Below are 66,285 nucleotides of genomic sequence, written 5' to 3' on the forward strand. Positions count from 1 at the left end.
TTTGGGCAATATATCGATAATATCGCAAGATGAAACCCAAAAATACTTGAAAAATGCTGAAAAGTCTCAATCTTGAGCATAGAGGGATTCAAACCCCTCCCTTTGTCAACCACGCACCTGGGCCTTATCCAACTCGCTACAGATGTGTTTGTGATTACATATTCAGCGTGTAATATTTATATGGTCGTTAAGATGTCTGCAAGGCTTACAAGCTAATATTTATTATCTAGGATAAATTTCTATATTTAAAAAAACACCAAGGGACTTCGAACCCCTCCCATTTTACTTCTTCAACACCTTGACCACCATATCACTTATTTTTTAGTGAAAATATGCTAAAATATTTATATATATGGTTTTGTTTTGAATTCTTTTTGCAAGAAACAAATTTGCACATGACAATGAATGTTTGACAATTTCTTTTCAAGCATCTACTTTTGAACTACTCACCACGTTCACTCACCTAACTAATTAGTTGTAGTCATGTTTCTATATATATGGTTAGGTAGTTCTATTTCTATATATACAAATAAAATCAAATGGTCCCATGCCGTCCCTTATTCTCAACATCTCTCCAAAACAAAACATAATGCTCATGTTATTCTCAACATCTATCAACCTCAATTTCCCCCCAAGTTAAAAAAAAACTGAACTATAGTAAGTTATTCTCATTCATTATTGTTATTTAATTTGCATGTTTGTTATTATCTATTCCAAATTTTTGGTGGTATTATATTTTAAATTGTGTCAATTAATTACTTAGTCGATGGCATGTGGTTTTTAATTTTTCTATTTTTTATTTGGTCACTTACATGTGTGTTTATTGTCTCTTAATTCATTATTAAAGACTTTATATGTTTTCATCACATTTGTGTAATTATTATTTTATTGTTGGTCCACGCAGATTCTATTTGGCCTTTACACAAAGGGTTCCATATTTAAGGTAAGTTTACAAACTTATATTTATATTATTGTAATTTATACAACAACAAAAAAATTTGTGTGGGCATGTGCATGTGATCTAAGAACCAAATAATACTTGCATGTTAATTTTTTTGAAGTAATTAAGTAATGTTGTATAATTATTCCCTACGATAATTTTAATATGTTTAATGTTATTTATTATTTTATTATCAAATTGGATTATTATTCATTAATATTAGGTTTTATTATTCCATATTATTTTTATAATTACTTAAATTCTTACAATCATTTTCTTTACTTCCTATTTAATTCTTCTGTAGAATAACTTTATTATTTAGGTTCTCTTATATAACCATCACTACTATATTTTTTGGCCAAAAAACAATTGCCTAATTTCCATGAAAAATAAATATAGGTATGTTTAAGATGTCTAGTGGAGTTACTAAACGTGATCCAACTTGGGAACATGGAGACCCAATAGATGGAAACAAACATGGCACAATTTGCAAATATTGTGGTCGGGTAATGAAGAGTGGCGGAGTGACACGACTTAAGTACCATCTTAGTGGATTAATTCAGGAAATAATGTCCAACGATGCGATAATGTCCCCCCATAAGTGAAGGCATTCATCACCACATTATTAAAAAATAAAAAACACCAAAAGGAAAAGAAAACACATGGAATGGAAAATATTCGAGATGGGCTACGAGTAGAAGTCATTGGCCAAGTAGTTGACAGTGATGATGATGACGATGAGGGCGAATGTGATGATGACATGGGACTTGAAGAACGACGCAATTTCAAACAAGCATTACGTGCCTCCAAACAGTCAGCATGGGAAAGAGAACACCTTCATAAAATTTCTAATAGAGCACAAGGTTTCGGGACAAGTGGTGGTGCACAAATGAGACGGGGAGCAAGTGTTAGAGAATCACAACCAACACCACCAATAGCCGCAAGTTTATATAAGTCATCCAAAGCACGTCAAAAGAGTGTTTGGAGTTATTTCACTGGAGGTAATGTGAAGGAGGGAATGGGGCGTCTAATTAGCAAGTTCTTTATCTATGAAAATGTCCCTGCTGAGAAGGCATCAACACATTATTTCAAAAATATGGTATTGGGATATCAACAGGCCGATGTTGGTACAACCTCCCACTCCCTATGAGGTAAAAAACAAATATTTGGAAATGGAGTATAAAGACATTGGCGAGTATGTTAACAAGTTGAGGTCAAAGTGGGAAACTAATGGTTGCACAATCATGTGTGACGGATGGACTGGCCTGACCAGATTGTCTATCATAAACTTCATGGTATACTCTAAGGGAAAGACAATTTTTTTGAAGTCCGTTGATGCTTCAGACCATATAAAGAACTACAAGTATATTTACAAATTATTAAGGGATGTAATCATGGAGGTGGGAGAGCATAATGTTGTCCAAGTCATGACCGACAACGATTCTGCATTTGTCAAAGCTGGAAAAAAGTTAATGAAGCATCATAATGTGTTTTGGACATCATGTGCAGCACATTGTATTTATCTCATGTTTGAGGCAATGGGAAAGAGAGAGAATATTGCTAATGTCGTAAAAAGAGCTAGAACGATCACAAATTATATTTACAATCACAATTGGTTGTTGGCAAAGATGCGTGAATTTTGCAAAGGAGAAATTATTCGTCCAACTACCACTCGATTCGCCACCAACTATATTGCATTAGATAGCCTACTTAAGAAGAAAGCAGGGTTGAAGCAACTATTCACTAGTGACGATTGGGCCAACCACGATTTCAACCGCTCAAATGCAGGTTGTATGGTGGAAAGTATAGTGCTTGATCATGCTTTTTGAACTCAATCAGAACATGTGTGCCAAGTGTTTGAACCTCTTTACAAAGTTTTACGGATCATTGACACAGAAGTGCATCCTACTATGAGGGCAATATATGAGTTTATGCGTGTAGTGAAGGAGGACTTGGAAAGAAAACATGGTGCAAGGTGGGTCATAAAGATAATTGATGACCGATGGTATAAAATATTATACCACGATTTGCATGCAGCAGGTATAAATTATGTTATAATTTGCAATTCATTTCTTTAGTTGCATAAGTATTATTTCTCTTATTAGAGTATGTGTTTCTTTGAATAGCATATTAGTTGAATCCTCAATACCAATACAGACCCAGTGTTGGAAATCATGGTACCCTTATACGTGTTGTACATAATGTATACTCTAAATTAGACCCTGCATCACCAGCAGTTGGCCAATATGGAAATGAGGTACACAATTACTTAAATTATAATAATTACATTGTTGGATTAAACTAACACGATTTATTGAATTCAGCTAACATGGTTTAAAGATGCAAGAAGAACTTTTGGAGAACCAACATCAGTTGCTGCTCGAACAAAAATGTCTCCTAGTGAGTGTAAACATATTTCACTATCAGTTTATAATAGAATTTGTTGGAGTTATTAGGCTTATCAACATTGTTTTTCATTATAGTTGAATGGTGGATCATGTATGGGACTGATGCACCAACTGTGAGAAAGTTAGCAATCAAAGTATTATCACAAACAACTTCCTCATCTGCTTGTGAAAGAAATTGGAGTACATTTGCACTCATACACACAAAGCAAAGAAATAGTTTGGCTCATAGTAGGTTGGAAAAATTAGTTTATTGCTACTACAACATGAAGCTTCAAATTCGAGAAAAGGAAGAAGAAATAGATCATGTCAACCGTGGTGACCCACGAGATGTGTTTGATATTGTTGCTGAAGATGATGATGCAGAGGGTAACCAACTTTATCAATGGATTAGACCTCTTCATTTAGATTATGATGAAGGCAACCCAGCTCTAAGAGTTGTTGAAGAAGCACGTAATGAAGGGATAAATGTAGAAAGAGTATTAAAGGAGGAGGTGGGATCTAGTAGCGCTAACTCTTTGGAAGAACTTTTGCGCCCAAGACCAAGAAACACTAGAATTCCACCTTCTTCCAATCCTACACAACCACAAGATCCTGCTGATACTAATGATAGCTCTAGTACAAGATCAGGAGACTCACCTACCACCGGAGGTGGGAATGATGAATGATATAGTGAAGCTGGAGGTAGTGGTGGATATGGAAACTATGTTGGACCACCTCCCAGATTTATGAGCCCCTTCACTGGTGAGGCAAACTTCACGCATGCAACATAGGATGAGGACCATGGCAGTAGGCAGGCAGGACCAGGAATTGGTGCCATAGGGAAGGACTATACTCGTAGAGAAAGAGGCAAGGGGACTTTGTCAAGTCAAGAAGATGACTCGTTAACTATAACTTTAGACTCTATTGGAGTGGGAAGTAGTAACTATGGTTATACTTATAACCAACCATTTCCCTACCCTTCATATCTCATTCCTGTTGGGATGGAATTGAGTGACTCATGGAAAGAATCTAAGACTCAATCTTCAAATGATTTTGCTTATGGACAACGTCAACCAATCTCGGATCCATATGGGTGGCATGTTAACAATTACATGCAAAACTATTTTGGGGATTTATCATTTGATGACTACTCTTCACAATACACTTACTCTACACATAGAGATGATGAAGATAGTGAAAATTTTGAACCTCATAGGAACTCTATATGGTACTAAGCCACTCATGTATCTTACCATGCAACGTATAAAGTGTAAAATATTGTACTAATTCATTATATATAAATGATTATGGTGTGCTTAAACTTCTTTCATTACTTACTATATATTTTCTACACTCACAATGTTTGCCAGCTTGCTATATAATCAACTTAAATCAGTTAAATCCATCAAGCAATGCATTTCCTTCCAATTTTTTGTGATAAACTAATAGATAATTGACTAAATAAACATCATGCAAAGTTTCAATAAAAATTTCCAAGTTTTTCTTACAATTTCCGTTGTTTTTATTCAATTTTTATCGATATCAATCATATCTCGATATTTCCATCGAAATTTCCGATATCATCGATATTTTAGAACTTGGTTTCAATAGTTTGTGTTCTCGTTTTTGTATCATTGCGGAGCAAGGTGTATGCTTATTTTGAGAGGAAAATTAATGAAAAATACTTGAAAACTTTGAGTTCTAACGATAAGAATAAAATAAAGAGTAAAGTGAACAGTACCAAGATTGACTTTTTTATATAAAAATGTGGTTTTTCATTAAAATAAATAGTACTGAGAACTTTTCGTTAAAGTTCGCATGGACTTGCTTTCATATTCTTAGAAATGAAAATGCTTTTATGTAACGCTCATCCCTTCCTGTGCTTAAAGCTCTCCTGTGCTTAAAGCTCTGAGAGAGAGAGAGAGAGAGAGAGAGAGAGATCCCTCCCACTGTGAGTCTGTGTCCTTCCCATATCCCTTTATCCTAGCTAGCCCACCTTAGGAATCTCTCTTCCTCTTCTCTCTGTTTCTTCATTATCCTGAACAGAGAGAATTTCACCCAGAAAATTAGAAGCCCATTTAATTTTCAATCTCCATTTGGGATTTGTGGGATTCAGTTCATGAAACAACGTTACGTGTATTTTGCAATCGAAATTTTTCGCCTGGCCAAATTGGAATTACAGGTAAAATGCTTGTTGGCTCCCGATGCTTGCCAAACATTCAGAGTCCCAAATTTCTGAAGGACCTTTGGTTGTTCCTCTTGATTGTGAATGGATTTGGCATTGTCACAGACTAAATCCAGTACCCTCATTTGACTGAACTGTTGTAGTTTTGATAATCTTTAATCGACATATTGAGTTGCTAAGCTTTGTGTTTTGGATCTGTTATTCTTGTTCAGTACAAGATCGACTGTGAGAAACTTTATGGAAAGATTCTTTACAATTCTAATGTTTTATCCTCTGTTCAGGCCTTCAAGGCTCTTGTATAAGGCAAACCGAATAAATTTGGAATAGTCTGTATCCAGTTGAATGTGTGATTTGCAATCGAAAATTTATGTTTCTTGATTTCCTGTTGTCCTACTAACAAAAATATTGGGTTTAAAATATTCTAGTTAGAAACTTAATTCAGCACTGCACCAAACACTTCACTATTTTTATCCTGTTTAGTCCAAACCAATACAATTCAGATTGATCCCTAAAACTAATTTAGTCCCAGAAAGTTTGATGCGACAAACGCACCCTAATTGCATTTAATTTTATATTTTTTTGTGGTATGAAAACGATTCCATGAACCTTTTGGGGTTTTGATTGAACGAGTACTTTTATTCACATGAAATGTAGGCAGAAGGTTGAAACTTGATGTATGGGACAGTAGAAAGGGAAATAAATAAAGCACATTTGATTTAGATGTTGCAGTACTTTGATAATAATAACAACTTAATCAAACATTAATTGAACCTTAAACAGCTGAACATCAGTTAGTTCAAGATTGTAGGGTCTTCACTGCATGCCTATATCTAATGGGCTGCATCTTCTTCCTCGCAAAATTTCGTGTATTCTTTAGGTCCCAACAAGGATTCTAGCTCTGATGGACTGCTGGGCTTGATCTTGATCATCCATCCATCTTCATAGGGGCTCGAATTGATCTAAATAAACCCAAAATCGATTAACGGTTTAGCAACATAACATGTCAAACTGTTTCAACAAAAGTACAGTACTTTATCAAAACGTGCATGCGGAGTATATATAATGAATATTTGAAGAATATTGAAAGAAGGCTAACCATTGCTTAAGGAAAAATAATAAGTATAGGCAAAAAGGAAGATGAATTACCAAACCAGGTGATTCAGTAAGCTTTGAGTTAACCTCGACGACTTCGCCGGAGATCGGGGAATTTACATCACTGGTTGCTTTGACACTTTCAACAGCTCCAAAACTGCCTCCTTGAGAGACTGAACGACCAGATTCTGGCAGCTCAACAAACACTACTTCTCCAAGATGGTCCTGAAACAAAGCTTCACCTACATCACCCATTCCATGGTCTATACACTTACGTGCAACTTTTGAGATGATTATTTTATATTTTATTACGTCGATGTAACATTATGGAAACGAAATAATTACACAACACAATTCAGAAAAACAAATAGTTCTTCAATCCAGTTGCAAGAGACATCGAAGATAAAGAAATGGAGATATGCATATTAATATTAACCTGAGCATGATCAGTGATACCAATTGTTGCCACTGAGCCTTCATGTTTCACCCACTCATGTGAAGATGCATACTTCAATCCATCCAAAACTGCAATATCCAAACCTTTTCAACTTAATTACCCAAAAACAACAAACTTTAAAATACCCCAAATACATAGCACTCCTAAAATTCACCATCTTCTTTGACAAACGATGACATTTACACTAAATTAATTTAAACTACGAGGTGGGGGATTCAAACTTGAGTGCAAATTACTGCAGATGATGGAGCACACTGCTCTAGCCAACTTCGCTAAAACCAAATCTGCATAGCACTCATAAATTCTAGTTGAACAAAATCATGCATGAATTGGCAGCATCCTTCGATATTAGTAGCATCAAACAGATGTAAAGAAATTGACTTATTAAACCATATAATATGAAGTTGAGAGAGGAGTGTGTAGTGTACGTACCAGTAGAAAAGCATCTGGAGAGAGAAAATGCAGGAGAGAGGTGGGATTTGGAGGCAGTGGAGATTCTGAGTGCATTGGCTGTAGAAGAAGCCCACAATCTCAGTGCCATATTTCTTCTCTCTGTCTGCCGAACGCTATCTCTTTGGGTGTCTGGTTATCTCAAACTTCCAAAGGCTAATATCAAAGAAAGGACCAAGGAGGGAAGGACACACTTCGGTTGGGATATGTCGTTATCTTGGATGAATGGTTGGCAACAAAAGCTTCATCCCAAGTCTGAAATACGAAGCCCCAGTTTATTTTTATTTTTTTATTTTTTTTAGTTATTATTTTATGAATCTCAACTCAAGCTCAACTTGTCTTTAACTTTTAACTTTTACTCATCGTCACTGTGAAAAATGAAATTTAAGGTGATGTGAGAGTAAGAATATCACATCCTGGTAAAAACGTACGTTGCAATATGGAGAGTAACACAAACTTTTACAAGCACACAAAGGTTCAATAGACCTCCAATAATCACAAATAGTGGTGAAAATCAGCACTTTTATCCTCACAAACTTCTTACAAGCACAAACGCAATTTCGTACCTGAACCAAGCTAGTCACATAAATGCAAATTAAACTAAGCCCATTTTACGGGAAATTCTTGACTAGCTTGGTTTAATTTGGTTTAATTTCCCAAAACACACGAGAGAAATTATGCATTCGGGTTTACCCAAATGAGTTCATAAGTGACCCGAATGCAAGGACCCCCCTTGTGAATGCCTTACGAATAACTTTCAAATCACAAGTGCACCATCACATAAACGTTTTGTGCTATGAAATAAAATGGGAAAGGGGGTATTTTTTTTTCAAGTTAGAGGAGAAGCCTGCAATGAGGAATATTCCTAACCAACCAAAGTTTTCTTTTCCTGCAAGAATACACTGATCCCTTCATCCAAATTCAAATCCTGAGGCCGGACCAGAGTGAATTTTGAAATTCGAAAAATCAAATCCAAAAGGATAATCGATTAAATAACTCATTTGGTTGGTGCAATTCACTTAAACATGCCAAAAAGTGAACCTTTTTCATTCCGCAAGCAAAAGAAACAGCAGTTTCAACGTCTCACAGTACGTCAAACTACAAATTACGAAAGCGAAAGGGAACAGAAACAAACAATTCTGTGTAAATTCAAAACCAAAAACACAAATATTAAATACGGAAACTATAAAGTCTGGTTACATGATCTTTCATGCCGCAATCCCCTGCCGAGACGAACCACAAGTTTAAAGAACTAAGTGCTTTCTCATCAGCAAGTACACTTCCCGGTGCATGCTGCAAAGGCACAAACCAACCATCCTGCAAGAAGAAAAGGTCTATTGATTACTACCGGAAACATCAAAAAGTTGGGCACCTGACAAATCTATTTCTTCGGTCTTAATACCTCAAATATTATTAAGTGAAAATCTAAACTCCACTGGACTGAAAACTTCTATCTGCTAGTTACACGAAAGTATTCTCGTACATCCGCATCAAATACATGGGTGCTTCAAGTATGTAATAGACAAAAAAAAGGAATGCAACTGGTCCGAAAAACATGTAATATGCAGAAAACATACACCTGCCTAAAGCCAAGGCTCATAATAAAGAAATCATTATAATAAATTTTGGGGTGTGATATCCACACCCCATTTTACTTCTCACACATCATTTTAATTTTTGGCCGTCGGATCAGATGAATTGAAGAACATCAACGAACATAAATTATCAAGGGGTGTGTGAGAAGTAAAATGGGGTGTGTGGATAGCACACCACTAAATTTTTCCCAATAAGTGGTCAAAAGAAAGACAAGCTGAACTGAAAGTGATGCAATGTGTATGAGGTACCTCAAATATTTCAACGCCTTTGGGTTTTTCCTATTGAGCGCTTTCCAGAGAACAAGTGCTTTGGTTTTAGAGTGGGAATGACCCTATCTGCCTCTCCACGACGAGCATCCTTGTTTCTATTCTTATTAGATTTCCTGGCCTTCTGTAGTGCCTTAGCCTTCTGATTAGAGTCCTTGAAGCCCTCTCCAGGGGCAACTTCAGTCGGAGGCCTTGACCTAGACCTTGAATGGGATCTAGATAACATACGCTGCTTCTTGTTGGGTGTATCCACATCCATAGCATCACCACCATCATTATCACCCCTGTCAACTGATCTCTCTCTCTTCCGCCCCCTAGAGACAGATCTGCTTCGGGCCCGTTCAATTGCCCTACTAGGATCAATTCCTAATTTTGATAGCTGCCTCCCCATTCTCTTTGTTGTGAATTCCCTATCCTTGTCAAATTTCCTTGGTACAATGGGTCGACTCTCTGCTGTGCTTTTCTTGATTCTATGTTCTTGAATGAGCAAGCTTTTCTTTTTCCTGATCGCAGCCAATGTCTTTTTCTCTTCTGGAGTCAATTCCAATCCATCCATCTCAAAATCATCACCGTCCTCTTCCTGACGGAGTCCTTCTTCTCGTTCCAACTCCTCAAGCCTATGTAAAATATCAGGATCAACAAAGTCAGACACATTGTGCCCATCAAGAATTTCTGGCATGACATCCTCTTTCCATTCATCATTAGCTAAGATATAATGCTTCTTCAAGCTGGCAGAGTATACACCTGCACCACCATTCTCATTCTCCAAATCCCTTTCTGTCTGTCTCTTTTCCTTCTCCGCTGCTTGCTTAATCTTAGCTTCTATAACTGCCTGAGGTATGCATGGGGGCCTTTCCTTGTTGTCACGAGGCTTTGGCATGGCAACATGAAAACGATTTAAGCAATCATTTATCTTTTTGGATTTCATCTTCAGCTCAACTCTCTGATTCAACAACCTCTCACAAGCTGCATTCTTTACGGCAATTACCCCCTCCTCAGTCAAAGTACTCATGGTCAAGAGTACCCCATCATCATTTGTAGCCTCACCTCCCTGACCAATCACTGTCTTCATAGCTTCAGATTTCATCTCTGCGACCAACTTCTTGTCTTCCTCGGATATACCATCCAATGGCTGCAAATCAGTCTTGTTGCAGACTATAATCAATGGTTTGTTCATAAACAGAGACTTGATGCTATGAAAAAGAGCTGCTTGTTGGGCAATGCTGTACCCACAAGACCCTGAGATGTCCAAGAAGAACAAAACCGCAGCTCTCAAGTGGGCCAAAGCTGTGATGCTGCACATCTCAATAATGTTACGGTCTTCAAATGGTCGGTCCAAGATCCCTGGTGTATCAATTACCTGGTACCTCAGGTATTTATAATCTGTATGCCCCACAAAGAGTGACTTGGTGGTAAAAGCATAGGGCTGGACATCCACATCAGCCCTTGTGATCTTGTTAATGAACGAGCTCTTTCCAACATTCGGATACCCACAAATCAATACTGTCCTGGTATTAGGGTCAATTGAAGGTAGCCTTGCCATGTGCTGCCTAATTTGTTCCAGGTAAGCTAAACTAGGACCGATCCTCTTTATAACCGTGCACATGCGGCCAAGAGCAGCGACCTTGAGACATTTGCATCGGTAAAGTGAATCACCATACTTCAACAACTTCACATAATCCTTAGAAATCTTTCCAATAAGATTTCTCGCAGTATTGATTTGGCCAAGTGCAAGCTTGTAGTGGTCTTTGTTGTAGAGAACATGAAGGAGGTCGCCATAAAAAGGGTGGATGTCATCCAGCCTAGGAAACTCATCAACTATTGTGGAGAGCTTTTCATGAAAATTCTGTTGGGTATATTTGACTTTGCGCATATAGAACTGACGAAGGCGGGAAATGGCATAACCCTTGTGGACTACAGTTGGGGTCTGCCTCTGAGTGCGAGACAGGATAATGTCAATGAAGTCCTTCCCATTTGGTACAACAGTCATCTTCTTGAAGTTATATTGAACCATGTTTACTTACTGATCTGCTTAAAAAAATATAAAAAAACAAGTTAATACCCAGGTTAGGTTTACCATACACTGAAAGTAAAAAATATGAGTATCCTAATTCCTAAGTTCCTAACCAATGCAATAATAATTAAAACCTGATTCTCACAGCACATCCTCTGATTTAAAACGTCTAGTTTATATTCACACTAGTCTGTTATACCTAAAGAACACACAAGAGTACTTCTCAACACAAAAATTAACAAGAAACATACCAACACCTTAACAAAAGCCACTGGAAAGATGCATATAACCCGGAGATGTATCAATACGTATCAGCAACCATTAACACAAATTTTATAGACAGAAACAACTATATACATAATGAACCTAAATGACTAATTTCATCACTAAAATCATAAGTTCATAACTGTCATTTAAGTACTTGTCAACACAAAAATTAATAAGAACCCCACCAACACCTTAACAACAGCCACAAGAAAATGCATATAACCCGGAGATGCATCAATACGTATCAACAACCATTAACATAAATTTTATAGACAGAAACAACTAAATAGATAATGAACCTAAATGACTAATTTCATCACTAAAATCATAAGTTCATGGCCGTCATTATGAGAGCGAAATTCCTCACTAAACCGCACATAACCAAGCTTAAAATTCAAAAATCTCTCAGCATGAACAAGTATGAAACCATTCAAAGGCAGTTGTTACTTGTTACTAATCCAAGAATAACAAAAGACTCACACAACTTGAGAAAATTTAGCTAAAAACATTATGCTTCATTTTTTTTCCAAGGAGAATTTAACAAATAGTAACATACAAATGAATACATGGTCTGCAACAAAACAACATCAAAAATCCTGATACATGCGTAATAAGATGCAAGCTTGGATTAATCACACTAATGACTCGTTGAGCCGCTTGAGAAAAGAGATTAACCAAATAATATTGTGATTTTTGTCAGTAATAAATTACAGATATTGCTCAAGCAACTTTCTGATAAGAAATGGTGTAATTTTAACTTTAAAAATATGAAAAAATCTGAACAAGTAAAGAAAACAAGCTGCAAATAAATTAAAAGAAATACAAAACCCCAATTAGAAGAAGAAGAGTATGCGAAATGCGGTGACGGAGATCCGCGAGGACTTACTTTACGACAGAGTGAGAGAGGGGACGACGAAGGTTTCAGAGTTCGAAGGTTTCAGAGTTTGAGGGTTTGAGAGAAGCGGCGGCGGCGCCTCTAGCAACTGGAGTTTTACACACAACAAAGAAAACTATATAAGGAAAGGGTTAGGCTTTTCTACCGCAAACCCAACTAAACAGGCCCAACAGGCCCATTTGATGTGATTTTTTGTGTTGGTTTTTCTAGGGTTCTAGGGCGAAGAGGCCACTCTCAAAAAGGAAAAATGTCGATTAAATTTTTCTTTTTCTAATGTGCGTACTAGTATATGGCTATATGTTTTGTGTATGAACATTGTTTTTTTATTGGGAAAGAACAAACAACGTGGAAGTAGAGTAGAGAGAGACTTATTTTTTATTTTTTATTTTTTAAATCAAAGATATGTTAGTATCACAGCTAGGGTTGCAGACTTGCAATAGAGTCGAATGGATGGGAATTCATGGTCTGGTGGTTTTGTTATTTTTAATATTTAATTAATTTATTTAATATTTTCTTTTTCTGTATATAATTATAACCGATTTTTTTGTTGTTGTTTAAGTAATTAGTTATAACGAAATATCCGAGATAGTACATCCTTACATCTCATTTAACCTCATGAAACTCAAAATTTGATACTTAACCAACTCAACATGTGTCTCACTTTGCCTATGTCATCATAATACAGTATCGATTCAGTGACACATGACATGCCTCGATCCCAATATCCTCTACACACCAGGATGGGCACGTGCTAGACAACACCCAAGGGTGACGAAGCCATTTTAAACATGCATACAAATAAAATATGTAATTAGAAATAAATATGTCAATACGAAAACGTGTTCAGAGCATACAACTAATCAAAAATAATGTGAAAGAATTACTATAAGAAGGTACGAACAAAGGAATGGGTCCTCCACTGAGAAGACTCAAAGATATCTATCCGGAAATGCCCTGACACCGGAATTGTATGCCTTGATTCTAAATCCTGAAGGGGGCGCATAACAAAGGGTGAGTGGACCAAAGTTTATAATAATAATAAAAACCGATTTCTTTCTGAACATATCCTGTTTTGAAAACATATATAATACTACGTAATAGGTTTTTCTAAAATCTCTAACATGCCATGAAAAACATTCGTAAAATATGTACGTGTAAACCAGTGCTCAGTAATGGTAATATAGTCACTCAAAGGTTAATCCGTAAATCACATCAATGATGTACTCAACTAGGGGTATCACAGTCGCCTGAAGGCATAACCATCACCCGAAGGTGAAGCTATACGACACTGGGTTACGCTAGTGAAGAAATACAGTGGGTCCATTACCCAAAGGTGAAATTGTATACGCCAGTGAAGAAATATAATAGGTCCATCACCCGAAGATGAAGTTGTACGATATCGGGTTACACCAATGAAGAAATATAATAGGTCTATCACCCGAAGGTGAAGCTGTACGACTCTGGGTTACGCCAGTGAAGAAATATATACATATAACATAACACACCGACATTGGCCGTGGCTAATGAAGCTGTCCGACACTGGTTTCACCAGTGAAGCTGGGAATATGTCATAACTATCATCAATTGTGTCATATGGCCATAGACGTATACATACTCGTGTTGTGTGTATGTGTTGTATGATAACCCACCAGATAAGCACAGAAAACGTAATTCAAAATCTCATGTCAAATCACCAGAGCTCAAAAACTCAAAGCATCAATTCTTAAACCATAATAAATCATACTCGTAAATCCATAATATATCATACGCGCAAATCCAATAATTCATAACGTTTTGTAAAACATAATTTGATAAATCATAAATAATGCAGAAAACATAAAATCATGAAATCAAGCTTTTCGTGAATGCAAGCCTAATATTTTATAAAAACATACAATTTAAGAAGGGGTCCACTCATAGATATTCCGTTGTCGGTGAGCCACTCGAATTAGGGAGGATAAGGTCACTTCCCACCGACGCACCTAAACACAAATAGAGACCATTTAATAAAACTCCACTAAAACGATAGATTTTAGGAAAATAGACAGCGGATTCGGATTTGGCACGTCGAAAAACCTAAAGAGGGACCTTGGGTTCCTCCACGCGCTGCCACGGGGCAGCAGCCCGGGTTACCACACGCTGCCACACATCGAGATGGGTCCCCAAAAAAGTCGCCACAGTTGCCGTGGACAGCGGCGAAGCATAATACCTCCGACGGAGGAGTGTGTGCTCTATGCGTCGGCCATGACGTGCACCTACGCACCAACCATGGAAACTAGGAATTAGGTCTTGGTTGGGTCGAATCTAGGTTTTGGGTTGCTGTGTTGGGCTGGGTTATTGGATTAGGCTTGGTTATTAGGTTGGGCCTGGTTGTTGGTTTTGGATCATGTTTGGGTTACAAGTCGGGTCAACCCGGTCCTAGTCACTGGCGAAAGGGAAGGCCAGAATAATTTTCGACTCCGATCAATCCTAAATCTTCACTAAACCTAGTCATCCAATATATCAAAATGAAGCCCAACAAGCAAGGAGTCGGAATATACCCTTAGTTTCCTCAGTCGTGGCCGGAGTTGGTTGGAAAATGGCTCGAAAGCCACCGAAAAACTAGGGGAGTTTTCCACCTTCGTTGCTTCTTGATCGAAGAACTGGAAATCTGTCTGGAGTTCGCAAGATTGAGTGGCAGTGGCGCTATGCATCAGTGAACAGAGAGGGAAAAGGACGAGATAGTGAGTTTGTGAGGGAAGATGGCGAGGTGAAGGACGAGGTGGTGTGATATGGCTCGCCATAATGGGCATCGTTGTGAGTGACTGGCGGTGGTGTTTGTGTACGTCCATGCTCAAAGATAATGAGAGACTGACAGAAAGAACTGAGAAAGAGAGTGAAGATGAGAGAAAAAAATGACAGGGAGAGGATTCGAGAGTCTCCAAGAGTTAGGGAGGAAAAATGAGACGGGGAAAGAGGATAAGTGGGGTGTTGGCCCCACGGGCCACAAAAACCCACCAAAAAATTATTAAAATAAAACAATTATCCAACCCTAATATCTAGAATAATAAACTAACTACTTTGCCCCTCAACTTCAAAATTCCTTGAAACGTTTATCATAACTCCGAATTCGATTCCGCTTGTGCCCACACGTTCATAGCGACGAGTGCTACGTGAATAAATTAAAAGAAAAGTTCCTACATGTCACACCCCAATCGGAAAATTAACTTAAAACTCTAATTAAAGCATGATTCACAATTTAATATGGAATAAAATCTTTAAGAACAGATTAATCCATAGTTAAAAAATGAAGAAAGAAAAATAAATACAAATTAGAAGATATAAACCTATTCAAACATAATTCACATTCATTCACCAAGAGGTAATTCTCAAGTTTTACAAAGCACACTTTAAACAAATTTACATAAAGCTTCTTGTTCCTTATTCAAACAAAAGAGCAAACACCACCAAGCTCTTTATTTTATTTCTATTTACACATATCATACAGTAACATCTCTAGCACAAGATTTACTTCTCTGGTTCTGAACCTGCACAAATTTAATTAGGTGAGCATAAAGCTCAGTAGGGACATTATACCTCTATATATATGATATGTATGAATGCAAATATATATATATATATATATATAACCATGAATATATTATTTTATTTTATAGTTAAAACACATTAGAAAAATGATATGTATGAATGCACAAAGTTTCTCACTTCAAACCTATTAACCTGAACTCAAACACCATATTTCCCTTTTGTTAGTGCTCTTGCCTAATTCCCTTTCGACAGTTCCATATTACCCTTAAATTATTGTGCACTTTGGGGCTAGCCTAAAACATGGTACCTACCAAGAATTAGGCTCAACTACACAAAAGCCTTCCTCATTGCCCATTTACCTATCTCCTTCACAAGAATCTCAACTCAAGGTAATCAGTTCATTGTTTAACAAATGAATGAAAAACATGTATATCAATCCATCCAAGTAATTGTATAGGCAATGAGTTTATGAATCCAACCAAATAGTTAAATATCAATCAATATGTATCAATCAGATAATAAATGAATAAATAATTATAAGGTTTCCCAAGCATCCTCTATCTGGTTCCAAAGCTACAACGTAAGTCCACATAACTGCCAAACTAATCATGTGACAACCCGTTCTAAATTTTATTATTTTATAAATTTTAAAAGAATGAATTTACGAAAATGCCCTTGAGGCGAGGGTATTGACTTTCGTTGATCAACGTATAGTGAGACATACGAGATATTCTTTTTGAGTATTCCTGTAGTACTCGACGATATGGACACGTAGGCTTAAGCAGAAATGAATTTGGAGTTACGGTTAAAGTTTTACGGAACTGTAAACCTGAGAAGTACTTTGTTTTAGTTACTATTTATATTTTTATAATCTTTTTATTATTATTTTTTTTTTTTTAAAGTTTTTAAGAGGGAAGAAGAAGAAAAGAAAAAAAGAAAAGGGGGAGTGGCTGCCCAATGGCAAAGAAGGAGAAGAGAGGAAGAGAGCAAGAAGAACGTGCAAAAAGTGGCCGAATGGGGAGATGAGAGTGGAAGGTGAGTGACCAACCAGAAGAGGGAAATAGGAGGGGAAAGGAGGGAGAAGGATACTCCGGATCCCTTTACCTGGTTTTTCATTTCGGGTTGACTCGGCAGCACCATTAATTCATATGCATTTTCCGGTGGTTCTCCGGCAAATTAGAACCCCTCATCACTTGGAATCATCCTAGAATTCTTCCCTCTACCTACTTGACCCCAAATTGGAGAGAATCTGGCCTTGAAACTAGGAAATCCGCACCGTGGGTGCCATAAGAATCCTTGCTCGTGATCTACCAATTGTGAAACCACCTCCTTCAATTACCACTACCAAAACACTCCCTTAGAACCCAGGAACAAAGCCCAGGCAATGGTGGAGGCGTCAGAGTAAGTTTGGAGGTCGAATTGAAAACACCCAAGTATAGGGTTTCCAACAGGTTTTAACAAAATTGAAGCTTTTCCCCGCCTAATTGGCCTTGGTCACAGGCGCCAATCGTTCGGGACTTTTTGATGTGCATGCTAGTGAATCTTAGCGTGGACTCCAGGGGAGTGGATCTTTTCCTTCTTATCATATGTATATAATTGATTTATGCATGTCACATGCAAATAATTAATGTGAGCTACGAATGGCTTGATCCTTGTTTAGGGTACGTAGGCAGTCTAACGAGACGTTAGATGCAGCCATATAATAAACGAGACTAAATAATTGAGACAATAGCCTTGTTTGAGGAATTGAGTAGTGTGAGGGAGATTGGTGAAAAATGTGAGATTTAACGTTAGGTTTTGGTAGTTAAATGTTGGTCATAAATTAAGATGTAAAGAATCAAGAAATTGAAGTAAGGAAAGGTAAGTAGTGATAGTTAATTTAATTAGTGTCTATTTGGACTTATCACTGATGATTACTCTCGAAAGTAAATAGTTTAGGAGTGGGGTGTTACAGTTATGCATTTCATGCCATTTGTATATATGCTTATATATCTGGAAATATTATAATATGGTTGAATTTTAGATTTACATCATGGCATATTCATATGTATAGTACCTGAACCTAATTATTGCGAATGCTTTGAAGTACCAAATGATGCTACGAACGTCCAAGTAAGCTTCAGGTGAGTACATGTTGATGATAGTGATAGTAGTGAGTATGATTGTGTTAAGATATATTAGAGCTCATAAACCTGCACCCCGATGTTAGTGCTCCCGCCCGTGGCCAGGGCCTAGCCTTCACGTGATCGTTCACCTCTCGCACCACACGCTCACCTTGAATCCAAGGTAAGTGACAGCCTGTCGTACATACCACATTAGGTGGTTCTGACTCGTAGATGACCTGCGATTCGTCGCACAGCCTTCATGTGATCGTAGCACTTGAGCGTACTTATTTACACCCAGCTTGTCGTACATACAACTTTAGGTGTTCCGACTCGTCTGTAGGTATACTTATTGATGAGCTATTGGCTAGCACGTTACTGAGCTATTGGCTAGCATATTGATGAGCTATTGGCTAGCATGTTATTGAGCTATTGGCTAGCATGTTATTGAGCTATTGGCTAGCATTGATTGATGAGAGATGAATAAGTAGTATAGGTCACTATAGGTGACTCCGACTTATGTGCTAGCATTGATTGATGAGATATGGGTGCAATCGTACATGTCACCATAGGTGACTTCCGACTTGCGTGCTAGTATGGATTATCAAACACATGATTATTTATGTTGCTAATGAGATGCTATGTTGTGGTATACTTTTGGATTTACTATTGTTATACATTTGATTTCATACTTATACGTAGTATGATTTTCTAGAAACTATTCGAGTTTTACAACGAGGGGTTACTACCTTTGATAATGGAAATGATTTTGAAAATCCTGGTTTCGATCACTCACTCACACTTTCTATTTATGCACCCCTCCAGTTACTAGCAGCCGAGTTTCCGTATTGACGAGGATTTGTGGCACTTCCCAGTACAGATGGATTCTTTTGATGGTATAATCATTATCTTACCTTACTATACTATACCTATGCTCTGTATCACGTGTGAAATCGGTTCAGACCCGCTCACCGCGCACTCGTGTACTTAGGCACTTTTAGATTTTAATTTATTCACATTTTATACATTATCACACTTTATGGCTTCGTCACCTTCCTGGTGTCGGCCAGCATGCCTCGATTTGGGGTCCTAATGGATATTCCGGGTTGGGATGTGTCAAATCAAGTATCTTGGTCCAACTCGTGAGTTCCTATTCAAAGTATAAACTATCACTATTTAAGCACACAATTTAAAATATAACTCATATTATAGATAGACTTTGTAGAATACATACTTTAATAAGTATGTATAATAATAACCCAAACAAAACATACTTCAGTCTTCTAGTAAAATAGTTTTAAAACTAAAATTTTTTGTATGGTGAAAATTTGTTATGCAAAATTAATATTGGATATATGTATGAACCCACCAATAATATCTAAATATATCATTACAATTAGAACTTGTTTCCAACACCAAAATTTGTTTATTGAAATAGATGACTAGTTCAAAAGTTTCATGCGTCAAAATTTCACCTTGAAATCCCTTCCTTCCTACCAATGCATAACTAAAACCTCAACATAACAGACTCTTTCCTTTTGAGTTTATGAAAGCTTTTTGTTTTAAACAGTAACAAAACATAAATATATTTTGAAATCAAAGGGGAAAGTGAACATTTTATAATATAAAATTATGGGGTTTTTGGCTGAAAGAGATTGACTATTGATTAACCAACCTCTTCAAAGCCCACTAAAATAGAAAGATGAAACAAATAAAAGGAATGAGAAGTATAACCAAAAGAAAATTACTTCAACTCTTAGCACCCTTTCTCCTTCACTAGCCTTTTGAAACTATAAAGCTTTTTGTCTGGCATTTCTGTTACTGTTGATTCTCAAGAGAACTGCTAACTCCCTATTTATACAGGTTTTTGTTTCTTTTTAACTTGTTAAAAAAAAATCTTACTTATCCTAACAATCATGATGCCTAACTCTAGACTCTTCATCATCTACTTCTTAGACCTCGACCTCCTGCTTCCATAGACTCCACAAGTTCTCCTGGAACTAACACTCAGGTGACACAAGCCACCAAGCCACAAAAATTGAACACCTCCTGCTTGCTAGCAGTAAGAGGAGGATTCACCTGACGACCACATGGCAACTATATTGAGATGAAAATCCTAGCAAATGAAAATAACACACCTCCTGATTTTAAATTCTTACGTGGTGGTAAGAGAGAAAGAGGCATGGAAATCACAAGCTCAATTGTACAGTCATAAGGAAATAAAAACAAACTTACCTCATGAATTACTTGGTGGCTACTCCAATTTGACTCTAGATAAGTATGGAATTGAAGACCCAAAGACAAAACTTATTTCTTGCTTCTGAAATTTGAAGAGAGAAAAAGCTCGGGCTTTTTCCCCTTTTCAGACTACGGTAGATTTGAGAAAAGGAGATTGTGGACTCCCTATTGGAGTTATCGTCCAGAAAAAAGAAACAAATAAAAAAAATATAAATTAATAACAACAAAATATTGTATTTGTCCTTTTTATCAAAAGTATATTTAGGGACGGGTCGTTACAACACAAGTAAGTCTCATTGTTGCTAAGGGATTGGTTTTATCAGTTTATCAGTCACCGGCACTTATGTAACAGTTTTGACGAATTGTTACCAAACTTTAAGAGCAATTCCACCCCTAAAAAACCCTGCATAATAGGCAATTCAATTCCCCCAAGTGAATAGTAACCGTCTTTAGTGGATCTCCACACCTAAACTGAATTGCTCAGGCAATTCGTATTAAAATATTATTATTATTTAAATATTAAAAGATAACTTTATTTTTAATTTCAGATAATAATAAAAGATTGGTTGAAAATATTGAAATGTAGTGTAAGGTTGGAAGAACATGGTTAGGTATTTATAGAAAATAAATTATGGAGTGAAGAGCAGTGGAACTGCTATAACCGTTCGTTAGTTAAGCGAGACTTGATCGAGTTTTATGGAGTGAACAATGTTTGACTACTTAAGGATGAGTAGGAATTCCTACTCAAAATTCTTCGTGCCTGACTCACATAATTTTGTGCTTATATTCGAAATTATTTATATTATAAATCACTATGTAGAGATCATCTTTGCAAAAAATGAATTACAACTAAGGTGGTTTTTTTTTTTTTTTTTTGTCAAGAACTAAAGTTGTTTAGTCAGTAAACTGTAGCAAATAAATAGAGTTGTAATGATTTTAATATTCTCATCCATCTATTTTTATCTTACAGCTCCAAGTCATAAGGAGTGGCCCCACAAGTATCAAACAGCAAGTTAAGGGAGTTAACTTACAAAAAATTAAAAAAATAAAAAAAAAAATTCTCTCACGTGACTACCCCCTCTGCAACAAGCAAAGCATATCACCATAAATTCACAACTCAATAACTCAACAATGCACACAACTCCTCCAGCTCCGCCGCTCCCTCCACTACAAACGCCATACCAATGTCTTTGTCATCGGCACCGGAAGCATCAGAATGGCAATCACCAAGGTCATCCTCAACCAAGACCTCGCCGACAAGCTCCGTCGTTACTGACGCCAAGCCCAACAAGTTGCGCGGTAAGATGCTCTACTCAAAGCTCACCGCCTTCTTCCTCCTCTTCCCCAAGACCACCGTCGATGTTGAGTACTCTGTCACTCCCAGATCCAGTGAATACTTCAGTTCAGCTTGACCATGGTTGGCAGAATTGGAGGCAGCGCTTGCGGTCAATCACGATGGTGAAAGATATGCAAAAGGAGCAGTTGGAATTAGAGGGTGATGCTGCTTTAAACTTGCAGGCAGAGGATGATACTTCATTGTGGGGCAATGTAGTTAATGAGGCAAGAATTTTCTTAAGGTCTACTCCACAGGTCAGAGTAAGATATGCTCCTAGAGAGGCAAACAAGGTTATACTCACAGATTGGCGCAATGGGGTATTGCCTTCGATCACAAACGAATTTGGTTTGGGGAACTTCTGGATGTAATTTTGGACCTCCTAATAGAGGATAGTTAACTATGTAATTTTACTGGTGCGAGACGTTTTTCTCTTTGACCGGATTAAAATCTCCGGCAAGATTTTTATCGAAGCCCCTTAAATGTGCACCTTATCCTACTATCTTGTACGCATTCTATATCAAGCTTAATATTATCGTACTTTTTTTCAAAACATTTTTCGTGGCAAAATTGATATAGGTTTTGCTAGCTAAGCTTTTAAACCCTTACTTTCTTTGAAAATGAGTTTTACAAAGAGAAACCACAATTGAAGTGGTTAATGGTAATATAATAATAGTTGGTATTTGACATTGTCTTGAAAATTCTTTCTTCAAGTTTTGAAGTCTTCGAATCATTTTAATTTAATGCCATATTCAATGAACTGGTTAATTGTTATTAATTGGCTATCATTTTTAAATCAATTTCATGGATGTGTGATATCATGTGTGTTGAGTAACTAGTTAAGTTTATGTTCTACTATAAGACATAGGGTCATTCTAAATTTTTTATTGACTTGAGCATTAACAGTGATCATTGATGATGTATATTGATCCACCTTAAGAAATACTAGTACATATATACCCTTATGTTTTAGAGACAACTAAAACCAAAATAAGTGAAGGAATATGTCTAAAATTACAAGAAAGTTGAATTTTGACTTGTTGGGAAGTCATTTTAAAATGACTGAAAGCTTTTCATAGAAAATATTTTTGAATTCCAAAAGCAATTAAAATGCTTTTTGCACGAAGCATTGATTATGTCCTTTTTGTAGGAAGCACTTCAAGTACTTTTTACAAAATTCGCTTGAAAAAACATTTTCACCAAAATCACTTTTAATCATTTTAAAAGCACTTTCAAATCAAAATTTGATTGAAATGAAGTTAAATATGCATGCAGATTTGACCATTGACTACAAGTTGAAGATATAGATAGGACCAGTGGTGTTTGATAAAAAAAAAAAGAAAAGAAAAGAAGAGATAGTTGTGATGACCCGTTTCGAAATTTACGGAATGAAAGGGCATTTTGGTAATTTCATTGGGATTAGGCTAGATATTTTGAATTGGTGCTTTTTGGGTCTTAAATTGTGTGCCACTTGGCCCATTTCCTTTTTGGTCCCCTCAGCCCTCTCTCAAGATACCTCATTTTCCTTCCCCCTCACGGAACCGTGTCACTTGAATTGTTCAAATCGAACTCTGACAAGCTTTGACGTAGTTCGTGGTATCTCTGACCATGGTAAGCTCCTAAAACCCCTTTGATCATGTTTAGAAGTGAGTTTGAGACATTTTTGAGTAGTTTTGTGGTTTTTGGATGAAGAACACCTCGGGAATACCTTCCCCAGTTTCCGGCGAGATTGCCGTGCCTTGCAATCTGTTTTTCGGCCAACTTTGTCCACCTCTCGACCTCTCACTGGTATGAATCTCTTCCTTATTCCTTGGGCTTCATTTTGGTATATTGCATGACGTGTTTTGGTTAAGTTTTGGGGTTGAACGAATCTTGGGAAGCTTCGACTTTCTTCTCTGTCAAAACCCGCCTGAAATCGGGTCAACTTGACCCGATAGCCCAAAACCGTACCCCAATTTGAGCCCAAACCCTTGGGCCAGGCTACAGGCTCTAACCCAAAGCCCAACCCAAATGTGAAACCCAGCCTAGAACCTAGGCCCAAACCCAATTACCCTAGGCCCAACCTTGTGATCCAATTACCCTCGGGCCAACCCAGCTGAACCGGCCCATCTTAGAACCTTGGTTAGCGCGCGGGGTCCGTGTATGAGCCTGTCTTGGCCGTTACGTGGAGCACACATGCCTCCACCGGAGGTATTGTGATGGTGGCACTAGCGACTTTTCCGACCAACTGTCCTGCGGCCCAAATCGGTGCGTACCCTAGGTCCCCCCTTTATGTTTTTCAACGTCCTGAATCTGTTTATGGCGTTCGTTTCCCGAAATTCAATCTTTATGATATAGTTTTGTTAATTGGTACCTTTATGTGCTTAGGTGCTTTTGTGTATGGCGTTTCCGTCCTCTCTTGTTTGCATGGCTCTTTGACGGAAAAATATCGGTGAGTGGACCCCTTCTAAAATGCATATTTTACTATTAGAAATGTATACATGAAAAGTATGATTTAATGGCTATGTTTTATGAAACGTTTATGAGTAAATTAGATTTACACTTTAGGTTATATTATCATGCTTTATTGACTTTACATTTTTTGTGGTATATATGATTGATGACTATATACCTACTTATGAATGTGGTTTTGCGATATGGCATTTTAGTTACTGAGCTCCGATTTTACAGATATATATATATATATATATATATATATATATATATATATATTAGAAATATTATATTAATGTTTTTATGTGCTTACTTAGTGGTTATTAAACGATACTGCCTACGGGCGAATGATATATATGGCTTCGCTAGGCGTAGGTTAGTGGCTTCGGCTGGAAGATATTTATATTTGGCTTCGGTCGGGCGTTTGTAGATGACTTCGGCCGGAAGATACTTATATATAGCTTCAGCTGGAAGATATTTATGTTTGGCTTCGGCCGAAAGATACTTATATATGGCTTCGACCAGAAGATATTTATATTTAGTTGTGGTCGGGTGATATAGCGGCTTTGGTCGATTATGATAACACTACTAGCATATTATATACGATATATGTTTTACGCAAGGGTTTTATGACATGCTAGGGTTTTCGGAAACCTGTTACATATTATACTATTGAGCTTTCCTAAACTTTGGGGGTTATTACATTGATGAATAACTGTTTCAATATTACTTATATATAAATTTGGTCCACTCATGTTTTGTTTTGCACCCCACTTCGGACTTAGATTTGAGGCATACAATCCCAGTGTCAAGGCACTCCCGCATCGGCATCTTCGAGTCCTTTAGGTGTAGGATCCATCTCCTTGTTCATTCAATTTTATATTATTCCTTTTTAGTGTCTCGGTTTAGTTATATGCTCTGAACACATTCCACAAATGCATATTCATTATAATCAATTTTACAAGTTTTATTTATGTTTATTGTTCTTAGTTCTCATGCATCCTAATATTGCTTTGTCATCTTCGGGTATTGGCCAGCATGTGCCTACCTTGGTGTTTGGAGAATATCAGGGTTGGGCATGTCAATAGTACTAGTGGTGGAGCTAGAAAACTAGATTACGAAGGGCCTTTAAGCCATACGAAAGATTGCAATATCACTAATGGGGGAAAAAATTAATTTTTTTTTTTTTTTTTTTGGTATTGGCATGGAAAATTTTAATCTAACAAGAAGGGTGGAGCTTTAAATTTTGTATGAAAACCTAGTATTGAAATGATTATATTATAAATCAAAACTTGTTTACGAGCTTTGATTAAAAAAGATTTAACACATTAGATTCGAACAAAAATTTAAGGTCGTTGTTTAAAATAAGATCCTGCTCTAGATTGTATGAGCATTTGCGTGACATCCCGTCCCGGAAATATCGAAAACGTGCATGTGAAATGACCCTTTTACCCCTAGCTTGTTTTCGTATTATTGTTTGGTGGTTTGGGTGGTGTTGGCAGGTGTTGGGCCACACACACACCCTCTCACACTCCCTCTCTCTCTCTGCCTTCCTCCCTGTCTCTCCCGTGTTCCCATTTCCCTTCCCCTTTCACTGTGTACGTACGGACAAACCCACAAACACCCTAAACACTAGCAGATCGAGGAAACTAGGAGCACAGTTGTGATCGTGAAGTTCGTGGGAGCACACTCGTACCATTTTCAGGTAAGAAATCCGTCGTTTTCACGTCAATTCGACGATGTCCGTTTTGAGCACTGTTCATGCAAACATTAATCTAGCTCGTTTTTGGGATTTTGAAGCTCATAGTTGTCTTAGTGGGGTCCCAAGGAGCTTAGGAGTACTTCGTTGGACGAATTTGGACGTCGGACTAGCCTGGTTCGAAGTTGGCCGGTTTTTGGAGTTTGGAGACAGGTATGATCGAGTGGTTTTTAGCCTTTAAAAGTAGTATATTGTTGTTCTACTAGTTTTAGGCTTCAATTTGGTACAAAAATCACGAAAAATGGTTGAAAAACGAGTGAGAAAACACGGTTGGAAGTTTTTCCAGTTTTCCGGCGCCGGAGGTTCGCCGGAGAAGGTGACGGAATATTCCGTCAAGTCTGACGGAATATTCCTGACGCCGTTAACGGAATCTGTCAAAACTGACGGAATATTCCTAACGGCGTCAGTTGACGCCGTCAGCGTGCCAGGCACGTGCCTGCGCGTGGCCGGCGCGTGGGGGCGCGTGCGGCGGAGGAAATTTTTTCTAAAAATATGGTTGTGATCCTGAGTTTGTGTAGAGCACGTTGGTATATTCAATTGTCCAATTTGAGCAATGTATGAGAAGTTATTACGAGAAGTTGGTTATGTGCTTTTAAATTGATGTTTTTATAGTTATTTCGCATATAGGTGATACGTACCCCGAGGACGAGCGTGGTCACTCGAGGCAGGGGGGCTACGACCCTTCCACATACCAGTGAGTGGGCTTTTGTTTTCCGTATATACCTATATACTTTTATTTTCCCAGAAATTGTTTAAAAAGGGTTAAGTGTTTTATGCCATGCACCATATTATTACCGTTTATGCATCATTGCATACATTAGTGGTGGTATACATTTACATATGCATATTTGGTGCTGTGGACGCACAGGTAAGTGTCAGGTAAGTGGTATACAGGTTTATATTCAGTAGTGGTTTGAGATGCTTAGAGAGCTCATAACCTGCACCCCCGGTGTTAGTGCTCCCGCCCAGAGTAGGGCATAGTCCTTCACGTGATGTTCACCTCCCGCACCACACGCTCAGCTTGGATCCAAGTTAGGTGCACAGTCCTGTTGTACAGACCACTTTAGGTGGTTCCGACTCGTAGGTGACCCGCGATTATTCGCACAGCCTTCACGTGATCGTAGCACTAGAGCGTATATATATATATGTTTTACACCCAGGCCTGTCGTATAGACCACTTTAGATGGTTCCGACTCGTGGGCAGGTTCATTATTCGAGATAGAGATTTGAGCTCTAGATGCAGCCGTACAGGTCACGTTAGGTGACTCCGTCTGCCAGATTACATGATATTGATATGTTTATACCTGTGCACTTGCATATCATTATGAGATTTCGGCATGGCATATTATTGAGCACATGGCATATATTTGAGCATGTTTGGCATATATACTATACGTATATCTATTTTTCTGGGAAGTATACAGGTTTTACGGCGAGGGGTTAGAAAGTATTTTTATAAATGGTTTTCGAAAGATTTGTTTTTGCCCACTCACGCTTTTGTTTTGCGCCCTTCCAGGTTCTAGTTGAGTAGCAGTTCTGGTGGTTTCCTAAAGGGCTTTTCCGGCATTTCTGACAGACACCCACCATAGTAGGGTCACCTTCGGGTGTACTATTGTCGTATCTTTTCTTTTGGACTGCTGTAGACCTGCTCTGAATTTGTGACTCACACGCTAGCACTTATTCTTAGTACTTTGTATGCTAGTTTTTAAATATTCGTACTCTTTATTAATATTTTATTAGCTTCCGCACGTGCACATGGTTACGTCATCTCCGTGTGATGGCCAGCACGCCCTGATCTCGGTCGGGGTGTGTCAATTTGTTTTATATCAACTAGCTAAAAAAGGAGTGTATGATTTCATATGTTAAAACATAAGGCTAATTATAGCCAAAAAAAAAAAAAACAAAGAGCTTAGTTTTTTTTTTTTTTTTTTTTTTTAAACAATAAAAGAGTTTGGTTTTATTATGGTAAAAACTAAGAAAAACTAACGAAAAATCTAAAAAAAAACTTTAGTTTTAATGAAAAATGACAAATAAAGGTGTAGTGAATAGTACTAAGCAAAAGTAAAAATGTGATTTTTCGTTAAAAGTGAACAGTACCGAGAGTATTTCGTTAAAATTCCCTAAAAACTAAGGCAAATTATAAGGGTAGTGTTATTATTTCAATTTAAAAAAAATCTAAATAATGTCAACATAGCAAGTCTCGAACCATGGACACGAAGAATTGAAAAACCACACCAGCCAATGAGTCACATGCTCGATTGTTTAAACACTTGCACAAAGTAAAAAAAAAGGACTGAAGTTTCAGAATTTGTAGGGACCATAGGACCATATCAATTTAATTAATAATTTAATAGGCTCATCAGTTGCAGCTATACACGAACATTAACATACCCCTTCTGAAACTGAAAATGTTTATCACATCATTAATTGCATCGCGATTCCCCAACAAAACAAAACAGATTTGCTCGCCTGTATTAAGAATAACAAATAAAGAGAAATACCAGGGGCAGAATGGTAATTTAAGATAAAAACAGAAAAGTAGTGGTCAACCGAGATTGGGCCTTGGGCTGGGGGGTGTCCGAAAATCCAAACCGAGAAAAGGACAAAAGCACCCCCGCAAGATAACCCTTTTAAACATTGACCCTGCGGTGAGTGAACAGTCCTACTCCCACCACCGCTTTCTGTCTGACTCCTCCCGCTTCCTTTCCCTAATCGCTATTGCCAATCACGGTAGTTCCACGTGTCTTCCGACGTGGCAGGTACTCCAAACCAGCACTCGCCATTTCTGCTTTGCTAGGCGCCAGGTGTAACCGTCAAACAAGAGCCAACAACTGCACCCAACAACAAAAAATTAAAATTCAAATATCACCAATTTAAAAATATTTAAAAATTAATAAAATTATTTTTAGAGAGACAAAGTCTTCCTCTCTCTACAAAATCGAGGCCAGTCAGTCTACTCAACTACTATATAAAATCACTGCCACTCTCTCTCTCTCTCTCTCTCAGCTTCTTTCTTTTTTGTTTATTTTCGTTTTTTTTAATGGTGTTATTTGGGTTGTTGAGCTTTGCCGGAAAATCGTATAGGGGACAATTTTCTCGGTAGCCAAACAGCGGACGCGACTCAAATGTGATGGGAAGTGGAGTCTCCACCCTCTCCGCCTGCTTCCGGCCGGTTCACCGGACCAACCACCACCACCCGGACCACAACGACGTTGTCTTCGCGGCGTCCGAGCCCCTGGACGAAACCCTAGGCCACTCTTTCTGCTACGTCCGCTCCTCAGCTCGCTTTCTCTCTCCTACTCAGTCGGATCGCTTCATTTCCCCTTCCAACTCCCTCCGCTTCTCGCCCCCTCACGAATCCGGCTCCAGAACCCGACCCGGATTGCACGAAACCGGGTTCAAAGCCATCTCCGGGGCTTCCGTCAGTGCCAATAGCGCCACTCCTAGGACTGTCCTCCAGCTTGACAATATTTACGACGATGCAACTGAGAGTGTTCTCGGCGGATGCGGCGGTGGCGTCCGGGGGAGTATAGTCAATGGTTTCGAGAGTACGTCGTCGTTTAGCGCCTTGCCTCTTCAGCCCGTGCCACGTGGCGGTGAGCGAGATCCCTCGGGTCCAATGGAGCGGGCGGGCTTCTTCCTCTCTGGCCCGATAGAACGCGGCGCCCTCTCCGGTCCCCTCGACCCAAACCCGAACGCCAACCCGGCCGGGCCAGACGGGCGGGTTCACTTCTCGGCGCCACTCGGTGGCCCTTACGTGAAGAAGAGGCGGAAGAAGGGCATTTCGGGGATTGGGAAGGCGCTGTATCGGAATTTCTCGGAGAAGAAGCAGCGCCCCTGGGTTGTTCCGGTGCTCAATTTCGTTGGTCGGAAGGAGGGTCCACCGTCAATCGGAGAGGAGCCTGAGCCCAAGAGCGAGAGCAATGTCCAGTGGGCTCTTGGCAAAGCCGGGGAGGATCGTGTACATGTGGTTGTATCGGAAGAGCAGGGGTGGCTGTTTGTTGGGATTTACGATGGGTTTAATGGCCCTGATGCTCCGGAATTTCTGATGGGTAATCTTTACCGTGCATTTTACAATGAGCTTCAGGGTTTGTTTTGGGAGGTTGGTGACGATGATCAAGCCCCAGAAGCCGCTGAAGAAGCCAATAACAGTAACCCACCACCAAATGTAGCTTCAGAGACTGATGTAGTTGTAGAGGGCAAAACTGAAAACGAGTCGAATTCAGATTCGAAACCCTTGCCGGAAGCTGATCGGGAAAAGAGAGTGACTTTTCAATCCGACGGTGTTAGAAGGCGGCGGCTTTGGGAATTGCTGGCTGAGGCTGAGGCTGAAGAGGGGCTTGACCTTTCGGGTTCCGAGAGGTTTGCATTTTCTGTTGATGACGCAGTTACAGTGAGCAATGAGGGTTCGGGTTCTGCTGTTAGTAGGCGGTGGCTTTTGCTGTCAAAATTGAAACAAGGCTTGACTAAGCACAAGGAGGGTCAGGGTCATAGTAGAACGTTGTTTCCATGGCGGTTTGGTTTGGAGGAGAAAGAGAAGGTTGAGGTTGAGAATAGAGTGGAGGAGAGGTCTGCTCCAACTGGCAGGAAGAGGAAGGAGGGACCGGTGGATCATGAGTTAGTGTTGAGTGCATTGTCAAGGGCTTTACATGCGACGGAGGAAGCGTATTTGGAGATGACCGATAAGGTTCATGATACGAATCCGGAACTTGCATTGATGGGGTCATGCTTGTTGGTTGTGCTAATGAGGGATGAGGATGTGTATGTGATGAATTTGGGGGATAGTCGGGCCATTGTAGCACATTATGAGCCGGAGGAAGGTGATTCAAGCAGTGCTTTGACAGGGTACAAGGACAATGGGTTGAACACTGAGGATATAACTGAGTCGTCCTCAGCTGTGGCCAATGAGGCTCCTACTCAAGCAATGCAATTGACTGCATTGCAACTGTCCACTGATCACAGCACGAGCATTGAAGAAGTAAGTTCTCTGCTTCTCATGTATGTATCTGTAGCTTTAGTTCTCATGCTAATATTGTTTGACCAGTCATTAATGAATTCCTACTTGATTGTTTTGTATTTTCCTGGATGGATGAGGTTGGTGTGTTTAAGTTTTCATTTTACTAAAGAATCCTATATCAAAAACATTTTTATGCGCAAACGCCAAATAACTTGGTTGTTTTCCATGGTCTCTTGGTTCTTGAGTTGCTATCTTTAATAATTTTGAAGCAGCATGCTTCACAATTTTATCTCCTGGTAATGCATCTTGGTCATAGAATTTCTCTTTTTTTATTTTTATTTTTATTTTATGAAAAGTTGGTGAGAGAAATCGGTTCTAGTTGAAGCACACTTCTCGTTCATGTAATTCATGCTAGATATATAGTCTTCCGACACTGGAGCTAGATTTTTCCCTTAGATTGTGTGATACTTTGCTAAATATGTATTCGAGTTTTTCTTTTAGAAAACGCCACACCGGCTCTGATGCTTCCTACCAAGGCAAACTTAAGGTTCTTGTTGTTTCTTAAACTTCTGGTGTTTGTTTAAGTGTTGGAAAAATGTATTGGCAAACTTGAGGTATTAATCTATAAGAAATCTAACCAATGTGTAAAATATCATCAGTAATTCTTTGAAAGAAATTTATTATGAAATAAAATTAAATGAAGTTAATTGTAGGGGAGGTGCGTTCTAAATTTGCTTTTTGTCACTATTTATGACGTGGTCTAGACTCTAAAGAAAAGCTATCTAGGAATTGCAATTATCAAATCATGTTTCAACTGTTTAAATAAGCCTACTAAAGTATCATCCATTGGTTGTACTGAACCTGATTTTGTACAATTGCCCTAAGCAATGTGTCCTTTCTGGGGACGGGGACAGCAGACTTAAAGAATTGAAGAAGCTTCCTTTTCCCGTCCTGGCTTTTTCGGTTGTCTCATTTGCCTTTATGTTCAATTCCTTTATGGATGGGGACAATATGTGGAAGCTTCCGTGCATGTATCTTTTCTTGTGCCAGTCCTTCAATGTTTAATAACCTTGTGGATGTGCCGCTGATGTGCGCATGTTGATAAGTATGAAGTGTTTTCTGTCAATGCCTTGGTGGATCTTTTCACCTCCGTTCCAAAAAGTTACTTCTCACCATAATAATGCGCTCAGACACTCATTTTTGTCTTCTTATTGGTGCGGATGTTTGGTTGTTGTTCTTTGTACTATTCCCTCTCTCTTTCCCATCCATAGTGTCATCTGGTAACAATTATAGGCATTTCCTCGTTTAGTTTCTGAGTCATGTTGTTTGATGCATCTTAGCTCGTATTCGTTTGTGTTTTGTTTTTCAACAATTTTTCTTTTCGTTCTGCAGGAAGTAACAAGAATAAAAAATGAACATCCAGATGACAAACATTGTATTGTCAATGATAGAGTGAAAGGTCGGCTTAAAGTTACCAGAGCGTTTGGGGCTGGATTTCTGAAACAGGTTTAAGTACATTATTGTTAACTATCCTGTTGAAGTTCACTTTTTGCATGGTTTGGTGTGGAGATACTTATTTCATATACATTTTGAGAATCTGAAGTAAAATTGCATTTTACACATCTATTGAAAAGTTACGGCTTGACATTACTTGTATAATAAGGGAACGACCTAACGAGGTTTCGTAATTATTGACATAGAGTTTCAACAGTCCCAAGTTGTGAATGGTCAATTTCAATCTGTACATATGTTTTTTCTTTTTTGTTACAAGAAATCATGTTCATATGTTTATTACCTCTGTATGTATAATTGTGTCTGTATGTTTCAAGATTATTATTTTTTTCGCTCTAATCAAACAAAACCAGAATCCTCAGCAAATTTGTTAAAAGTTAATTATGATTTTGTGTTTTTGTTGCTGCATGAACTCACCATGTTCAAGTGCATTGGACGCACGGTCCAGTGTCCTCAGTAGGTAACAATGTGATTTGTTTTTGTTGTGCAGCCCAAGTGGAATGACACGTTATTGGAAATGTTTCGAAATGAGTACATTGGCACTGCACCATACATATCATGTTTGCCTTCTCTTCGCCACCATAGACTCTGCCCTAGTGATCAGTTCTTAATCCTGTCATCAGACGGTTTGTATCAGTATTTTAGCAATCAGGAAGTAGTTTCCCATGTTGAGAATTTTATGGAGAAGTTTCCAGATGGAGACCCTGCACAACACCTGATAGAGGAGCTTCTTTTCCGTGCTGCAAAAAAAGCTGGTAATTTCCTCCATTTCTTTTGCCTCTTATATTGTGAAAATTGTATATACGTACTTTTGGTGTTCTTTTTTCGTTGTAATTTGAAGTATTCGTAGCAAGAACAATGCAAGGCTTAGTAGGACGGTGTTAGAATGGTGGGTGCAGGCACTATATTTTAGGATTGGAAATAGTTACGTATGCAAGTGACCTTTACCACAGTGGTGGAAAGATGTGGAGCTTTTGCATGATGGCGTGGGTTCAAACCCCGTCGTTAGCTAATCTAACAAAATTTATCATTTGACAAAAAAAAAAAAAAAAAAAAAAGAAAAAAAAAAATAGTTATGTATCAAATTGATTAGATAATTTGCAAAAGAACGGCACTGGCTTCATAGGTTTTTAGTCTTGCCTAATTCAAGGATAAAATTAGCAGCAGTTGTAGATATTTTGGTAGTCCAGATTTACTGAAATATCAATCAAAAAAAAGAAAGAGCAAAGTCTACCTTTAAACATGGGGAATTTTAAGTGATAAGGGGCTGCATTTGAAACATGGTTTTCACTATTAACCAAATCCCATCTAGCTAATTTCTTTGCCCAAGCGTTTATCTAATTGATCAAAGAGCAGTAACTGTCTAGCATGTGGGTTCTAGAGCCGTCGCCAGTCAAACCTTTAACAGATAATGATTAAAAAGTGTTTTCGAAATAGAGAAGGGGCCTTCTTCTTTGTTCATCTTGTTCATCTTTTAACTTCTACTTGAAACTTTTCAGATCACATGTACAAAGTTGCATAGAAATTTCAGTACCCAAACCAGAATTTCACTGACATTTGACCAGATTCCCCACAAGAAAACAACAGATGAAATTGATCAGATAATTACTGTGAAACTATTGATGTTACAAAAACTTCTGTGATTCTTTCAAAATATTGGTTAAAGGGTGGAAATAAACACCTTCCTTCCTATCAAGTGTCGGCACTCTGAAAGACTGTAATTTTGACTTAATTGTTGGCAATTTCTATAAAATATAGTACATTGACCTTATTAATTTGATCGGTATCATATGTGCATTCTACTACTATCTACTACTATGAGCATGTGTGCATTCTCCCTCCCCTTCCAGAGCCAAGCTCGAGCATATGTTTACGTGACAATATCAATTGGGCTGAGCTTGAGCATGCATAATATCAACTAAGTTGAGCTTGAGCACCTTGGTACTTGGCTCGGCCCATTTACACTCCTGGTAGGCATCAGACTTAGCTAGGATTTAGGTTTACCCATCTAAGGTTTTAGGTTTTTGGTGGAGAAAGGAGTTGGTTGAAGATGCTTTTAAGTTTACCCATCTAAGGTTTTAGGTTTTTGGCCTCCTGAAAGCATAGACTTTAATCCCTTAATCTGACACTTGTCTTTCTAGTTTGGACAAAAAGCTTTATTATTAGTCTACATATTTTGTTAGGGTTTTATAGCTTTGAACCTGAAGTGTTTTGGTATGCAGGAATGGATTTCCATGAATTACTGGACATCCCGCAAGGAGCTCGCAGGAAGTATCATGACGACGTGACCGTTATGGTTATATCACTTGAAGGAAGAATCTGGAAGTCATCGGGAAAGTACCTTTGAAACTTTATACGCAAGCAATATTCTCTCTAAAACAGGTGATATTGCAATTTCGGTTTTCGGCTAGGGATGTTGTGCAAGCAGTAGGGAAAAGCTTTGCTGCTGACAGTTGCATGGGTCCATTAGGGTTTTCTATTCGCTCACAGCATAAGCATACAACTAGTTAGGGATGGGAAAAGGCTGATGTTAGATATCACCAAATACTTAATAGGGGGGAAAGTCAGACGGAGTTGTTGGGAACTGCTCTTTTGTTTGGGGGGGGGGGGGGGGGGGGGGGGGGGGAAGAAAAATCTATTCCTTTCGTTTCGTTTTTCTCTTAGATTTACATTTTTGTTTAAAGAAAAACAAAAATAGAAAAAATTGCATAGGCGGAGGCTCTTTCGATTTCTTCTGTGCCTTGTTTATCTCGTTTCTTCTTTCCCGGAGCGGAAATGGTGTTTGTAAATTGGTGGGGGTACACATTTACTTACTGGACTTTGAGCATTCCCTTGTCAAAACTGAGCATCTCTAATTTTGGAAGGTGGGTTTTCCACCGTCGCGGATAACAAGAGTTGGATTGTTTAGAATTTGTGTTGGCGTTTCAATTCTTTGTAGCATCAACAAGTCACAGTCGACTTATGTTACCGGTACGGTGGTACCTATAGACGAAACAACAGGGAAGAGAAAATAAAGGTAATACAAGTTTAAGCATCGATCTATTAAGACGCTTTTTTCACAAGTGCTGCTTTAGAAAGCACTATTTGATGTACAAGTACTTTTAAGGATTCTTTCCGGCAAATCTTTTAACCCTTCCAAATCTGATTAACACTAGAAAGTTGAGTTAAAAGTGACAACTACACTAAAACCTATTGATCCAACGACGCTTAACCTCGCTCGCAAATCACATATGTTTATTCTCACAGTGCAGCAAAAGGAGCTTCAACTCCGAACTAGCTCTTGGTCTAACAGCGCGTGCGGGAAAGTGGACATAAAGTGAACTAGAGTTTGGTTGTTTTGTCTTTCACGAAGATCCAACCCTTTGTTTTCAAAATGATAAACGTAGCTAAATTACTTGGTTCTAGTTAGTTTCAAAAACGAAAAATTGGACGAAAAACAAGTAGGATACCAAACAACTCCCTAAACGTTTAGGTTGCCTGAAAACTGTATAACTACTCTGGTACAAAAAGTTATTCTGAAAGTGAAACATACAACGATCCAAATGAGATAATCCATTTCCCATTTGACATTACATAGTATAAACATATAAAGCACTTAAGCTGTCGTGACGGCCGACGACGGAGCCTGTGACTGCGCCCACGACACTAGATCCTCCCTGGTTGCCACAAAACTACCAGCTTTCTCTTCACTCTGTCTAAACGGCGCAGCCAATTTCTTCACATGAGAACCAAAGGAATGCGACAGCCCTTGCGAGAATTTGTGACTTCCGCTACCAGTTTGAGCGGAGAACATCTCCGGCAACGCCTCTTCCCGCTGTACTATTTTGTAGAGCGTTCCCATCCACTCTTCAAGTGCAGTGTGAGCTGCACCTATGGATAGTGACCTAACGTCCAAACACCACTCCCTTGCAGTCTTGGTGTGCAGACCCGGATACAACCCGTATAGGGTTCCCAAATAGAGCAGCTCATGAGCTCTCTCATGGTTGTTTTTGTTTCGGCATATATCAATCAAGCAGTTACAGAAGGGTCTCCGGGATTCAACCGCGGTACTACCAATAGCGTTCCTGAACTCATCTTTAATAGTCTCAAACCCGATTTTCTTATCTTGCAGCACTTCGACAAGAGTCACCAACTTCGGATTTGCCTGCTGCAAACAAGAAAGCACCCTATCCTCATCCTCAGTTTCTTCACACAACGATACAACAGAGAGTAAGCACCCACAAAGCCTATCATCTGGTTTAACCCCTTTTTCAACTGCAACATCAAAAACTCGGACCATATCACCGAATCTTCTAGCTTTCCCCAAGCCCTGAATCAAACAAGTGCACCCCATGACATTGAGCTCGATACCCAACTCGGACATTTCTTCAAACAATTTCATTGCCTCATCAACATTCCCTCCGCTCCCATAGATGTTCAGCATTGCAGTGTAACTCCAACTGTCTGGCCTACAATGCTCCGACTGCTTCATATCCTCAAAAAGCGTCTTAGCTTCCTCCTCCAAACCAAGGTCCGCACACATATTCAACAATGTGTTATACAAAATGAAGTCCATAGGCCACTTATTCGACCTCATTCGCTCCCACAATTCCAAAGCATCTCGAGCCCACCTTGCCTTGCCATAGATCTTAACAAGCGCCGTCAATGTTTTCTCATTCGGGGTTAGCCCTGATTCCACCATTTCTTTGAATAAGCTCCTTGCCAAACCAGGCTTTCCGGCCTTCCCCATTGCCTCTAACAAAGTATTGTACACAACCAAATTAGGCTCTACACCAAGAGCAGCCATTTCTTGCAATACATACCTAATACCATCATAATCTCCAGCCTCCCCAAACATCTTACCCAAAACCGAAAATGCAATCGGGTCCGGTTTCCACCCACTAGCTCTTCCCCTCTCATACAAACTAAGAACCTCCTCAACCTTGCCCAATTTAGCATAAACATCTAAAATGGCAGAGTAAGTCACCTCATCCGGCATCAAACCGGTCTTATACATCCTCTCAAACCACTCGACCGCCTTGTCGAAAAGCTTGGACCTCTTGGCACAAGTGATTATAGTAGAATACGTAATGTTATCGAGCTCAATCTCGTCCCTTATCATCTCCTCCGCGAGCTCTTCGATGAGCTGAAACTGCCTCCCGAACCTCAGAGACTTCATAGTGACATTGTAGAATATGGTTTCCATTGGAAACAAATTCTGGGACTTCACCCAATTGAAGAACATGTGGGTTTTCTGCCATGGCTTCAAGCTATTCAGAATCAAAAGCGCATTTTCTCGTGTGGGCGGGTGGGGGATTTCTTCAAGGGCAGCCAAGAAGGCAACTTTGGTGGCATCACAGTCGTTGAGCTTGTGGGCAAACCCCCTCAGATCTCTCACCTGAGGATTGTAAGAGTAGAGAGACCGCTTCTGCCGCTGCAGAGAGAGCACGGAGCGTTTCGGCTTGGCCGGGTTGACCCAGATGGATTTGGGCTTGGATATCAACTGGGATTGGTCTTGGGGCGGAGGAGGGTCGGAGAGAGTGGTTGTGGTCAGAGGCTGGAGCTGCTCGGACAAAGATAAAGATGGGTTTTGGTTCTTCTTCTTGTTGGTGGTGGGTTCGGCTAAATCCGGCGGGGATTTGGGAGGAGAATTGGCGGAGCGGCAAGAAATGTTGAATTTTTTGGTTGGGATTTGTCGAAAAGGTGAAGAGAAGAAGATGGGTCGCTTTGTATCCGAGGAATTCAGAGTCCAGTGGACAGCACTGGTAGCCATTAAAGATTGAGAGTTGTTTGGTAAACGAAGATGTTGTGGATATTTTGACACCTTATCTAAAACGGAAGCAAAATTCTGGCTTTACGACGAACCCTAAATGAATTTAACGGTTGAATTATTTTGGAAAAATGCCATAAAAAAAAAAAAGAAAAAAGTAGAAAAAATTGGTTCTAGATCCACCACAAGGGTGGGTAGCCTTAACCGGATGTGTGGTAACAGGTAAGCTCGGAAGCTGTTCCCGTCCCTGTCAGGGGAGATGCCAACCATCTCTCCTTTCTACGAACACAGGCTTGTCGGGGAGTTGGAACTATATAAACTAGAAAAGATTTTGTGTTTGGTCGATGTGGGATACAGGCCCTCTCTTGGTTTGGGCTTGGTGCTATAGGCACTAGATCATTCAAAGAAGTCTAAACAAATAGCAAGATGTTATAAATAGATAAAAGTATCACATTGTTTATGTTTGTAATTGTATCACACAAATGATGCAGGTAAAGACAAGGGAGAGATATTTGTATCATTGCTTCGTGTTGTTTAATCATACACTGCATGCTCTTTATATATAGTCATTTACACGCAGAAATCTACAAGGGCAATTAATGCATATTGATAAACCGTGTCATACAAGTTGAAAGTTGAAGACCATGCTATACCACAACAGCAAAATTTGACAATACCATAATTTTTAGTCCTCACTTTTTCACCTTTGACTAAACCATGTGGGCCAATTCCCACAGCTTTTACAACACAAGATAGCATAGTTTTACACAAAAATGTTCTCCTTGTGACTTGGAACCAAGGAACACATGGTTGTTCATAAATTTGATATTGATGGTGATGAACAAATGAAATATAGAAGCTAGCCTACTATTTATCTAATAGGAATTGCCGATTTGTTGCTAGAGGAGGAGTGAATTTTTCACTCTCAATCTTGAACTTCTTTACAACGCCTTTTTTTTTTCTTTTCTCTTCAGTTGTTTTCTTTCCTCTAAAAAACCTAGCACTATTATGAAGTTGAGCATCTTCAAGAGATTATTATTTTTTTAAATAACGACATATTTATATTAAGGGGTGAGGTGAATAAATTGGTTTTAAACTTATTATTTACGAGATTCAAACCTAAAACATCTCACTTATGCGTGAATAGGAATATCATTATACTATAATACTAAGTGACACTCCAAGAAACATCTCACTTATGTGTAAATAGGAATATCATTATACTGTAATACTAAGTGACACTCCAAGAGACACTAAAACCACACTATGCTAAATATTTTAGTAAGAAATCAACAAAACATTGCCCTAAGAGTCTTTAAAAAGACTTGCTAGTTTAAGTTAACGAAATAGTACTCTATAGATTTGAAAAGGTATCCTAGTGGATAGGGTGTTGATTTCTACCCTGCTTCTCGAGTTCGAAACTCCATCATCTCCTAATTATTGTAATTATTTCAAACTCTTCTCCCTTCCTTAATAATAATAATTTTTTTTTTTAAAGCTAAACTTTAAAAAAAATATTAAAACTCTCCTGCTATTGAAGTTTTTCTCTCTCCTCAATCCTCATGTAAATCGGTGAATATCTAAGAGTGTTATAAAAGTGGCTGACCTGCATGAAGAAATATGCACCATCCACTGCGTCTTGTTAGCCAACAAATGTTGAAGGTGTGCTATCTACTTTCACATCTCTTGGCCTTAATAGAGAAGATATAGTTTTCCTATATAAATGCCTATTTGCTCACAAATATGTAGAGACGATAGAGAAGATACAATCTCTTGTTTCCATTGCTTTGTAATTTCAGTTTGATAATGAGAGAAACTATTGCTATTGACACACCTTGATCTCGATATCCTCCAAACACCAGGATGCGCACGTGTAGGCTGACAACCGTGGGTGATGAAAGCTATTTTAACATGCATGCAAGTTATGAAGAAAAGAACGAACGTAAATAAAATATGTAAATTTAAATATAATGAAATATGGAAATGCGGGAACGTATTCAAAGCAGACAACTAATAAAGAATACTACAAAAGGAATATTATAAAAAGGTAAGATTATAGAGAAAGGGGTCCTACACTGAGATGAGGACTCGAAGCTACTGATATGGAAATGCCTTGACGTCGGGATCGGGGCATGTCAGATTGGTATCAGAGCCTGATTTGTTTAGAGCATACTTTGGATCTTCTTCTACTCTAGTAGTGCGTTGGCCTTGATATCATTTGGATGTCACGACTTTCGTTTATAGATGTCTTTCGGCACAGTTGTGCAATTCTTATTCAGTCTAAATTGTCACATCCTTATTTGAAGTATGAAAATTCGTGTCAGGATTGTGCCTTATCGGTGACATAATGGAATGATGGATGACTTTCAACAACAGACTGATACTCTGCGACATGTGTTCCTTAGGAATGGCATGCAAAATCAGATTTACATAGAAGTGATGCGAAATAAGGATGAAATTTGGTTAAGACCAACTGAAGATCTGAAACGATGATGATGCTCTATGACTTGCGTTCCTTAGGAATGACGGGCATAGTCATACCTATATGGAGATTACTCGAAATATCCGAAGTTCGTGTTGGAGAAATTAAGGAAGCACCAGCTGTAAGCGAAGTTAGCAAGTGTCAGTTTGGTTAAACTAGATCAATTTTCTCGGGCTTGTTGTTTTCGCCGAGGGAATTCATGTGGACTTGATAAGATTTTTGGTGATTGCATTTCCTCTTAACAAGTTGAGGAATGCTCAAACGATGTGTATAAATCTAACTAACCGGGTAATCCATGCATTTTCTGACAGATTCGTGATTGCCTTAATGACAACTTTCTTGTCTACTCCAACAATAAGGTCAAATTTACTAAACGTTAGCAGTCAACTTTATACCACATTCCTCAGATGTTAACTTTGTTTAGAGTATATACCTTTCTTGGGAGATGTTAGCATAGTAGATGATATTCTTACAATTTCCAAAACGGTTGCGGTTGCAAAAAATAAAAAATCCTCATAAAGTGTTGTGATCATTAGTCTTGTCGATTTCTATTGTCAATTGTCAACGATTCTTTGAGCATAGCCATATTCCCATTTTTGGCTAGGAAACAAGTTAGTTTTGTTTGAGATGTTGAATTTGAACAATGTTTCTGACAACTGGAGTGTTGTCTCACCTAACCATTGTTCTTACACTCTTTGATGACGTCGATCAATTTCAAATCCTACGGTGATGTTTTATTGAATGTTTAGCTGCGTGCTGATGCATCATGGTCGAGTAACGCTTATGCCTTTTGATGGTTGGGACCACATGATGTGAACCATCCTATCTGCGACCTAGAGTCAACGATTGCCATTTTTACTTGAAAACCTGCTGACACCTTATTCGTAGAGAAACGCGTCAAATCTTTATCAACCTCATAAACTTCTCAAGTATATATTCACTCAAAATGAGCTAAATCTCAAATAGCGATGATGGATATGATATATCAATGTCTACGATTGCACCATCGTCTACCACCCTAATCGTGCAAACGTGGTTGCTGACAACTTCAGTAGAAAAACACATAGATACCTGAACGCTCTTCAACCTTTTCTATTTCCACCTTATGCATAACTCATGAATACTGATGTGACATTTTTTTTCTTCAGATCATCAAGAAACCTTGTTAGCCTATTTCCAAGTTCTACCTTTCTATTTTTGACGTGAGATGAAAAAGGAATTGCTTAGTCGTTAGGCAAATACCTTACTACCTGGGGGTCAAAATAGGAAGAAAAGAACCGTTCGAGTTGTTGAGAGTGATTCCCATTTCTTGCACAAATGATTTGGTATACATGGAGACTATGGTGATGTTTTGGTGTTTGTCGACTAACTCACTCAGCGCTTTATCTATCAGTCCATGAGGACTACTTTGAACTGTTTGGCAGAATTCCTCATTCTCGAATTTGTCAGACACTTTGACGTTTTGGTCTGCTTCGACTCTATTCGCAATCCTAGATTCACCTCCTGGCACTAAAATATATTTTAGTCAATCTTGGGTTATCTACTGCACTTTGTGTCATTTTTTAAGTAGATAGACCGTCCAAGAGAACCACTCAGACATTGAAGTTTTTAGTTGAGATCATCAGTCCTGCAATCACCCATTAACACCCTATTGAACAAATCCTTACCATCAGTGATTGAATATCTCTGAAGTTACTGTTGTAACGAGATGTTGTGAATATTGATTTAGGGGAAATCTAAGTTCAATATTACAAAACCATTTATTAGTGTCGCTATGATAACCGACAAGAAATGTATATTACTGTCGGATATGAAGCAAAATCCGACAGAAAATGGATGTAGTGGCGTATATAATAAACGATAGAATTGCCAGCGTCAGGAAATGAATTTTCTGACAGAAGGTACACTAAAACCGACAAAAATTGTGTCGGATATAAGCGACAGAGAATATATTAATAATGAATAAATAAGAGCATTCTCTGTTGGATAAAACCAATAGAAAATACTCTAAAACCGCCAGAACTTGTGTCAGATATAACCGACAGATAATTTAATAATAATGAATAAATAAAAGCATCCTCTGTTGGATAAAACCGACAGAAAATATAGTAATAAAAAAAAGTACAAATGTATGTCTCATCTCTATTAAAGAGACAATACAAATAATGGTACAAAAAAAGAGTAAGAATAACAATTTTTATTGCCATTACATACGCATGTTATAGGTACTCTTCTTCCTCATAATGCATTTCATGGAACAATCTTGTAAGCCTTCATCTTCTTAATCCGTGAAATGAAGGACTTTTTGGAATTCTTGAAACCCAAAAAGCCATGCTTTTTGCTCTTATTCATACTGTCCAACAAAGCCGCCCCACCCAACACAAAGTCAGCAAACCACCACACCGCCACCTCCTCCAACTTCGTCGGCTGTAGCCCGTTCTCCCTCACAATCTCCTCCCACACACCGACTTTCCCTTCCATCATCTCGACCAACCTCAGCCTACCACTCTCCTCCTCATCAAACCCATACTCCTCGATCCCAAAATGCTCAGCCAACACCTCCCAAAAATGCTTCCACTTAAACACATCTCCATTGTTCACATTAAATGCTTCGTTTTTCGCATACGGAAGGCCCATATATGCTGTTCTGCTATCAAATTTGCATCCGAAGCCACGCATAACACTCCCAAGCCACTTTGCCACTGGGAAACTTCAATGGTCTTCCTTCCTTTTTACATATAGCAGCATAAACACAAAACGCATCGATTATGTTCATCAAGCTATAAGGAGAAAACCCAAAAATATTATTAGGCCAATGTACCGACCAAGTTAAACCTTTTTTTTTTCAACCTCTTCGAACAATATGTCTTCAAGAGTGTAGTAAAAATTGGGCACGTCAAGCCTAGGTAAGCCCTCCGACCAAGTTAAACTCTTTTTTTCTCAACCTCTTCGATTTAATAACAAAATCAAAATTTAAAACACAAATTGAACGTAATACAAATAATTTAAAACGTACTGGTTTCGGAATGTTGCTTCTCGAATTGTTCATCCATGGTGATTGAAGTGAGAAGAAGAAGGAGAGAAGAGAAGGAGCATGAGAAGGAAATGAGAGGAGAAAAGGGGGAAGGAAGGGGGAAGGGAGAAGGCAATGGCGCAAGGAAGAGATGGAGGGTTTTATTTTGGAAAATTTTTATTACTGTCGGTTAAAACCAACAAAAACGTTTTTTAAAATAAAAACCGACATAAATAAAATGGCGACAAAAATTCCCCCAAAATTCCCTCCCAAAATTTTAAATTCCCCCCAAAATTTTGTTACCATTTTAAAAAATATAATAATATTTGTTTGGTTTAATAAATAAATAAATAATATGTATTTAAATAGAATACGTTTTTAAAAATTAAATAAATAATTGTTTGGTTTAATAGATAATAACCCATTTTGTACAATGAAAATGTCATCATACAAACTAAATATTGTCTAATCAATACTTGAAAAACATAAATAAAAATTTAGCACAAATTACTTTTCCCACTTCAAAATTTAGGCAAATTTAACGGAGATATGCATTTTACGAAACTAGTTTCAATGATCGAACCGTCAAACTTGCTTGTAGATACTACAAGGTCGCATACGTAAAAAATCGCAAAAAAAAAAAAAAAACATTCAGAGATTAGGTAACAGAACAAAAGTTTTGGACGGGTTATAAACGAAAAATCACAATTTAACGATTATTTTAGCTCTGGTTTTGATGATTTTTGTACAACTACACGCCTCGACCCTATAATAATGCAATGAATGAATTCGATCTTCAATTTAAAATATTTACAATAGTGGATACCACAAAATCTTGTTGTATACTTAATGGAAGTATAATATTAACTCTAAGTGTTTGTTTAATCCATTGTTTTGACGCGATATGCATTCTACGAAACATTTTTCAATGATCCAACCGTCAAATTTATTTGTACACACTCCGAGATTTCATACGTAAAAAATTGTAAAAAAAACATTTAGAGATTACGTAACGTAACAAAAGTTTTCGACGGTTATAAACGAAAAATCACAGTTTAACTGTTACTTTAGCTCTGCTTTTAATGATTTTTTATAGCTACACTTCTTGACCCTATAAGAATGCAATGAATAAATTCAATCTTCAATTTAAAATATTTACACTAGTGGATACCACAAAATCTTATTTTATATTTAATAGAAGGATAATATTAACTCTTAAGTGTTTGTGTTTGTTTAATCTACCGTTTTGACACGATACAAATTCTACGAAACTTTTTTCAACGATCCAACCGTCAAATTTATTTGTACACACTCCGAGATTGCATACGTAAAAAAGCGTAAAAAACAAACATTCAGAGATTACGTAATGGAACAAAAAGTTTCGACAGTTATAAACGAAAAATCATAATTTAACGGTTATTTGAGCTCCGATTTTAAAGATTTTTTACAGCTACACTCCTTGACCCTATAAGAATGTAACGAATAAATTTGATCTTCAATTTAAAATATTTAAACTAGTGGATACCACAAAATCTTATTTTATACTTACTGGAAGTACAACATTAACTCTTAAGTGTTTATTTAATCTACAGTTTTGACACGATACACATTCTACGGAACTTTTTTCAATGATCTAACCATCAAACTTGTTTGTAGACACTCCGAGATTGCATACTAAAAAATCACAAAAAAAAAAAAACATTTAGAGATTAGGTAACAGAACAAAAGTTTTCAATGGTTATAAACGAAAAATCACAATTTAACGGTTACTTTAGCTCCGATTTTGATAATTTTTTACAGCTACACTCCTTGATCCTATAAGAATGCATTGAACGAATTCGATCTTGAATTTAAAATATTTAAACTAGTGGATACGACAAAATCTTATTTTATACTTGATGGGGAAGTATAACATTAACTCTAAATGTTTGTTTAATCTACCGTTTTGATGCGATACACATTCTACGAAACATTTTTCAATGATCCAACCGTCAAACTTATTTGTACACACTTTGAGATCGCATACGTAAAAAATGACAAAATACAAATATTCAAAGATTAGGTAATGGAACAAAAGTTTTCGATTATTATAAATGAAAAATCACAATTTAACGATTATTTTAGCTCCGATTTTGATGATTTTTTTTACAGTTACACTCCTCGACCCTATAGGAATGCAATGAATGAATTCGATCTTCAATTTAAAATATTTACACTAGTGGATAAATCTTATTTTATACTTAATGGAAGTATAAAATTAAGTCTTAAGTGTTTGTTAAATCTATCAATTTGATAGGATATGCATTCTAAGAAACTAGTTTCAAAGATCAAACCGTCAAATATGTTTGTATATATTCCGAGATAGCATGTGTAGGAAATCACAAAAAAAGGAAACATTCAGAGATTAGGTAATAGGACCATGAGTGAAAAAAAAACATTCAGAGATTATTCTGGCAGCAACCCAAAATTTTGCTTTGTTCGTGTCGGTTATATCCGACAGGGCCATGAGTGAAAAAAAAATAATATTTAAATCATGTGTTTATTTATTTATTTCTAATCAATATAATATTTTAATATAATAAAATAGTCAATTTCTATCGATTATAACCCCCAGAAACTAAAATAATAAAATAGTCAATTTATGTCGGTTATAACCGCCACCATTAACTTAAAAACCTCCGGAATATGTTAAAAATATTTAAAAAAAAAAGAATTCAAAAATACTGGCGGTTATAATAATTTTATGGCGGTTGCATTTGACACTAACTGAATGATATGTCAGATATCTTTTATCCGACATAATGGCTTATTAAATTGCCACCATCATCCGACACCTAAAGCTAATATTGTAGTAGTGGTTCCTGTTTGTCAGTTTTCATCAGACTACCGATCAAGTCGAGTCAATGTTCAACCATTTCAACTTGCCACCACATAATCAAGTTAAGCACTTACACGTGTTCATGCATCATAGTTATGTATTCAATCCAGTTATCTTGTACTTTAGATTTGATGAACTTATTTCGACCCTTAAATTCTTGAGTGTTCTTTTAGCTTTTTTGGCATGGTCTTTAGCTAAATTCGGGAGGAAATTCCCGATAGGCTAGCTCGCTAAGGCATGTATGAACTACATTGTTCGATTACATGGTGTGCCATCACATTGTATCTCATCGTGATGCACGTTTCATTTCCAAGTCTTGGGAAGCTTTTTTGAAGGCCATGTACTAAGTTGTTAACTTGTACCACAACTCACCCTTAGACTAATAGCCAGTTTGAACGAACTTTCCGAGCCTTGAAGGACATATTACATTCATATGTTCTGCAATTTTTGTGTGGTTGGGATGGACACCTATCTCCATTGGAAGTTTTTCTATAACGACATTTATCATTCTAGTTTGGGTATGGCACCACAGGGGGTGTTACGTTGTATGGGGAATTCTATGGAAAACACTTGATAAACAAAAGAGTATTGTGATCATGTATTTGAGGGACCGAAATTATGATGTGGGAAACTATGTATTTCTGTCAATGTCGCCCTAGAAGGTAGTGCGTGAGTGCGATCGAGGCATAAATCGGACGATTTATGCATATTCTTTTAGTGAGGGGCAAAGTGGTAATTTTGCATTCTCAGGATGTAGTTGCTTGCTTATCGAGACAATAGTGAGTTGTTGGTATTGCGGGTTGCAGATTGTAATATCGATGGCTTATTCTTTGGGTTCGTTAAGCAAGTGGGCAAGTAGGCCGTATACGTTAGTATCTCCATTAATTAGGTTTTGTACCTAACTCGTTATTATATGGGCTTGACCCAAAGAGACACACATACACATATTTTCGAAGTACGCGACGTTACAAATGTTTGGATGAGAGTCATCATTTTCGGTTTTAATTTTAGTGCTAGTATTTTAACTTATATTATTATTTATGTATTCTTGATGTTATGTTATTTTGTGTGTGTGTGTATATATATATATATGTTTTTGACTTTATGTTGTTACATAGATATTATATTATACTATTATACTAAAGGAGAAGGAAAGTATGAGATTGGAGGCATGAAAGAGGAATCCTTGCAATCCGATCGCGACGGAATGATATTCTCATTTATACAACCGCTCTGACTTGATTTCTTCCTTATATATATATATATATATATATATATTTTTTTTTTCAAGTATGTTAGGTATAGCAACTTATTTCAAATTTTAGAGACGAAATTTTTTTTAAGGTGGGTAGATTGTAATAACCTGTCCCTGATTTTACAGATTTATTAATTTTAAAGGTGTGATTTTATGAAAAATGCCCCTCGGGTAAAAATGTTGACTTTCATTGGCCCTCGTATCTGGAGATGTATGACCTATTCTTTTAGCATATTCTTATCGTACTCATCGCCACAAACTTGTGGGCATGTTGTGCAGATTAAATTTGGAGTTTGAACGAGGTTTTTATGAAATTTTAAACGTTAGGGGTATTTTGGTAATTTTATATTTCAGGAAGATATTTCTATTTTCATCCTTTGTGGACCTTATTATGTCAGCCACTAGGGCCCACTTGTGTCCCCTTGTCCCCGTCTTCTTCTTTTTCCCTCGTGACCTTCTTTTCTTCCCTCACTCGTCTCTATCTTAGAACTCTTATTCTCTTTCTCATTTCTCTCTGCACTCTCTTTCACTCCGAGCACTACACACACACACAACCAATAACAACAAGGATTGCAATAGCCTCCCTATGACAGCTGGGAGCCCCACGAACCAGGAACAATGGAGAAAACCCCTCAAATATCTTTCCCTGCGCTGCATAGTAGCAGCCACTGTGCTTGTGTTTCTCAGGCTAGTTCTCACTATCTCTGGCAAAGGTGAACCCCCTAGAATCCCGTAGATCGTGTTTTGGCATTGGATTAGGGTAGTTTTAAGTGTTGGTCACGTGTGGATGCAGAGAAATCCCAAGGGAGGGCACTGTGCATTTTTCTGGAATTTGAAACCGTAGCCATTAGGCCACTTTCAAACCTCTTTTTTGATCATTTCCTGCCTCCTTTGAGCCTCGATTTTAGTATAGACATGTTCCTTACGTTCCTAACTTCACTTTGGCTTTTGAATCATTGAATTTGGTTGAAAATCGAGCTTGAAATGAGATTTGAAAATCGGGGGAAAAACTTGCAAAATTGTAGTAACTCACAAGGAAGGCGAGTACTAGCTTACTAGCGGGTACGTGGGGGTTCTTCTGCGCTCGGCGCGTACAGTGCGTGGTTGCCTAGACAACCACCTTGTTGTAATGACCTGTCCCCAAATATTACGATTTTTATAATTTTAAAATGTGAAATTACGAAAATGCCCTCTGAGGCAAAAATGTTGACTTTTGTTGACCATCGTGTTGTGTCACGTAAGATTCATTTCCTTGGTGTATTCTTGAAGTACTCATCATTAAGAATGCGTGGGCGCCAGCGGAATCGAATTTGGAGTTAAAATGAAGAAATTATAAACGAACAAAGTTGAGGGCATAATGGTCATTTGACCATCATCTAGAAGGCTCCAGATTGTTGGAGCAAAGATCTGTGAAGCCACATGTGTGGCTGTGATGGAAAGAAAAGGAAACAAAAGGAAGGGTGTGGACCAATCAGAGAGGAAGGTGGGGAGTGAACTAATAAGAATGGAGATAAAGGAGGGAAAAGAGAAAAGGGGAGAAACAGCCAACCAGGGTCGGATCCCTTTGACCTGGTTTCTGGTGGCTCATTCCGTCGCCGTTTTCATCCATTTTTCGATGAGTTAGAGTCACCTACCACCACCACTAGACCCATCGACCATCCCTCTTTAGTTTCCATACAAACTTGATGGCTGTTAGTGGTAATTTCACGATGAACAAACTTCGTCTTCTCCGGAGCTCCACAGTGGTGATCCACTAGTTCTGTGAGTTATGCCGTCGATCATCACCATCAAACAATATCTTTCAACCCCAGGAACAAAACCCAAGCGAAGATCAAGGCGTTGAAGGTCGTGTTGCCGTCGAATCGTAGTGCACCATTTGTAGGGTTTCTGGCGGATCATGGCATTTTCAGGCCACTTCTCGGGTGAATTAGACTTTGACCCAAGTATGAAAGTTGTTCCTCTCATTGAGATCTTCATTCTTGTAAAATTTGGTGATTTTTGGAGTTGGTCAGCATTTGTGGGTTCCGTTCGCGGGAAACCGCTGTGTGGGGAAAACCCGAGGCCCTTCCTTAAGTTATTTGACGTGTTAAATTCGAATCTGCTATTAGTTTTTCGAAATTCCATCATTTAATAGAGTTTTATTAAATGGTCTTCATTTGCGTTTAGGTGCGTCGGTTGGAAGATGACACCATCCTCCTTCGTTCAAGTGGCTCTCGGGCAACAAAATATCTGTGAGTGGACCCCTTCTAAATTTACATATTTTTATAAAATATTAGCCTAGCATGCATTTCACACTTCATGAATTGAATATGTTTTATATTATGTTTTATGGATTTCTATAATTATAGTTTAAGAAATATTTATGCTTTATCGAATTTACATTTTATTAAAAGTTGTGAATTATTGGATTCTCGTATATACAATTTTATGGCTTTCGAATATGCTTTATTTTACGGATTTATGAATATGTGAATTATCATGATTTATGAGATGGAGTTTAAGCCTTTGAGCTTTGGTACTATACTATATGAGATTTTTAGAAATGTTTTCGGTGCTTATCTAGTGGGTTATCATACGGCACATACACACCCCATGGGTATGACGTCTATGGCCATAGGACACAGTGGAGGAGTAGTGAGATATATATACCCTTAGCTTCACTGTCGAAAGCGGTGTCGGACAGCTTCACTAGCCACGACTAGTGTCGGTGTGTATGTATGCTATTTTATTTAGCTTCACCTTCGGGTGATGGACAAGTTGTATAGCTTCACCTTCGGATGATGGATAGGTTATTCAGCTTCACTTTTGAGTGATGGACATGTACTGCCTTCGAGCGACTATGACACCCCTAGAGAGTACAGTATGGATGAGATTTATGGATTTGCCTGCGGGCAATTTTACTACCACTCTGAGCATTGTTTTAAGCATACATGTTTTACGAACGTTTTCATGGCATGCTAGAGTTTTCAGAAAACCTATTATGTAGTATTATATATATGTTTTCAAAATAGGGGGTTAGTATGTTCATAAATAAAATGGTTTTCGTATTATTAGTATTATTACAAACTTGGGTCCACTCACCTTTTCGGTTTTGCGCCCCCTTAGGTGTTAGAATCGAGGCGCGCGATCTAGGCGTCATGACACTTTCGCTTAGGTATCTTCAAGTTTGCTCTATGTAGGTCCCATTCCTCGGTTTGTACCTTCTATCATAATTATTTCACTTAATTCTTGATTAGTTGTATACTTTGAACACGATTTTGCACTAGTGTACGTCTTTCTAATTACATATTTTATCGGTATGCATGCTTTAAAATGGCTTTGTCACCGTCGGGTGTTAGCCAGCACGTGCCTACCCTGATATTTGGGGATATTGGGGTTGGGGCATGTCATTGTGGTGGTGCGTAGAGGAACCCGAGGTTCCTCGTTTAGTTCCTCAACATGCTGAACCCGAATTCACCTTCCGTTTTCAGAAATTCGATCGCTTTAATATAGCTATTTTATTAACCATACTTTGTATGAATATGCGAATTTAGGATAATAGGTTACGTATTTATGTAAACTGTTTTGTTTCTAGGTGAAATGCATATGAAAGATTTCCAGAGCTCGCATGGCGGATTATGACTCGACTAAATGGCTATGAGTGGACCCCTTCCTAAATGCATGATTGTAAATTCTAGGATTGCATTCATGAAAAGCAGGATTTCCTGATTTTACGTTTCATGAGATATATTTATGATTTATCGAATTTACGTCTTATTAAATGTTTATGATTTATTGAATTACATCTTACGAAAGATTTACGAACTATTGCTTTTACACCTTTTGAGACATTATGGATTTGTGAATATGGTTTATGATGATGATTTGAGCTAGAACACTTTTATAAATTTATGATATGATGCTTTGACTAGTTGTATGATCTGAACACGTTCCCGCATTTATATATTTCATTTTATTTAAATTTACATATTTTATTTACGTTCGTTCTTTTCTTCATAACTCGCATGCATGTTAAAATGGCTTTTGTCACCCTTGGGTGTCGGCCAGCACGTGCCCATCCTAGTGTTTGGAGTATATCGGGATCGAGGCGTGTCAGCTATTGCCCTGAGGACGTATGCACACTTGCTGAACCTCGTAAATGCTGTGTCTTATTTACTTTATGTTCCACTACACACATACCCTCAATTTTTTAACAAAGAGTATTATTTGTTAAAAAAAAGTATATTAAGCTAGTCAAAATAGTTCAGAATAAAAAGTGTTGTTGGAGATGTTAAGTTTTCTTTTTTTATTGAACAAACGATATTATTTATACTAAGAGAGTGGGGTGGGCTAAACCTCACAATGGACTAGAAATAATGTGGTTTGGATTCACCTTTGGCGAGAATAAACCTAGGACCCTTTGCTTACAAGTAAAGAGGAGTACCACTAGACCTTAGTACTAAATGACGTTGGAGATGTTAAGTTAAAATTGCTAGCCAAAATAAATTTGGGGAACTATTCACGAGATAAAGAGAAGAGTGCACTAGTGAATTGAGCTTTATTAAGCTACTAAGGGTGCCTTTGTTTGCTCTCACTAGCCTTTACTAAACTAGAGTGTACTAAAGGTTAGTGTAGCTCTGTGGTCGTTACCACATGGACTAGCTTTAATGGGATTACGAGGAACCCGCCTCGATTAAGTCCCTTGCTAGAAGGTCTTAGCGAGCCCCCCTCGAAAAGCAGAGGACTGCTAAGACCTCATGTCGTCTCCTTCGCTTTGTCTGCCTTGTTAGAACCTACAAGATCTTCAATCCCACGCCACCAACTCCGGCCGAAGAGGCACAGCATCCACTTCACAATTGGTATCCGGCTCAACCACGTTCTTGGTCGGAGGGTTTGATGAAGAACGGTCTTTTGCTATATAGGTCTGTAAATTTGACAAAGGAGAGGGGTCTTCTGGTATCTGACGTGAAGGGGAAGAAGGGTTTGTGGATTTGGACTGGAGTATGAGATATATGTCATATTAAGGACTTGCTTTTATGTGCAGGAACAAATAAATGGGTGCCAACCTGACCGTATTAATTTCTGGAAGCTAACACTAACACACTCGAAAATCATTGCAAGTAACTAAACAGCCTTAGCAAATGTTGAGAATTTGCTCTCTTTGGAATTGTTGTTGAACAAGTAAAAGTTTAATAATATGGTAATCATATATTTATGTACATCTAGAAAGAATAATTTAACACAAAGCTGAAAGAGTATGAGGATAGGAATGAAGAAGTAAATGATGAGGCACTCCACCTTGTATACTCTTCTGTTCTAGGACCGGAGAAGAGAAACCGAGTTAGTGGTTTTGGTTGAGGAGTTAATTGGTCTAATGTGCCAGGCATTGTTACTGAGGAGAGGGCTTGTTTAGGGTGGTCTAGGCAGTTCGAGCGGCATGTGAGGAGCAACGAGGGGCAGCAAATCAAGCTCATAATGAAATTGAGAGGCTTAGGATGGAGGTCACACAGAAAGAGGAAAGGCAGATGCTTGAGGCGGCAAATATGGTACAACAGTAGAGGAAGTAGCGGGCAGAATAAATAAGATGGACATGGAAGTGGCAACCATGAAGTGCGGAATGATGGTTGATTTCATGGAAGTGATGAAGAAAAGCACGGGAAATGTCGTGGAAGTGTGTTTGTTGTAAGCCACTGTTTCAATAGCAGCATGTGAGAATGGTGTTGAACGCATCAAGCAGGGATACCAAAGAAGAAATAATATTTTGGTGAGCATTGTAAGCTGAAGTGATGGTTCACTATTGAAAGAGGGACACCAAAACACATGCAGTGGGCAATGGAGCAATAGAAACTTTGATAGAGGACGTTGATCATACATTAGTGGCTGCATGGTGGCTAATGTCCTTAGACACCAAAACCAGTGTGTGAATGACCTTGAAGGTACTTATAAAAACAGTGTGTATAAACATCTGTGGGTCTTTGAGTTGGTGGATGCAGCTAAATCAAATCTTAGCCCACTAATTTGAGAATTGGGGCAGCAAATTGTCACATTTTTCTACCCCGGTGCAAACTTAGTGCCAAGTTTACCAATATACTGACCCCTTCATAATTCTTGGCACCAGCAGACAAAGGGGCCGAAAGCAGTAGACAAACAAGGACCAGGATAAGCAAGACAAGGTCGTCTTCTCGTTCGCCAATTTCCCATAAAAAGACACAGAAATGTACTTCTGCATTGCCCTTATTTCTTCGATTAGTATCTTCGTTCACAATTAGAGAGAGAGAGAGAGAGAGAGAGAGAGAGAGAGAGAGAGAGAGAGAGTCCTGACCTTCTTTTCCCTTGACTCCATTTCACACAGCCTCAAGTTACTCAACTACTGTACAGTAAACCCTACTTTCAGTCATTGCTCGTAACTGTTGGTAGTTGATTTGATGAGTACTTTTGTCCCAGTAACTCAAATTAAGAGGGAATTCGTTCACCCTAGCTCATGGATATTGGTCAAGCACTATTATCTTTAAAACGTTTCCAAAAATGTATTTAAGGAAAAATTTGACAACTACTAGTTAATTAATCATAAAGCTCTAGGGGGAAGAGAGTGTACTGGAAGAGTCTGGTTGAGTATATATAATAATAACATATAGTTGAAGAATTTGAATCATGTCCACATTACTTATCTCAACTGAACATGTAGAAAGTGTTAGTTGCTACAGTACTGCAGTTGGCACAACCAGAAATTACCATTTACCCTACGAAGTTTTGTCCCACGAACTACATGTCGTCAGGCAAGCAACTTTTACCCGACGGAAGACCTATGTTTGTTGGGCGAAAAGGTCAACGATTTGGTTTCTTCACAAGCTTTTGCCCGACAAAAATGATTCGACAGGCAAAGCTTTGGTCTTTGGGTAAAGGTTTCGCACCAATGGAAACCTTGGCTCGTAAAATGGCAACCTTTACCCGTGAAACATCTAGGTTTCGTCGCGTAAAGGTTGTAATTTAGGGTATAGGGTTTTAATTTCGTCGGGAAAAAGTGAGGATATGGTTGGTATATTTAATTTATTCGATAATTTTCGCAGTCTTCAAAATTAATTTTAGCAATCTAACCGTCAAGCTTATTTGTATATACTCCAAGACCACGTACGCCAAAAATTACCAAAAACAAACTTTCAAGGATTAGGTTACAAATGAAATCTTTTGACAGTTAGAAACAAAAAATCATGCAACAGTCATTTGAGCTCCGATTTTGATGATTTTTCAAAATTGCACTCATTGACCCTAGAAGAATAGAATGAACGAACCTGATAGTGGATACCACAAAATCTTACGTTCTACTTAATGGAAGCATAGAATAAAGTCTAAGTGTTTGTTAAATCTATTGTTTTGACGTGATACGAATTCGATCTATGAAACTAGTTACAATGATCCAACTATCAAACTTGTTTGCATATACTCCGAGATCGCAAATGCCAAAAATCACCAAAAACAAATGTTCAAAAGTTAGGCATCGGGATGAAATCGTTTGACAGCTACAAATGAAAAATCACTAATGGCTATATGACCTTTGATTTTTTTTTTTTTTGAAGGACGGTAATTGAGAGTAAAACCATGAATCGACCAAATCATCAAATTTGATGATCTTTTTACCGTTTGAAATTAAATTAAAAATTAACATTTGCCCAGCGAATTAGGTAGGTTCAAGTCGTCGGTAAATATAAATAGATTTGTCTGGCAACACTTCTAAATTCTTTCTCTCGGCCACAACTCACATCCCCCACCACTGTCACAACTGGCATCTCACTGCAAGTCCTCTCTCTCTTTTGGTTTGTTTGTTTGTTTTTTTTTGTTTTTTTTGTTTTTTAATATTAATTTGTAAGATTTGTTAGGAATGTGGTTTTTTTTTTGTGAATTATTAAGAATATTGTGAATATGACGAATATTTTGAATATTATGATTTAAGTGAAAATGATGAATTTTGTGAAAATATTGAATATTGCGAAAATAGTGAATATTGTGGGTTTTTTTTTTTTGTTTTTGTTTTTGTTTTTTTTTTGGGTGAATATTGTGAAAATAGTGGAAATCGGGAATAGGTAATATTGTGAAAATAGTGAATATTGTAATTTTTGTGAACATAGTGAATATTGTGAAAATCAGGAATAGGTAATAATGTGTAAATATTCTAGTGGATAGGGTGTTGAGTTTTCACCCATGTATCCCGAGTTCGAAACTTTTCCTCTCCTAAAATATTGTAAATCTTCTATAGAATTCCCGTCGAGACTTAGATCTCCTCTTTGGTGCTTGGGTTGCTTGCAGCGATGGTTGCAAGGAGATAGAACAAGTTGCTAGCGTTTCTATGATTTTTTTTTTTTTCTTTTGGGCTCCAATTTCTGTATTAGGCTCAAACTTTGTTTGTATATATTTGTATATGGATGGTCTTTTTCTTTGTTTTGTGCTTACTTTTATTTTTGGACCTTCTTTTTCGAAATCTTATTCTATTGATAATGAAGTTATCTTTGACAAAACAAAAGCTAAGCACACCAAGCAAGAACTTAACTTAAAAAATAAAAAAGCAAAAACCCAGTTCAAGTAAAAAATTGAGAAGAGCATTACATTCAATTTTACATTTTTTAAGTAAAAATAGAGAGTTCAATTCAATCAAACCAACACACTGATTTGAGTTCAAGTGAAAATTTGAGAAGAGCATTTCATTTAATTTTACATTTTTTTTAAGTAAAAGTAGAGAGTGCAATTCAATCAAATCAAAACACTTATTTGTAAGCACTACATCAGTTGGTCCCACTGCAAGCAGATCGTCAAGTGACATTTTCATCCACAAATATGTGCATAGGTAAATTCAAAAAGAGTCTTCATGTACATCTTCAACCTTCAGCTCCCACCAAGGCTTTGTTTTTCTCTTCTAATTCCAAAAAAGCTGGAAATCTGAGTAAGCAAATCACACACTTTTACTACGAGTCCTTTTTTGTACCGTGTGAGACCAAAAAAGAAGATGACACAATCACTTCTGTATAATAAGGAAAAAAGTGCTTTTCTCCTACTCATGATGATGTGGAAGGAGCTTGGCCTCTACTGCAACTAGTAAACCCAAATTCTTCAAATTCAATTATTCTTCTTAACATATTCCTATAAGTCTCCACACAAAAGAAAAGAGATGCAAGGAGACAGAGGACCAGCGAGGCGATCGCAAATCTCACAAATTAATTAAAGAGTAAACGTATGCCCTAAAAAAGATCTTCGCTCACTCACAGACATAAATTCGGTTACGCCAAAGTTTTTCTCACATGATGTCAATAAAATTTGAGATTCATCTACATATATGTGTATGGCAAAGACTAATTTACATTTTTGTCAAGTAAATTATACCTCAATACCAGAAAAAGTGATCCCACACTCTCTTTTTTGTAAGTTGTTTATGTCACCTACATGGATTGAAATTGAATTGAAAATTTCATTAGCGTATTTAACAGAATTCAATGTTATGTTCTTTTTGCTAATGTTAGTATACAGTTTAAGGTTTAAATATAGATGGTCCACTCCTAATTGCATTGAGTTCTTTTAAGATCAAATCTCATATGTGACGTCCATTAAGCTTGATATTTTTGTAGTATTGATTTTTTTAAGATGTTAAGTTGAGAATAATATTGATGCATATTTGACTTAAAAGTGGATACTTATGGAGCTGGTAACACAACAGATGACATAGTTGAACGATGATATTCCTCTAGACGATGTTAACCGCAGATTTTCAAAATTAACATCTTTCTTCTTCCAGTGATAGAGTTAAAAAAAAATGTTGTGCAAATGTGAAAGAACTTTGTATTTCTGTCCCCACCTTGTAACCAAGGACTTCTGTTTCCAAAACAAGTTCTCCTGATCCAGAAAAATATCATATGGTATAAACTATGGTGTATGCACCTTATTTATCATTGTTAAATGAGTTTAAAATTTAATATTCGTGTAATGGATAAACACAAATCTCAAATTCAAAGTCATCTAATGGTGATAGATAAAATGAAAAACATTATTATCATTTGAAGATGGTGAGCAAAAATGCTCTTATTGATCAAAGGATGAAAAATGACCCGTTATCCATCAAATTCATTTGCATGTTTAATGGGCACATCCATACCCATAGAATAGCTTGATCAAACACGACCCACTAGATTATGGGTACCCAGGCCTATCCATTGAGGTTATAGGAAAATTAATGAAAATGACATAAAAATTTTGAGTTTTAATGATAAGGACAAAATAAAGGATAAAGTGAATAGTACCAGGATTGACTTTTTAGTGTAAAAATATGGTTTTTCGGTAAAATGTACAGTACTGGAAACTTTTCGTTAAAGTTCTCTTGAGTTATTTGTTGCTGGTGTTGGTTGTTTTTTTTTTTTTTCCCACATTTTAAGTTCTTTTAATTTATTAAAAAAAAATTGAAAAACCTGAAAGTACCACAACCTAATAAGTCAAAAAACTATAAAATAAAAGGGTAAATTACATAATACCTCATCAGGTTTGAGATCTATTACAATTGCATACAACATCTTTAAAACATTTCATTTTCATACCTTACGTACTATTTTATTTCAAAATAATACCTCTGTTACATTTTCCATCCATTGATCCGTTAAGCGTTGACGTGGCTGCCAAATGTGTGCCACGTGGCAAATTTTTTTTTTTATAAAAACCTGTATCTTCTTTTTTTTATAAAAACCTGTATCTTCTAAAAAAAAACTTAGAAAACGTAGAACCCACCCTTGCAACCTCTCCCCACCCCTCTTCTCCCTCCCAAGCCTCCCAACCACCTCCCTCTCCTCCACTCTCTTCACCTCCCCTCCCATCCAAAAACCCACCCCATCCCACCCCCACCCCCACCTTCCCCTAGCCCTTTCTCCTCTTCACCCCCACCCCCCTTCCCCCACACCCACCCACCCTCCGCACCCACCCTCGTACCCACCCTCCTCCCTCCTCTACACACCCCATTCCTTAAATCCACACCCATTCCTCCCATTTTCACCTCACGAACCCGATGATGGCAGCGTAGACGGGATCTGGATTTTTTTTATTTTTTTATCTTTTCTGGGTTGCAAGGGAAAGAAGATGAAGATGGGGGGGGGGGGGGGGGGGGCGGGGGGCGGAAGACGAATTGAAGGGATTTTTTTTTCCTGGGTTGCAGGGAGAAGAAGATGAAGATGGGGGAAAAGAGAGGAGAAAGAGGGGGGGGGGGGGGGAGGGAGGTGCGTCTGCATGGGTCGTGGGGGGGATAAGGTTTCTGGGTTTGGGGGTTGTGGGAGGTGTGCTTCAGCTTTTGTTTTTTGTTTTATTTTTATTTTTATTTTTATTTTTATTTAGAAGATACATGTTAAAAAAAAAAAAAAAAATAGTATGTGAGGTATGAAAGTGAAATGTTTTAAAGATGTTGTATGGGGTTGTAATAGACCTCAAACCTGAGGGGGTATTATGTAATTTACCCAAAATAAAATGTTCTAAATAGTATTTTGTAATTAGTGTGATTGTGTAAATTAGAAGTAGGAATCAAAGGATCTAGAAGATATTTCCTTGACTTGTATTACTTGTAGAGCTAGTAAAGTTCATCACGATTAGCATAAATAATGACACTATATATGAGGAATTAACACATAATTCCTCAATCCCTTCTCCTTCTCTCTCATCTCTAGCCACCACCTCTTTGTACTCTCCCCCAATAATTAAATTTCACAACATAAAATACATTCATTGTTGCAGTATACTAAATCAATTAAGAGTGTGATTGCATGATGAATGCCACGTTTAGTGAAGTGGTTTGTGGTCTGTTCACAATGTCAAGGGTGAAATCGTCATAGAGAGCATATAATCCATGTGTTCTTCTCCTATTAGACGTGGTTAATTTATATCTCCATATATACATTTATGAAAGGGACAAATGGTATACCATAATGTACGATTTTGGTATGTATTTGAATGATCACTCACACAAATTTTTTTACAAACTAGTATAATTTGTTCACTGCAACAAGTAGTATAGAACTATATATGTCTATTAAGTACATGATGATTTGCACTGGGAACTTAAATTGTATTCGAACAGATTATATATATACTTATTTATTTATTTACACACACACACACACACACACACACACACCAGTGTATCAAAAAACTCGCCCCGAGGTGCGCCTAGGCGGCTTCAGAGGCGGGCGGCTATGAAATCGCCTCTGCCCAGCGGGAGTGAGCGAAAACACGCCTAGACATGGTTGAGGCGCGTCTAGGCTGCTAAGGTGCGCCTCTAGGCGTTTTAATGGCGTCCTTTTTTCTTTTTTGAAGTTGCAGAATCCGTAATATTTTGAGTTGCAGAGCTAGGGTGCCCAGTGAAGTTGAAGTTGCAGAGAAGAAGAAGATGATGACGAGGGTTTTATTTTATTTTTATTTATAATTTTTTCTCTTTAAAATATAAACGGACCCACTTTACTAATATTTATTATCCTACTATATTTTTCTGTTCTTCTTTTAATTTTTACATTATTTTTTCCTCAAATGCAAGATAGATGGATAAGAATTTTTTTGTTTTTGCTTTTGTTTTTATTTATTTTGAAAATAGATAAGTATCTTTTATTAGATATTCTCATGACAACCCAAGAAAAAAAAGATAAAACATTAATATTATTATTTTTTACATTAATATTATTCTTTTCTTAAAGGAACATTATATTATTCTAATTTTTTTTTTTAAGACTACATATCCTACCCAAATATTGCTCAAAACTCTAATATACATATAAATAGGGACTTACTTAAGACTCTAAATGTATGACTATTTGTTTGATTGTTGATTAATTTGATTGCTTGGTTAAATTTATTTTTGAGAGTTAAACTTGTCGACGACGTGTGCACTTTTGAATGACAATTAATATAACCCATATTATAATATATATATATGAAAAAATTTAGGTCTCGAAGCCTCACACCCCAAGGCTTTCGCCTAGGCGGGGCTATCCATGAAATGCCTCGCCCACGCCTTCACCTTTTAAAACATTGACACACACAAATTTGAATACAATGACCTTGATGTTTTGGTTGCATGTAAATTTCAAACTTGGCTACAAATACAATACTGTTGAAAATAATAGTGGGTAATGAATGCCCACATAGAAACTGAAGACATTGGGTAGATTTTCAATGCCCATAAAAATTAATCTTGACTTGGGAGATGAAGGAAGATCATATTGTCAAAGATGTGTGCTTGGAGTTGCTCTATAAATAGAGCACTCCGTATGCTTTCAAGACAGAGTAGAGAAAGAAAGAGAGGAAGAGGAGATGAGAGAATACATAGAGTTATCTTTGTACTCCTATTATTCCAAATTATAATGAAAGCACCACTGCTGTCCGAGGATGTACTCCAGTCACACTGACGGTAGAGGAACCTCGTAAATTTTGTGTCTTGTTTTATTTATTTCATTGCACTCACACCGTCGATTTTACAACAAATACATTCGTATATTTGGTACAATCACCGATTTATATATGATCTAATGACATATTCAACGACTATATCTAACTGTCAATGTATAATTGTATTGAGTTCAATGTACCCTAATTAGTCGTCTCGTGTTTGAGTCATCAAAAGGTCGAAATTCAGTTTGAGAGGGAGATAAGAAGTAACTGTAGGGTGTGAACTGAGTTCGAGTTATGTGGACGTGGGCCAGTTCCATTTGGAATTTTATGTCTGCGTCAACAAGCAATCTTCTTAAACTTTCGGTGTTTTCCTGTGTGCATTTTGGACGGTTGGTTCCCCCAGAATACCTATATATAAGCACACCCAACTTCCCACTCTTTTTACTCTACCTTTCTTCCCTCCCACCCTCTCTTCTCCCATTTTGTTTTCTTGACACTGACTCTTGTTCTACCAACATCCCTTTCTTGGCCACATTTTTCTAGCTGCCACTGCCAACCATTCACAAAAAAAAATTCAATTTTTAACAAATTTTGAATCGGTGTAACATCTGTGTATTGCTATAGGTTCTAGGTTCTGATTTCGGAATTAGTAACTAGAGTTTCTACTTCTAGAGCAATCTCTCTCTTGGACATTTTCGGTTTCGGTACAAGGATTTGGCACCCTAGTTGTGAAATTTGAGCAATATCAGCTTCTGGTATTTGCTTCAAGGGATCAAGTTTCGTTCATTTTCATATGGTTTTGGGAATTTAAAGAAATAAGTTGTGAGGGGGATTGGTGGGCATCGATCATAAGATAGCGGTTTTCGAGGACAATGATTCTGCTAGACAACGGGTGCACGCAGTCGAAATTTTACTCACTTCTTGATAAGAAATCAATTTTTGATAAAAATTTTTACTTCTGGATTTTCCACATCTTTAATAGATACATTTTGGGAACTTATTAGCTATAACTTTCTAGCCATTCTTCATCATAACATTACATAAATAATCTTCCTGGCTCTCTGTTCTCATTTTTATTATTTTTCATTTAAATTGGGATATTGGAGTTATGGGAGGAGCATCACTGCCACCAGGTTTCAGGTTCCACCCAACTGATGAGGAATTAGTTGGATATTACCTTCATAGAAAGGTGGAGGGGCTCGAATTTGAGCTTGAAGTTATTCCGGTGATCGATTTGTACAAATTCGATCCCTGGGAGTTGCCAGGTAATTAGTAATTCAATGCTTGCAACTCTTTACTAGTGACAATTTCTGTACATACTTGTCCATTGTTATGCTTTCTGAGAGATTGAATGAATTGCAACTAGTTGGTTCTGCAATAGGAAAGTGAATTATTTTAGTCTAAACTATGAGGAACTTGAACTTGAGTGCACGGGGATAACACTGGCCAACTTGGCTACGCTCAGGCGTGCATGTCACTGTTTTTAATGGCACTAGAGTTATGCATCTTCAATTTTATTGTTAAAATTGTACTTCTGTGACTGTATTGGATTAAGTAATTAATCAATGTTTTGATTGATACCATAAAGCGAGTTATACAATTATGTTTACTTTGGCTTCTTTTCTTGTTCTTTTTATGAATTCAACCTGTGAATCATCTTCCTTTTTTGACAGGGCATGTAGGTTACTTTACTACCAAAAAGCCGAGATAATTGGCTTTATATATTCCCCTATAAGTACAAGAACAATGAAAGTTGTTTTCTTCCTAAATTCCTTTTTTTTTTCCTCTGAATTTTGATTGCAGAAAAATCCTTCCTCCCAAGACGTGACATGGAATGGTTCTTCTTCTGTCCTAGGGATCGAAAGTATCCAAACGGTTCAAGAACAAATAGAGCTACTAAGGCAGGCTACTGGAAGGCCACTGGAAAAGACCGCAAGGTTGTTTGTCAATCTGATGTGACTGGGTATCGCAAGACCCTTGTGTTCTATCGTGGACGTGCTCCTCTAGGAGATAGAACAGACTGGATCATGCATGAGTACCGCCTCACCGATGATCTTGCTCCGGGGCCATCAGGTCATCAGGTACATCCATCCTACAATGCCATCAAATGCTAATTATAACTGGAGTTGTTCATTTTAGAGAGCTTTTGATGCTACTATATACATTTCGGAAACCATAAGTTATATTCAGGAATTTGATCATGTCTGCAGGGAGTTTTTGCTTTGTGCCGTGTTGTTAAAAAGAATGAGCATGCACAGAAGACGCATGATTCCCATGAAGGGCCAAAGGCCAAGGGGTTTGGAAGCGCTTTGAGCAATAAGGAGGATATGACCTCAATAAGAATCTCAACCGACCCCTTAAGCATCTCTGCAGATATATTACATTCGAATTGCCTGAATAACGAAAGTCATTATTCAAGCCGCGCTACTTCTCCATATGAAATTAATCCAATGGCAGAGTTTGAGCCAGCTTTGGGAGAGACCAACTGTGCAGACTTTTGGGTCTCACCTGATTTAATTCTTGATTCTTCTAAGGTATTGATAAGAGAAAAAGAAAACCATGAAATTCTGGAGGACTAATGATATTTGTTCATATTGTTACAACTTTCTCAAACATTTTTCATTGGGTTTACTGTAGGACTACCCACAGTTACAAGAAGCTATGCCTGATTACTTTCAGCAGTACGAGTTTCCAAGCACAATGATGCTGTTGCAGTCATATGAACCCAGAGAATCACCTAGCTCATCATACTCAAATTTCACAGGGGACCTTGAAATGGCCGATGATGTGCATCAAATAGGTGGCATGTCACCATTCTCTGGACACACAGACTACGTGGGTTACTATGGGAATGAGGAAATGCAATTTGAAGGTCTTGACCAAACCAGTTCACCGAGATATCAAAACCCCTTCTGAAAAGATGAACTGAAAGATCATTTTATCGCTCCTTTTTTCTAATGCAGGGTCTGAAACACGGGATAGGCAAGCTCTAATTTGCAGGGAAGTGAGTGCAGATGGAAGTTTGGGGGAATTAGGAGGACTTTGGTTACAGGAAGACAATATGGTCATTGTGATGTAGGGGTCGGCCCGGTGCAGGATTGATCAACCCGGTACAATGTATTGTGTCATCCACAGTCGATATCCAAGACAACGCCTTTTAATGTTGGTTCTTGGTAGTATAAGATAACTATGATCACTCGTCTTTTACATATAACGAGTGGCTTGTTTTCTTTTCAGGAGTAGCATGTGTCCTTCATCTGTTGTTTGGAGTTGTTTTAGAAGCCACTTCTGAACTTCCTACTTTGTTTTACTTTGCAATCTGTTAGTTTCTCCGAGTGAATCACTTTTATCGATTGCACTTGGTGTTGGTTTTTCTATTTACTTGTATGGTTTTAAAAAGTCTTATTGTTAAATATGTATGCTACCTTGTGGTTATTATCTATACAGTGTATTTTCCATGCCTTGTGCATGTATGTGGAAGCATCTTTTATTTATTTGATTCCTTTTATATGATACTAGAACTTATGAACTTGTTATACATAGTGCTTTTACTTCTTATCTTCTAATGTTGATCTCTTTTAACTGTCTTCTAATTTTTATATTTTCTTTATTAACAAGGCGATGCAATCCTAATAAACTAGAAGGGGGATTGCAGGTTAGGTGCAAGGGAGTTGACACACTATCTTAACTGATCTAACTCACGTCTGCCTATAATTTTTACTTTTGATCATTTCTTTAAAAAGGCATTACAACCCTAATCTAATGAGAGGGGAATTGGAGCTCGAGTGCAAGAGGGTAAGCACACTACCTTAACCAACTAACCTAATTCACGTCTGCCTATGTTCTAACTTTTTATCATTTCTTTAACAAGGCAGTACAACCCTAATGTATTGAGAGGGGGACTCGAGCTCGTGTGCAAGAGTGTGGGCACACTACCTTAACTAACTGACCTATGTTCAACTTTTTATAAGGCAAAGAATAATTAGTTTGTAAGTACGCCAATTAAATACTAAACAGAGTAACAAAAAGAGAGATAAGGTTGAGCATGTGAACTGAAGGCAGTAGTACTTGTGTTTTAAACTTTCAACCACCTTCAATCATCATGCTCCTTCAAATTATTGAAATTTTTCCAAAATATTCTCTTGAGATTTAAAGCTAGTGAGAAAGTGAACTTTTTAATGTATTGATAAGCCATCCCATAATCTCATTAGGGAGTTAGAGTTTAGACACATTTTTTATGCTTTTTGTTGGTTTGTAATCAACTCAATTTGGTGGGTAACTAGCTAAAAGAGTTTCACTTGCTAGAATTCCCACATCTTTTGAAGATTGAAGATTCACTTTTCTGTTAAACTTGATCTTTTATTTTGGCTGCTTCTAATCCAAAAAATTACATTATATAACTTTGAGAGCTTACAGTGGAAAAGCTCTAAGCCTGAGGGCCCCTTGATACTTGATAGACTTCCACCACTTATCTGTTCAAAAGCTATTAGAGTAAATTGCTTTGTTGTTGTTCAGTGGGACAATGGAGTTGAGTGATCATTCAAACTTTTATAGTTAGAACATTGTTCTGAAAATTTGAATTATGCATGCGGTCATGCGGATTCAAACTTAGAATCTCATCCTCTGATACTCCGAGAAGTTATAGCAGTCTTTAAATTGGAGCTTCCAGTTTTCTACCTAAGTTTGAAGTTGCTCTGGTTTAATCATATGGGGCTGAACTGAAGTTACCCATCAGAATTCCATTCATTCTTCAACCTTTGAGGTGTTTTTTTGACAACCCCAAACACGAGTTTCTTATGAAAAGTGCAGCCACTACATTTTTGGACAGTTAGTAGTGTGAACATTCCACCAAAAGAAACAAATTGTAAATTTATTTTTGAGACAATTAAAAATAATAGATTTAAATATGGGCATGATGCCTTGAAAAGGCCATAAAATTAAAGGGTGCCACCCACAGGGCCACACCCAATAACAATGTACATTTCCCTCAGCTCAAGTTTTCCAGTTGTTCACCTTGTTAAGCATCTTGTTAAAGAGAAGAGACTATACCCATATGTCACTTCACTTTAGGAAAGCTATTGCTTTGCCATCCTAAAAGGCCTATAATTTACTCTTTCCTATCT

At 37.7% G+C, this 66,285-nt stretch overlaps 6 protein-coding genes, 1 non-coding gene and 1 pseudogene across 8 annotated transcripts; 3 read left to right on the forward strand and 5 right to left on the reverse strand.

Moving 5' to 3' along the window:
- The first annotated feature begins 2,112 nt into the window (after positions 1–2,112).
- On the forward strand, positions 2,113–4,013 carry LOC103965734. The gene is made up of 5 exons (XM_048573507.1): positions 2,113–2,728; positions 2,780–2,915; positions 3,098–3,197; positions 3,265–3,340; positions 3,424–4,013. Exons 1-5 carry the CDS (start codon positions 2,113–2,115, stop codon positions 4,011–4,013), a joined length of 1,518 nt encoding a protein of 505 aa, XP_048429464.1.
- A 2,191-nt stretch (positions 4,014–6,204) lies between these two features.
- On the reverse strand, positions 6,205–7,681 carry LOC103967442 (glycine cleavage system H protein 3, mitochondrial). The gene is made up of 4 exons (XM_009380700.3): positions 7,494–7,681; positions 7,041–7,129; positions 6,659–6,829; positions 6,205–6,471 (listed from the first exon to the last, which is right to left on the reverse strand). The coding sequence occupies exons 1-4, from the start codon at positions 7,600–7,602 to the stop codon at positions 6,343–6,345; spliced, it is 498 nt and encodes a 165-aa protein (XP_009378975.1). The 5' UTR covers positions 7,603–7,681; the 3' UTR covers positions 6,205–6,342.
- Positions 7,682–8,537: 856 nt separating this feature from the next.
- Positions 8,538–12,683, reverse strand: LOC103965720 (nucleolar GTP-binding protein 1). 2 transcript variants are annotated; one of them, XM_009378786.3, is made up of 3 exons: positions 12,541–12,683; positions 9,356–11,401; positions 8,538–8,828 (listed from the first exon to the last, which is right to left on the reverse strand). In XM_009378786.3, exon 2 carries the CDS (start codon positions 11,385–11,387, stop codon positions 9,366–9,368), a length of 2,022 nt encoding a protein of 673 aa, XP_009377061.2. In that variant the 5' UTR covers positions 11,388–11,401; positions 12,541–12,683; the 3' UTR covers positions 8,538–8,828; positions 9,356–9,365. The 2 variants fall into 2 exon arrangements, with proteins under 2 accessions (XP_009377061.2, XP_009377062.2); XM_009378787.3 differs by having other exon boundaries at positions 9,356–11,404; positions 12,541–12,662.
- A 16,238-nt stretch (positions 12,684–28,921) lies between these two features.
- Positions 28,922–35,008, forward strand: LOC103965721 (protein phosphatase 2C 29-like). The gene is made up of 4 exons (XM_009378788.3): positions 28,922–30,920; positions 32,292–32,405; positions 32,902–33,166; positions 34,634–35,008. Exons 1-4 carry the CDS (start codon positions 29,073–29,075, stop codon positions 34,756–34,758), a joined length of 2,352 nt encoding a protein of 783 aa, XP_009377063.2. The 5' UTR covers positions 28,922–29,072; the 3' UTR covers positions 34,759–35,008.
- Positions 35,009–35,857: 849 nt separating this feature from the next.
- On the reverse strand, positions 35,858–38,178 carry LOC103965722 (pentatricopeptide repeat-containing protein At5g46580, chloroplastic). The gene has a single exon (XM_009378789.3). It carries the CDS (start codon positions 38,161–38,163, stop codon positions 36,007–36,009), a length of 2,157 nt encoding a protein of 718 aa, XP_009377064.2. The 5' UTR covers positions 38,164–38,178; the 3' UTR covers positions 35,858–36,006.
- A 141-nt stretch (positions 38,179–38,319) lies between these two features.
- LOC125472308 lies at positions 38,320–38,449 on the reverse strand. Its single transcript, XR_007254225.1, has one exon. It is a non-coding gene; the product is annotated as a U6atac minor spliceosomal RNA (small nuclear RNA).
- A 4,443-nt stretch (positions 38,450–42,892) lies between these two features.
- Positions 42,893–43,695, reverse strand: LOC103967459 (annotated as a pseudogene).
- Positions 43,696–61,599: 17,904 nt separating this feature from the next.
- On the forward strand, positions 61,600–64,700 carry LOC103965723 (NAC domain-containing protein 71). The gene is made up of 5 exons (XM_009378790.3): positions 61,600–62,427; positions 62,966–63,243; positions 63,373–63,696; positions 63,800–64,034; positions 64,126–64,700. Exons 1-5 carry the CDS (start codon positions 62,271–62,273, stop codon positions 64,239–64,241), a joined length of 1,110 nt encoding a protein of 369 aa, XP_009377065.2. The 5' UTR covers positions 61,600–62,270; the 3' UTR covers positions 64,242–64,700.
- Positions 64,701–66,285: the final 1,585 nt, after the last annotated feature.

This window comes from the organism of the source record quoted next, unplaced genomic scaffold (genome assembly GCF_019419815.1).
Source record: "Pyrus x bretschneideri cultivar Hongxiangsu unplaced genomic scaffold, Pyrus_bretschneideri_v1 Contig69, whole genome shotgun sequence".
NCBI lineage: Eukaryota > Viridiplantae > Streptophyta > Magnoliopsida > Rosales > Rosaceae > Pyrus > Pyrus x bretschneideri.

Excerpts from the sequence above, each read along its gene's own strand:
- LOC103965734 (XM_048573507.1), top strand. The coding sequence starts at position 2,113 with ATGGAGTATAAAGACATTGGCGAGTATGTTAACAAGTTGAGGTCAAAG. Across the intron at positions 2,729-2,779 it reads TTTCAACCGCTCAAATGCAG|AACATGTGTGCCAAGTGTTT; the intron begins GTTGTATGGTGG and ends GAACTCAATCAG. Across the intron at positions 3,198-3,264 it reads TTGGCCAATATGGAAATGAG|CTAACATGGTTTAAAGATGC; the intron begins GTACACAATTAC and ends TATTGAATTCAG.
- LOC103967442 (XM_009380700.3), bottom strand. The coding sequence starts at position 7,602 with ATGGCACTGAGATTGTGGGCTTCTTCTACAGCCAATGCACTCAGAATC. Across the intron at positions 6,830-7,040 it reads GTATCACTGATCATGCTCAG|GACCATCTTGGAGAAGTAGT; the intron begins GTTAATATTAAT and ends GCTTTGTTTCAG. Across the intron at positions 6,472-6,658 it reads TTACTGAATCACCTGGTTTG|ATCAATTCGAGCCCCTATGA; the intron begins GTAATTCATCTT and ends GGGTTTATTTAG.
- LOC103965720 (XM_009378786.3), bottom strand. The coding sequence starts at position 11,387 with ATGGTTCAATATAACTTCAAGAAGATGACTGTTGTACCAAATGGGAAG.
- LOC103965721 (XM_009378788.3), top strand. The coding sequence starts at position 29,073 with ATGGGAAGTGGAGTCTCCACCCTCTCCGCCTGCTTCCGGCCGGTTCAC. Across the intron at positions 30,921-32,291 it reads ACAGCACGAGCATTGAAGAA|GAAGTAACAAGAATAAAAAA; the intron begins GTAAGTTCTCTG and ends TTCGTTCTGCAG. Across the intron at positions 33,167-34,633 it reads CCGTGCTGCAAAAAAAGCTG|GAATGGATTTCCATGAATTA; the intron begins GTAATTTCCTCC and ends TTTGGTATGCAG.
- LOC103965722 (XM_009378789.3), bottom strand. The coding sequence starts at position 38,163 with ATGGCTACCAGTGCTGTCCACTGGACTCTGAATTCCTCGGATACAAAG.
- LOC103965723 (XM_009378790.3), top strand. The coding sequence starts at position 62,271 with ATGGGAGGAGCATCACTGCCACCAGGTTTCAGGTTCCACCCAACTGAT. Across the intron at positions 62,428-62,965 it reads CGATCCCTGGGAGTTGCCAG|AAAAATCCTTCCTCCCAAGA; the intron begins GTAATTAGTAAT and ends TTTTGATTGCAG. Across the intron at positions 63,697-63,799 it reads TAATTCTTGATTCTTCTAAG|GACTACCCACAGTTACAAGA; the intron begins GTATTGATAAGA and ends GGTTTACTGTAG.